This window comes from Semicossyphus pulcher, unplaced genomic scaffold, assembly GCF_022749685.1.
Source record: "Semicossyphus pulcher isolate SPU_LCO1_2020_fin unplaced genomic scaffold, fSemPul1.0.p SCAF_12, whole genome shotgun sequence".
Taxonomy (NCBI): Eukaryota; Metazoa; Chordata; class Actinopteri; order Labriformes; family Labridae; genus Semicossyphus; species Semicossyphus pulcher.
Genome location: NW_027211626.1, coordinates 22,927,555 through 22,995,812, shown reverse-complemented (window position 1 = coordinate 22,995,812; position 68,258 = coordinate 22,927,555). Strand labels below are relative to the sequence as shown.

The window sequence follows — 68,258 nt, the reverse complement described above, 5'->3', positions numbered from 1 at the left end:
CGAAAGTCGCCACAGACACCCAGTCCGTTCATCAGTGGGCCATAGGCTCAATCACCACTGTGTTACCTCATTCGATGTTAGATAGTGACTTAACAGACATTTATTTAGATGAAAATCTGCAAGATTATTATTTTAAAGACAATGCAGAAAATAATACTCAGACTGATCAATAATTAAAATGATTGGTTATCTACCTGCCATAATGAAGGCAACGATTATTTAATTAATCATTTCAAAAACATTTTTTCTCTCATCATGTCCTCACGAGACTGTTTTTGTGTTGTGACTGTGACCACTGTGGGGGCATTGCAGACACTTTGCAGTACCGACGTGACGTTAAAGTGTGTTTGTGTGTGCTTTCTGCACCTTGTCGAAGCCCTGTTGTTCCAGCTTCTTCCCCAGAACATCTCCAATACCCGACAGAGCCGTCACTGATTTGTCTCCCATTGGTTCGCCGACAAAATCACGGTGCTTCTGAGACGTGGTCGACATCCTGCTGGATATCATAGAGATATTGTAGAGATACATAGAGATTATCATCAGAGATAACTGATCTCAGGTTCAGTTATTAATCATTCATTTGAATGAATTCCGCCAAACCCATAAAGCTATGGAAATAGGTATATAGTTCTGCTTATGTGGTGCTCTCTTGCTTTTCTCTGATTTGTCCAACAACAAATATTACTTACATTATAGAGGCAAAAAACTACTTGTCATTCTTATTTCAAACTTATATTTTTTTCTACTGTGTATTATAGGTCAGATTAAATAATTATTGTAGGCCTTCATATCTAGTGGTGGGGAAGTATTCATATATAATTTTACTAATAAAAGGTCAAATATGTGATAATACCAGTAAAATGAAGTTATCGTATGAAAAATAATTGTGTTTTACTTTCTTAGCTATTGTTTTGGGGAGTGAAAACTTGTAATCTGTAAAGTAACTAAAGCTGTCAGACAAAGTTAGTGTAGAAGCAGAAAGATATTAAAGGAAATACTCAACGTACAAGTGTGTTACATTTGTACTTGAGTGTAATACATCCACCACTGTTCAGATGTGACTGTTTTACATCAGCTAACAGCTCTGATTAATTAACTACTGATTAATGCTTGTTTGTGTCATTTTTTTCATTTGAATAAAAAAAATGGATTAAAGCAGCTGCTGGAGTCTCACAGTGAAACCAGTAAAACCAGTGAGACCAGCTTATGGCGGAGCCAGACTGCAGGTTTATGCTGGACTCTGCTGGTCCAGGGATAACCCGGTTCAGAGAGAGTGTTCACCTTCTGGTCTGGACCGGCTGAACGTGGACCGGGTTCACGTGCGGGAGGATCAGACGGGTTCAGACAGGCAGACAGACAGACAGACGCTAACGATACAGAGACAAACAGTTTAAACTTCAACACAACTCCTAGAAACCGAAGTGAAACCCCACAATTTAATCAAATAAGTTACCTTTTAAAAGGCAGAGCAGTTTGACCCACCTGAGCTCAGAAAACACACCAAACTTAACGACCAACCCGCAGGAAAACTTTCCTCTGTTACTGGGGGCGTTTTATTCTGAAACCCGGAAATACTAGTGTCATTGCCTGACGCTATGTTGCCTACGTCGTGACGCAAACAGTACAAAGATGGTTTGTTCTTAAGATAAGTCACTCAGAATAAATTACACATCACTTTTAGCCAGTGGGGCTAAAGTTGCGCGAGCGTCAAAGTGAGACGTCTTCCTCTTTGTTAGACAATCTATACATGGTCCCCGCCCCCTGATTATCAAGTTCCCTCCCCATCAACTTCAATGCTGTCAAAGTTTTCAGTGGGCGGGGCTGTGTGTTGTCCTCCGACTACATGCCAGGTGTTTGCCACTCTCTGCAGGATCAGCTTCATCGACCCGTCCCTCTCTTTGCTTCTCATCCCAGTTGTGTTTTTTGTAGAGTCATGGCGACGCCACTCACCGACCAGGAGAAGCAGAGACAGATCAGTGTCAGGGGCATTACCGGGCTGGGAGACGTAGCGGAGATACGCGACGCACCGGGACTACTACTTCGCTTTCGCTCACACCGTCAGGGACCACTTGGTGGGCCGCTGGATCCGCACCCAGCAGTATTACTACGAGAAGGACCCCAAGGTATGAGCAGCAGGAGCCGGCAGAGAAAAAATGCTGAACTCCGCTGAAAAATATACCTCTTTTATATATATTAATATAAGTATCTATAAATGTGATGAAGGTGAAAACATGACCTATTTTACTTTGGGATGTTTAAGTACCAGTCAAACATTCGGCATGCATTTAACCTGATTTGAGTTACTTATTTTACACAGAAGACAAATCTAAAAACGTTGTGTCTTGCTATTGAAAACTCCTGCGGTGGAACGGACACAGCAATGCGAACCTGTTATATAGATATTACATTACATTACATTACATAGAAATAGCGTCGTGTTTGATGTGTTTTCGATGTGCCGACTTTAGCAGAGTATCGTATCAGTCTCAAATATACCTTTACGGTCTTGTCTTAGTTGCACATTTTCACAGAACAGTAGGGCAATGTTAAATCACAACCATTTAAATAGGAGTTTGGTTTGATCAGAGCTGTATCTTTGGTATTTTGCTGAATCACTGTTTTGCAGTTCGGATTTCGAGTAATTCTGTGCATTAAGTAATTAATTTGATATTGTGAACGTTTATTCAGGAAGATGCATCATGTAAGCAAAATATAAAACAACATAATAATTTTAACTTTAACAAAACCTGAACAAATTTGTCTATAAAATGTAGAGAGCACAAGTATGAGGTAGTATGAAATACAAATACTCAAAGTAAGTACCTAAAAAGTGCAGTAATTAAGTTCATGTACCTAGCTACTTTGAATGATTATGTTTTAGTGCAGGTGTTGTCTTATCATTTCATCATATTTTGTTGTGTTGTGATACAGACATTTTCCCTGCTCGGTGATCTGAGCTGCTCAACAATCAGAGAATTAAAAGTGATCTAGACGTGATTAATCAAATCTTAAGACTTATTTTCATCAAGAAATGATCTAAAACTTCATCTTGGGTTTACTCCTTTAGATGTGATATTGATTGAGTGATTCCAGCCTGATGGATTTTTCAGATCACTCCAGATCACTATGATATGGTATAATAATTATGTTGAGTCTTTAAATTATCAGTGCTAGTCGTTAGGATTGTTTGATTGTCTGTACGGATGGATGTCACATTGTCCGGATGCCTCACAAACGCTGACTCAGGGTCTGTGCTGCTGTTTGTCCTCAGAGGGTTTATTATCGCTGCAGAACACCATGATCAAGCTGGGCCTTCAGAACGCCTGCGATGAGGCAATCTAACAGGTAATTACACGAGTGGCTATTTGTACCTTACACAATAAAATAACACACCATCACAAGTGTGACTGCAAAACACCAACACACACACAGCGGAGCATGAAGCTTTAAAATCTGATAGGAGATCGAGGAGGATGCTGGTCTTGGCAACGGAGGACTGGGTCGACTGGCAGGTACGGAGCCTTGTTAACAGTTATTACATGTATGTGTAAATATGTCCTACTTTTGCTCTTCCCACTATTGGTGTAAGGAAATCTGCAATAAACAAACGGGAATGTGTTTCTCAACTTTCAAATAACTACTCTGTGATGGTTTTAAGTCCGCAGTTTATTGGTTAATTAAGGTTTAGTATATTGAGAGCAGAGTGAAGGTTGAGTGCAGTCCAGATTTAACAATCTCGAATTGTACTTAAATAAATTTTACTTTGTGTCTTTAAACAACTGGTAAGTTTACACTGGACAAGAAAACACTTTAGCTTGTACTCAGCCTCAGTACTTGTCACAGCCAGCCTTGACTATTGGTGGGGGCTGTGGTCGAATAGTGCTTTTTGGTTAGGAAGGTTGCTAACGGAGTGAAACGACCCGGACGTGTTAAAGTGTCAGCCATGAGGAGCTGCATTGCTTCCTTTATTATCTCCTTTAGCATAGGTTACACTGGAGCATCCTGTACAAAGGGACAGAAGAAAATAATGACCCACAATTCCTGGTGGCCTCAACATTTAAAGTGACATACCTCAGAAAAAGACACGATCAACATGACAGGAGATAGTAGATGTTGTATTTGAATACCAACTTGACTGGATTTAACAGTTATTTTTAAACAATCAAACTTATTATTCATTTGGGTAAATACTAGAGGAGGGTTGGAAATGTGCTGAATATGACAACCATTTCTCTTTACCCTTGGCAAGTTATTTTCCTGTTTTATTTAATCCCCACCTCCAATTAATCAATTAATCAATAAATCAAACTCTATTTGTGTTGATGGGCCGTACTGCTTCACACACTGTGCGCTCTTTGTAGTCCATCATGGGTAGATTGTAGTTTTTTACTCAACAGAACCACGTGACATCAGTCACATCCTTCCAGTGTAAGTGCAGTCGGATTCTCTGAGCACCGCAGTCAACTTTTCCTTTCTCCCTCTCACATCTTTCCATGACCTCGCAACGTTTTCCATCGAGGTCCAGGAAAAGTGGTTAGGAAAAGACAGGAGGTAGTTTTTTTGGACTTTTCAACCGCAGTTTTTTCCACAGACTGTGTAAAAGAATTAGAGGTGGTCTCCAGTTCGGAAAGGGACACTAATGCACCACTGACACCGACTCCACTGGTTGCAAAAATAAGTCTGAATTTATTGAAGTCTATGACAAATGACCCTACTACTCACTTCAACTATATTTAGCAATGTTTATTGATTTTCAGTTTTCCATCAAAGTACATTTGTTTGCAGCACACATTTATAATGAAAACGTGAACAAACCTAGTGCAGCTGTAATATATATAATTACAATTTAAAAAAAAACAAACAAACAAAAAACAATCCATCCTGCCACCCAACCCACCCTATCCCACTCATCTGGCCCTCCCTGTCCCTTCTTCACAACCGCGCCCCATTTGACCCCCTTTGGTCTAGATCTATGTACGGAGTTGTTGTAGTAAAATGTAGTACCATGTACAATGTTCAAGGATAATTGTCAAGAAATCAATTCATAGAAAAAGACAGGAAGCAATTAGACAAACTGTTAATTAAATAAATGAGTAGAAAGCAAAAGTTTAAAAGTAAATACAAACAAAATAATTAAATGGGGTGAACTTCAATAAAACATATATCTATACACATAAAGAAGACACTGCAACTTTAGTCTTCCTTAGTAAGTGTGATTTGTAAGCTCTCATAGTACTCTTAAAAAAGGTAAAAAAGTAAGTTTTGCAAAAAGCCTCTGAGGCTGCATCTGATTTTCTCCAGTTTCAGAAACTGCATAGTGTCTCTAATCCATCTCGTACAGCGAGGAGGTGCTGGTTCCTTCCAGGACATAAGAACAAGGTGTCTGGCTTTTAAGGCGGTAAATGCTATGAGGACATAATTGTGCGTTCGATTTATACTCGGAAGTCGGAATTCGTAACTGAGAATGACATCACACCAGAGTTGAAATTTCCTACTGGGACTGGGAAAGTCCGACTTCTGAGTACAAATGGAATGCACCATAAGCTTTGCCCTTAGCGATTTGAGTTTCAGGGGTAAATCCAAACAGGGCACATATGGGGTTGGGAGGTATGTCTTTCTGAAACATCATAGTATAGGCACTAAAAATGCGGGTCCAAAATGAGCTAAGGTTGGGCCAGAACCACATGTGTACATGTGTATGTAGTCCGCTGGTTGACCTTTACAGCGAGGACATGAGGAGTCTACGTTGGGGAAGATTTTCACTAGCCTTGCTCTGGTCAAGTGTGCTCTAAAACAAGCGCATATTAAAGAACTTAATTTAAATTGACTACAGGCATACTCCACTTGCACCCAGGTCTGAGTGAGAGAAGACGAAGAGGGAGAAGTGCTGTTTGCTGTGTTGGAGTACAGAAAGCGCTGCTCAGTGCTATCTAAAAGATTGTCATGGCTGAAGATCCTCTCTCCCTCTTCGTCTTCTCTCACTCCTCTCTCCTTCTTCCTGCAACAACTGCGGTCTCGCACAAGATTTCAGCGCGAGACCTCTCTGTGAGCAAGACTTGGTTACAGACAACAACAGAGAGCATAAGGTAAAGTAGCATGGCTGCCACAGTGTTGTCAGACACTTATTATAACGATCTGAGCCTCAGTCAGTCAGTAGCAAAAACAAACGCTTTTAGTGGCTGTATATTGGCTTATGCCCCGTGCCCCGTTTAGTTACATTGTTACATATTCATTTCGCGGGTGCCGGCCGGTGCTCCCTCCCTGAAATAGGGTAGGTTGAAAAATCCCGAAGTTATCATTTAATATTACATGCCCAGAAATAATAGATAAAATTAGACAGTGCCAGTCTCTGTTTTTAAGGTCTTTAAAGGGCTCTCTTTAATTCTATGTGGTTTACCATTCCAGATAAATGACATTAGGCTCCTCACCATTGAATTAAAGAAAGACTTTTTAATCAGACATTTTGGCAATACAATAATTTTATTGAGGTTAATTCTGCCGTCTATGGATAGTGGGAGGTTTGCCCATCTAGTCATAAATTTCAGTTCTTAAAGCTGTAGTAGGTAACATTATTAAAACTACCTTTTAGTCATATTTGCTCAAACTGTCACTTTAAACATGCTGTAGTACATGAGAGAGATAATCTGTGGAAAATACTGCTCCTCCCACTGCTCCTAATGGCATTTGCAAGAACCCAACGCTCCCAAAACACACAACCAATCAGAGCCGAGCAGTCTCTCAGGCTGCTGTCGCAGCACTACTCCTCCGCGCATGCTCACACGGTCAAGCTCAATTTCTTCAGGGTGCGCAGCATCAGCCAGTTTGTGTCCACAATCACCGTGAATGAACAAACTACCCATCCCTCCATTGGCAACTACGACTTACACTACAGGACTGTAGGACCGAAGAAGACAAAAGAGGAAAAGGCTAGCTAAAAAGAAAGAGTTGGACCAAGACTCTCAAACCACAGTCAGAGCCTTCCTCTCCGCAACTTGCAGTGGCAGAGAGGCGACCCTCTCGTTCACCGAGGAAAACTCAAACACAGCGGCGCTCACCCGGGGGCCTGTTCGTATCCCCACACCCACCCGGCGCCTCTCACCCTGGGCAACTGCGGAAAAGGCGACAGTCCAGCCCCTCTCCAGGATATTGGTTCCAGAACCTGAGCTGTGTGTGAACGTGAGCGCAACTATATCTAGTTGGTAACGCTCCACCTCCCGCACCAGCTCCGGCTCCTTCCCCACCAGAGAGGTGACATTCCAAGTACCAAAAACCAGCCTACGCTGCCAGGGATCAGCACGCCAAGGCCTCCGCCTTGGACTTGCTGCACCCGACCCCTATGCTTATCCCTGCAGGTGGTGGGCCAACAAGGCGCCGGCTCCACATTGCTCATTCGGGCTGAGCCTGGCCGGGCCCCATGGACAAAACCCACCAGACACTCGCCAACGAGCATCCCCCCCAGGTCTGGGAGAGGTAGCGGCCCCCCGTTCTTGCCTCTTCATAGGGGGGTTTTGAACCGCTCTTAGTCTGGTCCTTACCCTGGGACCAATTTGCCTTGGGAGACCCTACCAGGGGCTAGTGCCCCGGACAACACAGCTCCCTGGTTCACAGGGACACGCAAACCCTCAAACCACATTAAGGTGGCGATTCATGGAGGGGGGATGTGTCAAGGAAAAATTTAATTTGATAAGAGACGTGGTTTACTAATTCAGCTAGAACAGGGGTACTCAAATACAAATCTTAAAGGTTCACAAAGAAAATGTTCAGTAAGACAAAGGTCCATTTATTAAGGTCAGCTTAAACTAGATACTTTACTTTGCTGTTACATTTTTCTAAGCATTCCATAGTTTTTTTTTAACTTTCAGGCAGCCGACAGTTTTAATTTGGTGAAAATAAACTGGAAGACTTGAAATGCTCTTTGGTGCATTCAAGGAAACTTCAACATCTGAGGTTTGAGAGTCAGCTGTTCAAAAGCACTGCATTCACAAGCAGTGTTTTTGAGAAATGGAACTCAGAAGATAAACAATAAGCATGAAACATTCAAAAAAACGATCATCAGAATTGAGGTGATTATTTGTTGAAAAGTTTGCAGTTTATTCTCTACAAATCACTATTTCCCCATTTTCTCCATTCTCCCAACTGGTTCACACACCCAACCCAACCACCCACCAAAGTTTGAATCAGATCAAATCATCCTGAGAATTAAAGAACATTTAAAGTTCAAACATTTTAAGTTCAGAACTATTGCACATTTTGCAAAACACTGTTGCTTAATGAGAGAAGTGGCACCTTTGGTCTGTTGCCAAGACTTTGAACTTTGGCACGAAAGGAGTGATGGCCAGGCGGAGACACTGATGCAAGTGTTCATTGGTGAGTCGGCTGCAGTACTTGTTTTTCACAATGTTCATTGTTGAGAATGCAGGCTCACAGCTATAGGTTGAGACAAACATTGTGAGAATGTGAAGTGCCATCTTATGAGGGAGAGGGAAATCAGATGCAGTAACGGCCTTTGTCCAGAAGGTGGGAGCGTCGCAGTCAGCCTCTTTCAATGCAAGGTTTTCCTGGAGGTCAATCAACTCATTTTGCAGAGAAGCAGCACTGGCCCATGGGAAGATTTGTTGTGCTTCTACAGAGAACTTTTTTTTCAGTGGACAGTTGGACTTGTTTTCCTAATGGGATGTCTTTGAAGCGAGTCTTGAAATTTTCAGTCAGCTTCTCCAGGAATTCTACATGATTGTGAGGATGATCTTCTCCTTTGGTCTGTTCCAAAAGTTTTGGGAAGTGGAGCAGTCCCTCCTGTAGGTCAAAAATAAAAAGGAATAAGTAGCACTGCTTAAAAGGGTACGATTAAGTATCAAAAAGGTGTTCATAGGAATCCAGGGAATGTGTGTGGTAAAGAAAAGATTAAAAAGGCTTACCTGTAGGCCACTTTTGAAAACCTCCAGTTTCCTCTGGAAAGCACGCACTGCTGACATCAGCTCTCACACTGTGTTGTTCTTGCACTCATGCTTGAGATTTAGGTCATTGAGATGAGATGTATCAGCCAAAAATGCAAGAGCTTCCATCTTTTCTTCATTTTGCATGAATTCCATGAACTGTTTTGCGTTTGCACTCTATTGCTCTGACAGAAACACTTGCAGCTCTTTCCTAATGGACCAAAAACGCTCCAGGACCTTGCCTTTGCTCAACCATCTGACATTGTTGTGCATGAGCAAATCATCAAATGTTGCATTGATCTCTGTCAGGAATGTGCGCAGCAAGCCGTGCTGCAGTGAAGAATATGCTCTCAAAACGTTTACGAGTCTCATCACTGTTGCCATGATTTCAGAGTACACTTCTCCAAGACTTTGTCCTCGCACAAAGGACAGGTTGGTGTATCATGCAGTGGTAAGATATTAGGTCACGGTGGTGATCTTTCAGGCGGTGAACCTGTCCTCTCTCTCTCCCTATCATGGCTGGAGCCATCAGTAGCAATTGACACCACTTTCTTCCAATCTATCCCTCTTTCATTCAGCATTCCCATTATTGCTTCATAAATGTCTTCTTGCCTTGTAAGTTCACTGAGGTTTGCCAGGCCCAACACATCTTCAACAAACTCCCCATTTGCCTCATCATAAAACCTCACACACACCAGCAACTGAGCATTGTCAGTGGTGTCTGTGGGCTCATCCACAGCTAAGGGAAATGCACTGTGCATTTTTATTCCATCGCAAAGCTGTTTAATCAAATCGCCAGCCAGTACTTCAGTTCTTCTGGTTGCTGTGGAATCTGAGGGGGATTTGCTTGATTTTACTTCATTTCCTCTTTTTGTTTGCCTGCCAACATGGTCTCCATCACTTCAGTCATCATTTTTTTTATTTCTGCATCAGAGAAGGGCTTCTTGTGTTTACCCAACACCCATGCTACGTAGCTTTTTTTCATTGTGACATAGGAGTAACAAGAATTCTGCTTGTGGCTTGATATGACGATTTCATCTCATTGATTTTTGTGGTTCTTAGCTCTGAGTTTTGAGGATATTTTGCTTCAAAATAACTGTTTTGTGTCATAGTGGCGTTTCAAATTGCCACTCTTCACAAGGGTGTTTCTTGGCATAATAGGCACATGGGTTTGGTGGTCATTGGAGGGAGGATGAACGCATATTTCTCAATCCATTCCTCTTTGAATTGCCGATTTTCACTGTCGACTTTTCTTGCCACCTTTGAACATTTTGATTTACGTTTGAAATCTAGGCTACTAGCGAACTGCCGAAGAAACTAGCTCCACTATTACCTTTTACCTATTTCTTGTTGTAAATAAAGTTTGAATCATTGTCATGGAAATGAGATGACGCTGAATCTGATTGGACCAAACCATGGAGCAGTCCGACATTCGGAGCGCTGCTTGCAGTGGAGAAAGAGAAGTGTTTTGAGTCATTGCGGCGATGTCTTGCACATAATACAAATAATAAATGTGAAAATTATAATTTGCTCAGAGTCCGGAGACAGTTGTGATTCAGAGTCCAACCAAGATGACAAACTGGAGCTCTCATAACGGTAGTAAAAAAAACAAGCATATAGTACATTCATTGATGAGGTAACAGTGGCTACATGCGGCCCCCATGTGAGGTCCCTTGAGAAATGTTTGGGACCACAAGAGGATTTTTTTCACAAGTGCCAGATGGAGAAATAAAGCTCTAACACACAAACTGTTCAGACATAAAGCTTTTATTCATGTTAACTTTACCCAATGCAACGAGGTCATAAAACAGGTAAACAAACACCTGTCAGGGAGGTGTGACATCACAGCCGCCCATCAGGAGAGAGGCGGATAATTAACCTGAAAACATTGAAACAGCACCAGCAGTGGCCAACAGACAGTTATTGGCTCTGATCGTAGCTTCAGAAGCAAGAAGCGAGCAAACAGTGGAAGAACAGCAGGAGGCGGGGTCTCAGGCGAGGAGGCGGAGTTTCAGAGATTGTTATCACACCAATCCTGCAAACACTGAGTGCAAAGTTTGGCCTTATGGGCGTTCGCTCCTACGTTGACTTTCAGCCACTCGATGAACCTCTCATGGTCTTGGGTTAACTGCAGGAACTTAGCCAGAAGATCACTGGCCTAAAAACATAGAAACACAAGAAATACTCAAACAACATGTTAAAGGGATGGTTCGGGTTTTTTGAAGTGGGGTTGTTTGAAGTGCTTATCAGTACTAAATAAAAACTTTTTTAAGGACAATAAAATGTATTTGAACAATTTGACAACTTATGAAGATCTGAACACTCTGTAGATTCACTGATCATAAAAATAATCCTTAGTTAAAGATTTAAATCATATTTTGTGAACATTTGAACCCAAACTCATTTAGCTTTATCTTTAGTCAAAATTAAATCCATTGTTTTTTATTTAATTATGCCTGATGCTAACTCAGAGTTAAATTAGAATTTTAAAGACAATCAAGAAAATAATCGTCAGATAAATCAATAATTAAAATGATTGGTTATCTACCTGCCATAATGAAGGCAACAGTCATTCAATTAATCATTTCAGAAACATTTTTGCAACTCTCAATTTGTCCTCACGAGTCTTTGATAGATGTAGTGCTTAATGTGAATACTCTCATACTGTACAGCACAGTTCTATATCAATACTGTTAAACGGGTGTGAATGTTTTGGTGGAATTAAAAATGCATAGTAACACAACTTATACGCACAGTCGGATGTATAAATCTACACACTCACATGGTGTGGCCATGACAACTGCGGCCTGAAGAGGGCGCTGCAGTGTTAACCTGAAGTGAAAGTGTGTTTGTGTGTGCTTTCTGCACCTTGTTGAAGCCCTGGCTCCCCAGCTTCCTCCCTAGAACATCTCCGATCCCCGGCAGATCCCTCACAAATTTGTGGCCCATCGGCTCGCTGACAAAATCCCGGTGCTTCTTAGTCATGGTCCACATCCTGCTGGAAATCATGGACAAGAACTCATAGTCAGAAAAAAAACACATCAGAGATAATTCAATGATCTCTGAAGTGAACAAATATTTACAGTTTAGCGGGCAAAAAAAACTAGATTTTTTTTATAGAGTTATTTTATAAATCGATTGCAATCAAAATGCTTGCTAATGAATTCCTCTTTATTTAGATCATAAAGTTACAGCCCTAAAAGTAAGTCAATAGTTGTTAATTAATTTAAATGCCCTTTAACAGACCAGAATTAATTCTTGAGAAGAAATAAATCAAAAATATGAAATAAGAGTCATATAAAGTCTTATTTCATACCTTTTCCTACTGTTTGTTTTAGGTGAGCTTATATGATTATCATACAGATCCAGTCGTGTGGTAAGTATTCAGATCCTCTACAATAAGACTAATAACTTTCCAAATAAAAGGTCAAATATGTAATAATACCAGTAAAATGAAGTTAACGTATGAAAAATAATTGTGTTTTACTTTCTTAGCTATTGTTTTGAGGAGTGAAAACTTGTAATCTGTAAAGTAACTAAAGCTGTCAAACAAAGTTAGTGTAGGAGAAGTAAAATTGGCCATATTTAATTTAGAGATATTTCTTCGTGGAGTAGAAGGAGTAAGATATTAAAGGAAATACTATACTAAGTAACCTACAAGTGTGTTACATTTGTACTTGAGTATAATACATCCACCACTGATTACTGATTAATGCTTGTTTGTGTCATTTTTTCATTTGAATAAAAAAAATGGATTAAAGCAGCTGCTGGAGTCTCACAGTGAAACCAGTGAGACCAGCTTATGGCGGAACCAGACTGCAGGTTTATGCTGGACTCTGCTGGTCCAGGGATAACCTGGTTCAGAGAGAGTGTTCACCTTCTGGTCTGGACCGGCTGTACGTGGACCGGGTTCACGTGCGGGAGGATCAGGCGGGTGCAGACAGACAGGCCAACGGTACAGAGACAAACAGTTTAAACTTCAACGTGAAACCCAACAATTAAATCAGATAAGTTATTTGTTTAAAGTCTGAGTGGTTTGACTCACCTGAGATGAGAAAACACCAAACTTAACGACCAACCCGCAGGAAAACTTTCCTCTGTTACTGAGGTTGTTTTATTCTGAAACCAAGAAATACCAATACACGTGTTCTTGTCGGTGTCCCAGTGAAATGTCATCCTGAGCGACCCAAGTGCTGCCTTTTTTTACTTTTATTAGACACAAAGAAATTTGCAAAGCAAGTTAGGGAAGATCAGAACAAATATATACAGCGTGTTAATTAAAACAAAGATGTATTACAAAATATAGAAGCCATAAAACAAAAAACAAAACCATCAGGGGTAAACAGACGAGCACAAAGGGCAAGCTAAGAGACATTTAAACAGCAAGGATTTTATATATATGCATCGAGCTTCAGAGAAGAGACGACAAACTAAAGAAAATATAATATTATGGAAACGACAAAGTGCCGTTCACGGTGGAGACCAGAGGACATTGTTGTCATTCATGCCGTCACGTGTTTTAAAGCGCGGTCTAAAAACGTTGTTTCTTTCTGTTGAAAACTCCTGCAGTGGACACAGCAAGGCCAACCAGTTGTTTAACTCACCATTACGTAGAAAAAGCCTCGTGTTTGATGTGTTTTTGATGTGCCGACATTAGCAGAGTGTCGTATCAGACTCAGATATACCTTTACTTGTTTTAGTTGCACATTTTCACAGAACAGTAGGGCAATGTTAAATCATATCAATGTAAATAGGAGTTCAGCTTGACTTTCTATATGACCAACAGACAGTAAGTGTTTTACGGCGTGGCTACCTGTGGTTGACACTCTGAGCTGTTTTTTGCTAGCATCACAGACAAGTATCACAATGTACATCAGTTACTGTGAATTACATAAACACCTTGCTGACTGATAACTAAGCTTGTCAAACCCTCCCGCTTCTGGCTTCACCGTCTCGTTTAAAAAAGGTCACTACTGGCTCCAAAACCAAGATGACAAACTGGAGGTCTGAAACAGTAGTCCAAAAGCAAGCACGTAGACATTCATTGATGATTGTAACAGTCGCTACATGCAGTCAATGTTCGTTTCTGTGTCACAGTTCTTCTCTGCCTCACCACTCTGCACCTGCCTGCTTCAATCTGCCAATCAGACACACCCCTCTCATCAAGCCAACTCCACTCACCTGTGCTCTCTGCTCTGCTCTGGCTGCATTTAAGCCCCAGCTCCACTCTCACTCATTGCCAGATTGTTCTCGATGCTTGCACCAGACTCTCCAGCGTTTTTCTGCCTGATCTCCCGGTTTCGACCCTGCTTGCCTCTGACCATCCTGCCGGACCGTTCTCCTGGTAATCACCTCAGCCTTCCGTCCCCGACCACGATCCTCGCCTGTCCCTTTCTGGATTCTGCCTGTCTGCTCCCTTGGCTATCCGGTGATTACCTGATTCAGCTCTACATAGTGAGTGTCACTCTCGTCTCCTCTGTGGCATCCTGCAGTTCTGTGACTCTGATTATCCCTTCACTGAGTGAGTACAAGACTGAGCTTCACGGACGTTACTCACCAGTATCCTGGTTTGGTTCGGCGGAACCTACTCTACGATCCCCACCAGAGACTGTTAAAGGCCAGCGGCCAGAAGATAGACTGTTTTGCCTACTGCCTTTGATTCCTGCTCATGTGTCAATAAAGTTTGTTACCAACGATACCTGCCTGTCTTTGTGCTGCTATTGGGTCCAAACCATACCCCTTACAGTACAATCTGGCCAAAAGAATGGACCCAGCGCACAGCCCCGATCCACTGGCTCGCCTGGACCGGGTGGAGACCCAGCTCCAGCATCAAGAGGCGATGTTAGACTCCACCACGGCTAACATTCAGTTTGCGGCAGCTAACCAAGAGCAAGCGCTAGCCACGCTATCCGCCCAGGTTCAACAACTCACCGCGACCCTAGCCCAGTCCATCTCTCCGCTAGCTCCTCCGAGTCATCCTCCTCCACCAGCTCCGGCATATCCTGGTCCGGTCTTAGAGGCTCGAGTGGGAGTCCCGGAACGCTACGCCGGGGACCCAGAGGGTTGCAATCCATTCATCACAAACTGTTCAATCCTCTTTTCTCTGCAACCCCACACCTTCGCCTCCGAGGCAGCTAAGGTGGCGTTCACGATCAATAGCCTGACAGGTCGCGCTCGGCTGTGGGGAACAGCCGAGTGGGAACGCCACACGCCCGCTTGCTCCTCCTTCATCGCCTTCACCACCGAACTCCGCAAGGTGTTCGGTGTAGCATCCCGAGGTCCCGACGCTTCCGGGGGTCTCCTGGGTTTCAGACAGGGAGCCTGCTCGGTGACTGACTACGCCATTGACTTCCGCATCCGGGCTCGGAGGAGCGAGTGGAACCAGGCGGCTCAGGTGGACGCCTTCCTGTTGGGGCTGGCCGACTACGTCAAGGACGAGCTGGTGTCCTATGACCTTCCTGCCTCTCTCGACGATATCATCGAGCTGGCTTCCCGTGTGGACAGACGGATTCAAGCTAGACACCAAGAGAGACGGCAGGGACGAGGGGAGGGGCTTCCGGCTCTTCGTCCTCCAGCTTCTCCCAGGTCCTCAACTCCGCCCGCCAGCACACCGAGGAGGGATTCTGAGCCCATGCAGATCGGCCGGGCCAGCCTAACACCACAAGAGAGAGAGAGGCGCCGCAGAGGGAACCTCTGCCTCTACTGTGGTCAGCCCGGACACTTCATTTCCAGGTGTCCGGCAAAAGGTCAGGCTCACCGATGAGGGAGGAGGTCCCGGTGAGGCACACATCTAGATCCTCCTCAATCTCACGTCCCCTGTGCCAGGTCCGACTGCTGCTACCCCAAGGCTCTCAGACTCTTGCCACACTCATAGACTCTGGTTCAGACGCTAACATCATCGACGACGACCTAGCACTTCAGCTAGGCGTCGGTCGAATTCGCCTGCCAGTTCCTGTTCCTGCCAATGCCCTGGACGGTCACCTCCTGGGGACTGTCACCCACCAGACGGTGCCCATCCACATGCTCCTGTCTGGCAACCACCACGAGACTATCCAGTTTCACATCCTGTCCTCTCCTCGTCACCTACTCCTCCTGGGATTCCCCTGGCTTCGACGTCATAACCCACACATAGACTGGACCACGGGGGCGATCCTGGGTTGGAGCCCTACTTGTCATCAGGTCTGTCTAAAGCAAGCCACCGCTTCCCAGTCATCTACCTGTTCCAGTCCTGCTCCAGATATGTCGGGGGTCCCTGCTGAATACCTAGACTTTCGAGAGGTCTTCAGCAAAGCCAAAGCAACCTCTCTTCCCCCGCATAGACCCTACGACTGCGCCATCGACCTCCAGTCTGGCTCTGCTCCCCCCAGAGGCCGCCTGTACTCCATTTCCGCCTCTGAGAGAGGGGCCATGGACACCTACATTAATGACTCTTTGGCCGCAGGCATCATCCGACCCTCGTCATCTCCGGCAGGGGCGGGCTTCTTCTTTGTGGCAAAAAAGGACAAGACGCTCCGCCCCTGTATCGACTATCGAGGACTGAATGACATTACGGTGAAAAACCGTTATCCCCTGCCCCTCATCGCCTCAGCATTCGAGCTCCTGGAGGGAGCTACAGTCTTCACCAAACTCGATCTACGTAACGCCTACCACCTGGTCCGGATCCGAGAGGGAGACGAATGGAAGACGGCGTTCAACACCCCCACCGGCCACTATGAGTACCTGGTGATGCCTTTTGGTCTCACTAATGCTCCTGCCGTCTTCCAGGCCCTTGTTAACGACGTACTCAGAGACATGCTTAACAAGTTTGTTTTCGTCTACCTCGATGACATCCTGATCTTCTCCCGATCCAAGGACGAACACATTCACCATGTCCAGAGGGTTCTCCAACGTCTCCTGGAGAATTCACTCTTCGTCAAGGCTGAGAAGTGTGAATTCCATGTTCCATCCATCTCCTTCCTGGGGTACGTCATAGGGAGGGGGACCGTCCAGATGGACTCTACCAAGGTCTCCGCTGTCACCTCCTGGCCCACTCCGGACTCCCGTAAGCAGCTTCAGCGTTTTCTGGGCTTCGCCAACTTTTACCGGAGGTTCATCAGAGGGTACAGCACGGTGGCAGCCCCCCTCACGGCCCTCACCTCCTCCAAGGTGCCCTTCCGGTGGTCTTCGGCCGCCAATGAGGCTTTCCGGTCCCTGAAGACACGTTTTACGACGGCCCCCATCCTCATAATGCCTGACACCGAACGACAGTTCGTGGTCGAAGTGGACGCCTCCGACGTGGGAGTTGGGGCTGTTCTGTCTCAGAGGGCCGCCATCGACCAGAAGCTACACCCCTGCGCCTTCTTCTCCAGGCGGTTGACCCCGGCCGAGAGAAACTGTGATATTGGTAACAGAGAGTTACTAGCAGTGAAGTTGGCTCTGGAGGAGTGGCGACACTGGTTAGAGGGGACCAAACTGCCGTTCCTGGTGTGGACAGATCACAAGAACCTTGAGTACATCCAGTCAGCCAAGAGACTGAACTCCCGCCAGGCCCGGTGGTCACTCTTCCTGACCAGATTCAACTTCTCTCTCTCATATCGGCCGGGGTCCCGCAACGTCAAGCCTGATGCCTTGTCTCGGCAGTTCCAGGAGGAGGAGAGGGAGGCTGGTGAACCCAATACCATTCTTCCAGCCTCACGTCTCATCGCCACACTTACCTGGGAGGTGGAGGAAAGGGTCAGAGCTGCCATCCAGGACCAGCCCGGACCCAGTTCCTGTCCACCAGAACGCCTGTATGTTCCACCTGACCTCCGGTCCGAGGTCCTCCAGTGGGCTCACAGCTCCAAACTCACCTGCCACCCTGGGATCCAGCGGACTAAGGAGGTCGTACAGCGTCGCTTCTGGTGGTCCACGCTGACGGAGGATACTCGGAGCTTCGTCAACGCCTGCCCCACCTGCAACCAACACAAACCTACGCTCCAAGCTCCTGCTGGTCTTCTGCACCCACTACCAGTACCTCATCGTCCTTGGTCACACATCTCCGTGGACTTCGTCACCGGTCTACCACCATCCAGCGGCAACACCACCATTCTGACGGTTGTGGACCGGTTTAGCAAGATGGCCCACTTCGTGCCCCTGCCCAAGCTCCCTTCAGCCAAGGGGACTGCTAAATTGTTGCTGAGACATGTGGTCCGTCTCCATGGCATCCCAGTGGATGTGGTTTCTGATCGGGGCCCCCAGTTCGCCTCTATTTTCTGGAGAGAATTCTGCTCGCTCCTGGGGGCCACCGTCAGTCTCTCATCAGGATACCATCCCCAGTCTAACGGCCAGACGGAGCGCAAGAATCAGGAGATGGAGACGGCACTCCGTTGCATGACATCACAATCCCCATCGTCTTGGTCCGAACAGCTCCTGTGGGTGGAATACTCCCACAACACCCTGACCAGTTCTGCCACTGGTCTCTCTCCCTTCCAGTGCGTATACGGCTACCAGCCACCTCTGTTCCCAACCCTAGAGAGAGAGACTTCCTGTCCATCCGTCCAGGCTTTCATCCGCCGCTGCCGTAGGACCTGGATCCGAGCTCGAGCTGCCCTCCTCAAGGCCGCTGGTCGCTATGCCTCTGCCTCCAACCGCCACCGCTCCCAGGCTCCAGAATATCAGCTAGGTCAAAAGGTTTGGCTCTCCACCCGTGACCTTCCCCTGAGGGTGGAGTCAAAGAAGCTGGCCCCCCGCTTCATTGGTCCTTTCGAGGTGGTCAAGATCATCAACCCGGCAGCGGTGAGACTCAAACTCCCCAGATCTATGCGCGTCCATCCCACATTCCACGTCTCCAGGATCAAGCCGGTCCGAGAGAGTGCCCTGGTCCCCGCCGTCCCACCTCCTCCACCTCCTCGTTTCATCGACGGAGGCCTCACCTACACGGTCCGCCGTCTCCTGCAGTCCCGCCGACGTGGGAGGGGCCTTCAATACCTGGTGGACTGGGAGGGATACGGCCCCGAGGAGAGATCCTGGGTCCCTGCCAGACACATATTGGGTCACCACCTCATCAGGGACTTTCATCAGCGCCACCCCGATCAACCCACCAGAACCAGTTATATCCCCAGACCACGGACTCCATTCCCCCGGCCATCCCATCGCTCAGAACCATCGGATGATGAGTCCGACGCTGATGATGGGCGCAACAATAACCCCCTCTCTGACGCGGACGACGCATTCCCTACAGTCGGGGATGAGGGGATGGAGGTGGACGTCTCGGACGAATATTAACCCTCCTCCGGACCCCCTCCACCCACCCAGCTCTGCATTGGATTTTGTTTGGGTCGTCAGGAGCCGCCCCTTAAGGAGGGGGTTCTGTCACAGTTCTTCTCTGCCTCACCACTCTGCACCTGCCTGCTTCAATCTGCCAATCAGACACACCCCTCTCATCAAGCCAACTCCACTCACCTGTGCTCTCTGCTCTGCTCTGGCTGCATCTAAGCCCCAGCTCCACTCTCACTCATTGCCAGATTGTTCTCGATGCTTGCACCAGACTCTCCAGCGTTTTTCTGCCTGATCTCCCGGTTTCGACCCTGCTTGCCTCCGACCATCCTGCCGGACCGTTCTCCTGGTAATCACCTCAGCCTTCCGTCCCCGACCACGATCCTCGCCTGTCCCTTTCTGGATTCTGCCTGTCTGCTCCCTTGGCTATCCGGTGATTACCTGATTCAGCTCTACATAGTGAGTGTCACTCTCGTCTCCTCTGTGGCATCCTGCAGTTCTGTGACTCTGATTATCCCTTCACTGAGTGAGTACAAGACTGAGCTTCACGGACGTTACTCACCAGTATCCTGGTTTGGTTCGGCGGAACCTACTCTACGATCCCCACCAGAGACTGTTAAAGGCCAGCGGCCAGAAGATAGACTGTTTTGCCTACTGCCTTTGATTCCTGCTCATGTGTCAATAAAGTTTGTTACCAACGATACCTGCCTGTCTTTGTGCTGCTATTGGGTCCAAACCGTACCCCTTACATTCTGTGCCTTCACATCCAATTATGAAATGTTTGGGACCACAAGAGGATTTTTTTTTACAAGTGTCAGATGGAGAAATAAAGCAATGATACACAAACGGTTCAGACATAAAACTTTTATTCATGTTAACTTTACCCAAAGCAACAAGGTCATAAAACGGGTAAAGAAACACCAGTCAGGGAGCTGTGACATCACAGCCACCCATCAGGAGGCGGGGTTTCATGTGAGGAAGCGGAGTTTCAGAGGTTGTTTTCACACCACTCATTCAAACCCCGAGTACAGGACTCAGCGTCGCGGGAGTTCGCTCCTGAGGTGTTCTTCAGCCAACTGCTGAACTGCATAGTGTCTTGCTTGACATGCAGGTACTGACCCAGAACATCACTGGCCTGAAAACACAGAAACACAAGAAATACACAATCAACATGTTTAAGGGATAGTTTGGGTTTTTTGAAGTGGGGTTGTTTGAAGTGCTTGTCAGTACTAAATAAAAAGTCAAAAGACTGAAACTGTAGCTGTTCAGACCATGGCCCAATCAGTTTCCATCTGGTGCATAAAACAGCCCCTACCCCCTCAAGTAGGCGGCGGCTCACTCCTGGCAGACAAAAATAAAAAAAAATCTCAAAAATATACAGACTTGTAACTCAAACAGACAACAGTCTCCAACGACCCGTTCAACATCGGGAAAAACTTGATTACTTTCATGCCCCCGGGCTCTGCCCGTCTACCCTAACATTCTGGACAAAACTTCATACACACACTATCCACAAACAAGTCGCAGCAGTCCAGCCTCCCCATCAGTCTGTCTGCTCGAGGACCTCTCATCAGTTGAGCATATCATATAATTACTGACATCTTATTTTGATTCATTTGTTTCTTTATTTATTGATTGATTTCTACGTTTTCATTTTTTCCACATTTCCTCCTTATTATTACCTATTTCTTTATTTATTTCTTTATTCATCAATTCATACATATTATACATATTATTATTATTATAGTTTAATATTTAGTATTTTTATTTGTATAATTATTATTATTAAGTGTGTAAATATATGTAATCTAATAATGTTACATTAATAGAATATTGCTATTATTATTGTTGTTGTTGTTGTTAAAAATAATAACTATAATAATAATAACTTATACGCACAGTCGGATGTATAAATCTTCACACTCACTTGTGATCTGAGTGTGATAATGATCTATGGCGTGGCCATGACAACTGCGGCCTGAAGAGGGCGCTGCAGTGTTAACCTGAAGTGAAAGTGTGTATGTGTGTGCTTTCTGCACCTTGTTGAAGCCCAGGTTCTCCAGCCTCCGCCCCAGATTATCTCCGATCCCCGGCAGATCCCTCACAGATTTGTGTCCCATCGGCTCGCCGACAAAATTCCGGTGCTTCTTAGTCGTGGACGTCATCCTGCTGGAAGTCATGGACAAGAACTCATAGTCAGAAAAAAACTGATCAGAGATAATTAACTGATCTCTGAAGTGAACAAATATTTACGGGCAAAAAAAACGTGATTTTTAATAAAGGTTATTATTTTATAAATCAATTTTCAGTATGCTTGCTACTGAATTCCTCTTTATTTAGATCATAAAGTTACAGCCCTAAAAGTAAGTCTATAGTTGTTAATTAATTTAAATGCCTACTTTGAACAGACCGAAACTAAAGCTTGAGAAAAAAGAAAAAAGAAATCAAAAATATGAAATAAGAGTCATAAAAAGTACATTTTAAAAAATATAATGTCTTTATATACAACAAACTAGAAATCAGATCTTTGTCATATCTGGTCCTCTCCCTACGTCTGTCTCCTCCCTGCGCCGCATAACTGATAAACTATGTGGACCACCTCCGGTTCACTTCATTCTCAGCATGTGGATGTGGTGGAATACTTCTCGGAAACATGTCAGGGGCCTTTTTGACGGTATGAGTATGAGAACCACACGCGCGCTGCGTGATTGTAACCCGCTCACTGCTGGGTCACATGAATATAAATTCTGATAAACTGTTCATCACACTCTGTATCGTCTCCCTCTCACCGCGCTGTCTCTCCCTGGTTCCGGATCGTCCCGTATTAAAAACTTTAAAGCAGTCTCCTTACTGAAGAACAATAGAATGCCACCCGTCAGAGTGGGTAAGAGTGAGTGAGATACCCGCCACTGCCCAATTCCACCCGCATTTGGCGGGTGTTTATGTCAAGCCCTGATTATCATACAGATCCAGTGGTGGGGTAAGTATTCATATCCTCTAGGTCGGACCAGCCGAACGTGGACCGGGAGGATCAGGCGGGTTCAGACAGGAAGACAGACAGGATAACGATACAGAAACAGTTTAAAACTTTAACACCACTTTTAGAAACCGAAGTGAAACCCCACAATTTAATCAAATAAGTTATTTTCTTTTAAAGTCTAAGTGGTTTGACTCACCTGAGCTGAGAAAACACACCAAACTTCACAAGGAACCCACAGGAAAACGTGCCTCTGTTACTGGTGGCGTTTTATTATGAGACCAGGAAATATCAACACACAAGTCTGTTCACTTGTTCATGTGAAACCAGATCCACGGGCGGCCCCGATACTGAGCATTCCCCAAACAGGGTTCACTCGCTCTCTCCAAGGTGTGTCGACTCTGTCTTTAAGTTTTTGCTTATTAAAGGCCTTGACACACCCCTGATGAAGTGTTTTCCATTCATTGAGTCCAGTGGCATGTTGGGAACTCCCTCTCACTGAGACAAAGGAAGGTGTTATTGTTATGACTTTAGCTGAAGCGCCTGACTATCTAGAGTTTACCCCTTGTCCTGGAGCTCTCAGCCCAGACAAGGCCACCAACTATCTCTCTAAGACAGAAGGAGCAACAGTAAATCATGCACAAGAACAATTGTCAAGAAATCAATTCATAGAAAAAGACAGGAAGCAATTAGACAAACTGTTAATTAAATAAATGAGTAGAAAGCAAAAGTTTAAAAGTAAATACAAACAAAATAATTAAATGGGGTGAACTTCAATAAAACATATATCTATACACATAAAGAAGACACTGCAACTTTAGTCTTCCTTAGTAAGTGTGATTTGTAAGCTCTCATAGTACTCTTAAAAAAGGTAAAAAAATAAGTTTTGCAAAAAGCCTCTGAGGCTGCATCTGATTTTCTCCAGTTTCAGAAACTGCATAGTGTCTCTAATCCATCTCGTACAGTGAGGAGGTGCTGGTTCCTTCCAGGACATAAGAACAAGGTGTCTGGCTTTTAAGGCGGTAAATGCTATGAGGACATAATTGTGCGTTCGATTTATACTCGGAAGTCGGAATTCGTAACTGAGAATAACATCACACCAGAGTTGAAATTTCCTACTGGGACTGGGAAAGTCCGACTTCTGAGTACAAATGGAATGCACCATAAGCTTTGCCCTTAGCGATTTGAGTTTCAGGGGTAAATCCAAACAGGGCACATATGGGGTTGGGAGGTATGTCTTTCTGAAACATCATAGTATAGGCACTAAAAATGCGGGTCCAAAATGAGCTAAGGTTGGGCCAGAACCACATGTGTACATGTGTATGTAGTCCGCTGGTTGACCTTTACAGCGAGGACATGAGGAGTCTACGTTGGGGAAGATTTTCACTAGCGCTGCTCTGGTCAAGTGTGCTCTAAAACAAGCGCATATTAAAGAACTTAATTTAAATTGACTATAGGCATACTCCACTTGCACCCAGGTCTGAGTGAGAGAAGACGAAGAGGGAGAAGTGCTGTTTGCTGTGTTGGAGTACAGAAAGCGCTGCTCAGTGCTATCTAAAAGATTGTCATGGCTGAAGATCCTCTCTCCCTCTTCGTCTTCTCTCACTCCTCTCTCCTTCTTCCTGCAACAACTGCGGTCTCGCACAAGATTTCAGCGCGAGACCTCTCTGTGAGCAAGACTTGGTTACAGACAACAACAGAGAGCATAAGGTAAAGTAGCATGGCTGCCACAGTGTTGTCAGACACTTATTATAACGATCTGAGCCTCAGTCAGTCAGTAGCAAAAACAAACGCTTTTAGTGGCTGTATATTGGCGTATGCCCCGTGCCCCGTTTAGTTACATTGTTACATATTCATTTCGCGGGTGCCGGCCGGTGCTCCCTCCCTGAAATAGGGTAGGTTGAAAAATCCCGAAGTTATCATTTAATATTACATGCCCAGAAATAATAGATAAAATTAGACAGTGCCAGTCTCTGTTTTTAAGGTCTTTAAAGGGCTCTCTTTAATTGTATGTGGTTTACCATTCCAGATAAATGACATTAGGCTCCTCACCATTGAATTAAAGAAAGACTTTTTAATCAGACATTTTGGCAATACAATAATTTTATTGAGGTTAATTCTGCCGTCTATGGATAGTGGGAGGTTTGCCCATCTAGTCATAAATTTCAGTTCTTAAAGCTGTAGTAGGTAGCATTATTAAAACTACCTTTTAGTCATATTTGCTCAAACTGTCACTTTAAACATGCTGTAGTACATGAGAGAGACAATCTGTGGAAAATACTGCTCCTCCCACTGCTCCTAATGTCATTTGCAAGAACCCAACGCTCCCAAAACACACAACCAATCAGAGCCGAGCAGTCTCTCAGGCTGCTGTCAATCACACGCTGCGCAGCACCACTCCTCTGCGCATGCCCACACGGTCAAGCTCAATTTCTTCAGGGTGCGCAGCGTCAGCCGGTTTGTGTCCACAATCACCGGGAATGAACAAACTACCCATCCCTCTATTGGCAACTACGACTTACACTACAGGACTGTAGGACCGAAGAAGACAAAAGAGGAAAAGGCTAGCTAAAAAGAAAGAGTTGGACCAAGACTCTCAAACCACAGTCAGAGCCTTCCTCTCCGCAACTTGCAGTGGCAGAGAGGCGACCCTCTCGTTCACCGAGGAAAACTCAAACACAGCGGCGCTCACCCGGGGGCTTGTTCGTATCCCCACACCCACCCGGCGCCTCTCACCCTGGGCAACTGCGGAAAAGGCGACAGTCCAGCCCCTCTCCAGGATATTGGTTCCAGAACCTGAGCTGTGTGTGAACGTGAGGGCAACTATATCTAGTTGGTAACGCTCCACCTCCTGCACCAGCTCCGGCTCCTTCCCCACCAGAGAGGTGACATTCCAAGTACCAAAAACCAGCCTACGCTGCCAGGGATCAGCACGCCAAGGCCTCCGCCTTGGACTTGCTGCACCCGACCCCTATGCTTATCCCTGCAGGTGGTGGGCCAACAAGGCGCCGGCTCCACATTGCTCATTCGGGCTGAGCCTGGCCGGGCCCCATGGACAAAACCCACCAGACACTCGCCAACGAGCATCCCCCCCAGGTCTGGGCGAGGTAGCGGTCCCCCGTTCTTGCCTCTTCATAGGGGGGGTTTGAACCGCTCTTAGTCTGGTCCTTACCCTGGGACCAATTTGCCTTGGGAGACCCTACCAGGGGCTAGTGCCCCGGACAACACAGCTCCCTGGTTCACAGGGACACGCAAACCCTCAAACCACATTAAGGTGGCGATTCATGGAGGGGGGATGTGTCAAGGAAAAATTTAATTTGATAAGAGATGTGGTTTCAGAATTGAGGTGATTATTTGTTGAAAAGTTTTGCAGTTTAATTTCTATAAATCACTATTTCCCCATTTTCTCCATTCTCCCAACTGGTTCACACACCCAACCCAAACACCCACCACAGTTTGAATGAAATCAAATCATCCTGAGAATTAAAGAACATTTAAAGTTCAAACATTTTAAATTCAGAACTGTTGCACATTTTGCAAAACACTGAAGTGGCACCTTTGGTCTGTTGCCAAGACTTTGAACTTTGGCACGAAAGAAGTGATGGCCAGGCGGAGACACTGATGCAAGTGTTCATTGGTGAGTCGGCTGCAGTACTTGTTTTTCACAATGTTCATTGTTTAGAATGCAGACTCACAGCTATAGGTTGAGACAAACATTGTGAGAATGTGAAGTGCCATCTTATGAGGGAGAGGGAAATCAGATGCAGTAACGGCCTTTGTCCAGAAGGTGGGAGCGTCGCAGTCAGCCTCTTTCAATGCAAGGTTTTCCTGGAGGTCAATCAACTCATTTTGCAGAGAAGCAACACTGGCCCATGGGAAGATTTGTTGTGCTTCTGCAGAGAACTTTTTTTTCAGTGGACAGTAGGACTTGTTTTCCTAATGGGATGTCTTTGAAGCGAGTCTTGAAATTTTCAGTCAGCTTCTCCAGGAATTCTACATGATTGTGAGGATGATCTTCTCCTTTGGTCTGTTCCAAAAGTTTTGGGAAGTGGAGCAGTCCCTCCTGTAGGTCAAAAATAAAAAGGAATAAGTAGCACTGCTTAAAAGGGTACGATTAAGTATCAAAAAGGTGTTCATAGGAATCCAGGGAATGTGTGTGGTAAAGAAAAGATTAAAAAGGCTTACCTGTAGGCCACTTTTGAAAACCTCCAGTTTCCTCTGGAAAGCACGCACTGCTGACATCAGCTCTCACACTGTGTTGTTCTTGCACTCATGCTTGAGATTTAGGTCATTGAGATGAGATGTATCAGCCAAAAATGCAAGAGCTTCCATCTTTTCTTCATTTTGCATGAATTCCATGAACTGTTTTGCGTTTGCACTCTATTGCTCTGACAGAAACACTTGCAGCTCTTTCCTAATGGACCAAAAACGCTCCAGGACCTTGCCTTTGCTCAACCATCTGACATTGTTGTGCATGAGCAAATCATCAAATGTTGCATTGATCTCTGTCAGGAATGTGCGCAGCAAGCCGTGCTGCAGTGAAGAATATGCTCTCAAAACGTTTACGAGTCTCATCACTGTTGCCATGATTTCAGAGTACACTTCTCCAAGACTTTGTCCTCGCACAAAGGACAGGTTGGTGTATCATGCAGTGGTAAGATATTAGGTCACGGTGGTGATCTTTCAGGCGGTGAACCTGTCCTCTCTCTCTCCCTATCATGGCTGGAGCCATCAGTAGCAATTGACACCACTTTCTTCCAATCTATCCCTCTTTCATTCAGCATTCCCATTATTGCTTCATAAATGTCTTCTTGCCTTGTAAGTTCACTGAGGTTTGCCAGGCCCAACACATCTTCAACAAACTCCCCATTTGCCTCATCATAAAACCTCACACACACCAGCAACTGAGCATTGTCAGTGGTGTCTGTGGGCTCATCCACAGCTAAGGGAAATGCACTGTGCATTTTTATTCCATCGCAAAGCTGTTTAATCAAATCGCCAGCCAGTACTTCAGTTCTTCTGGTTGCTGTGGAATCTGAGGGGGATTTGCTTGATTTTACTTCATTTCCTCTTTTTGTTTGCCTGCCAACATGGTCTCCATCACTTCAGTCATCATTTTTTTTATTTCTGCATCAGAGAAGGGCTTCTTGTGTTTACCCAACACCCATGCTACGTAGCTTTTTTTCATTGTGACATAGGAGTAACAAGAATTCTGCTTGTGGCTTGATATGACGATTTCATCTCATTGATTTTTGTGGTTCTTAGCTCTGAGTTTTGAGGATATTTTGCTTCAAAATAACTGTTTTGTGTCATAGTGGCGTTTCAAATTGCCACTCTTCACAAGGGTGTTTCTTGGCATAATAGGCACATGGGTTTGGTGGTCATTGGAGGGAGGATGAACGCATATTTCTCAATCCATTCCTCTTTGAATTGCCGATTTTCACTGTCGACTTTTCTTGCCACCTTTGAACATTTTGATTTACGTTTGAAATCTAGGCTACTAGCGAACTGCCGAAGAAACTAGCTCCACTATTACCTTTTACCTATTTCTTGTTGTAAATAAAGTTTGAATCATTGTCATGGAAATGAGATGACGCTGAATCTGATTGGACCAAACCATGGAGCAGTCCGACATTCGGAGCGCTGCTTGCAGTGGAGAAAGAGAAGTGTTTTGAGTCATTGCGGCGATGTCTTGCACATAATACAAATAATAAATGTGAAAATTATAATTTGCTCAGAGTCCGGAGACAGTTGTGATTCAGAGTCCAACCAAGATGACAAACTGGAGCTCTCATAACGGTAGTAAAAAAAACAAGCATATAGTACATTCATTGATGAGGTAACAGTGGCTACATGCGGCCCCCATGTGAGGTCCCTTGAGAAATGTTTGGGACCACAAGAGGATTTTTTTCACAAGTGCCAGATGGAGAAATAAAGCTCTAACACACAAACTGTTCAGACATAAAGCTTTTATTCATGTTAACTTTACCCAATGCAACGAGGTCATAAAACAGGTAAACAAACACCTGTCAGGGAGGTGTGACATCACAGCCGCCCATCAGGAGAGAGGCGGATAATTAACCTGAAAACATTGAAACAGCACCAGCAGTGGCCAACAGACAGTTATTGGCTCTGATCGTAGCTTCAGAAGCAAGAAGCGAGCAAACAGTGGAAGAACAGCAGGAGGCGGGGTCTCAGGCGAGGAGGCGGAGTTTCAGAGATTGTTATCACACCAATCCTGCAAACACTGAGTGCAAAGTTTGGCCTTATGGGCGTTCGCTCCTACGTTGACTTTCAGCCACTCGATGAACCTCTCATGGTCTTGGGTTAACTGCAGGAACTTAGCCAGGAGATCACTGGCCTAAAAACATAGAAACACAAGAAATACTCAAACAACATGTTAAAGGGATGGTTCGGGTTTTTTGAAGTGGGGTTGTTTGAAGTGCTTATCAGTACTAAATAAAAACTTTTTTAAGGACAATAAAATGTATTTGAACAATTTGACAACTTATGAAGATCTGAACACTCTGTAGATTCACTGATCATAAAAATAATCCTTAGTTAAAGATTTAAATCATATTTTGTGAACATTTGAACCCAAACTCATTTAGCTTTATCTTTAGTCAAAATTAAATCCATTGTTTTTTATTTAATTATGCCTGATGCTAACTCAGAGTTAAATTAGAATTTTAAAGACAATCAAGAAAATAATCGTCAGATAAATCAATAATTAAAATGATTGGTTATCTACCTGCCATAATGAAGGCAACAGTCATTCAATTAATCATTTCAGAAACATTTTTGCAACTCTCAATTTGTCCTCACGAGTCTTTGATAGATGTAGTGCTTAATGTGAATACTCTCATACTGTACAGCACAGTTCTATATCAATACTGTTAAACGGATGTGAATGTTTTGGTGGAATTAAAAATGCATAGAAACACAACTTATACGCACAGTCGGATGTATAAATCTACACACTCACATGGTGTGGCCATGACAACTGCGGCCTGAAGAGGGCGCTGCAGTGTTAACCTGAAGTGAAAGTGTGTTTGTGTGTGCTTTCTGCACCTTGTTGAAGCCCTGGCTCCCCAGCTTCCTCCCTAGAACATCTCCGATCCCCGGCAGATCCCTCACAGATTTGTGGCCCATCGGCTCGCTGACAAAATCCCGGTGCTTCTTAGTCATGGTCCACATCCTGCTGGAAATCATGGACAAGAACTCATAGTCAGAAAAAAAACACATCAGAGATAATTCAATGATCTCTGAAGTGAACAAATATTTACAGTTTAGCGGGCAAAAAAAACTAGATTTTTTTTATAGAGTTATTTTATAAATCGATTGCAATCAAAATGCTTGCTAATGAATTCCTCTTTATTTAGATCATAAAGTTACAGCCCTAAAAGTAAGTCAATAGTTGTTAATTAATTTAAATGCCCTTTAACAGACCAGAATTAATTCTTGAGAAGAAATAAATCAAAAATATGAAATAAGAGTCATATAAAGTCTTATTTCATACCTTTTCCTACTGTTTGTTTTAGGTGAGCTTATATGATTATCATACAGATCCAGTCGTGTGGTAAGTATTCAGATCCTCTACAATAAGACTAATAACTTTCCAAATAAAAGGTCAAATATGTAATAATACCAGTAAAATGAAGTTAACGTATGAAAAATAATTGTGTTTTACTTTCTTAGCTATTGTTTTGAGGAGTGAAAACTTGTAATCTGTAAAGTAACTAAAGCTGTCAAACAAAGTTAGTGTAGGAGAAGTAAAATTGACCATATTTAATTTAGAGATATTTCTTCGTGGAGTAGAAGGAGTAAGATATTAAAGGAAATACTATACTAAGTAACCTACAAGTGTGTTACATTTGTACTTGAGTATAATACATCCACCACTGATTACTGATTAATGCTTGTTTGTGTCATTTTTTCATTTGAATAAAAAAAATGGATTAAAGCAGCTGCTGGAGTCTCACAGTGAAACCAGTGAGACCAGCTTATGGCGGAACCAGACTGCAGGTTTATGCTGGACTCTGCTGGTCCAGGGATAACCTGGTTCAGAGAGAGTGTTCACCTTCTGGTCTGGACCGGCTGTACGTGGACCGGGTTCACGTGCGGGAGGATCAGGCGGGTGCAGACAGACAGGCCAACGGTACAGAGACAAACTTCAACGTGAAACCCAACAATTAAATCAGATAAGTTATTTGTTTAAAGTCTGAGTGGTTTGACTCACCTGAGATGAGAAAACACCAAACTTAACGACCAACCCGCAGGAAAACTTTCCTCTGTTACTGAGGTTGTTTTATTCTGAAACCAAGAAATACCAATACACGTGTTCTTGTCGGTGTCCCAGTGAAATGTCATCCTGAGCGACCCAAGTGCTGCCTTTTTTTACTTTTATTAGACACAAAGAAATTTGCAAAGCAAGTTAGGGAAGATCAGAACAAATATATACAGCGTGTTAATTAAAACAAAGATGTATTACAAAATATAGAAGCCATAAAACAAAAAACAAAACCATCAGGGGTAAACAGACGAGCACAAAGGGCAAGCTAAGAGACATTTAAACAGCAAGGATTTTATATATATGCATCGAGCTTCAGAGAAGAGACGACAAACTAAAGAAAATATAATATTATGGAAACGACAAAGTGCCGTTCACGGTGGAGACCAGAGGACATTGTTGTCATTCATGCCGTCACGTGTTTTAAAGCGCGGTCTAAAAACGTTGTTTCTTTCTGTTGAAAACTCCTGCAGTGGACACAGCAAGGCCAACCAGTTGTTTAACTCACCATTACGTAGAAAAAGCCTCGTGTTTGATGTGTTTTTGATGTGCCGACATTAGCAGAGTGTCGTATCAGACTCAGATATACCTTTACTTGTTTTAGTTGCACATTTTCACAGAACAGTAGGGCAATGTTAAATCATATCAATGTAAATAGGAGTTCAGCTTGACTTTCTATATGACCAACAGACAGTAAGTGTTTTACGGCGTGGCTACCTGTGGTTGACACTCTGAGCTGTTTTTTGCTAGCATCACAGACAAGTATCACAATGTACATCAGTTACTGTGAATTACATAAACACCTTGCTGACTGATAACTAAGCTTGTCAAACCCTCCCGCTTCTGGCTTCACCGTCTCGTTTAAAAAAGGTCATTTCTGGCTCCAAAACCAAGATGACAAACTGGAGGTCTGAAACAGTAGTCCAAAAGCAAGCACGTAGACATTCATTGATGATTGTAACAGTCGCTACATGCAGTCAATGTTCGTTTCTGTGTCACAGTTCTTCTCTGCCTCACCACTCTGCACCTGCCTGCTTCAATCTGCCAATCAGACACACCCCTCTCATCAAGCCAACTCCACTCACCTGTGCTCTCTGCTCTGCTCTGGCTGCATTTAAGCCCCAGCTCCACTCTCACTCATTGCCAGATTGTTCTCGATGCTTGCACCAGACTCTCCAGCGTTTTTCTGCCTGATCTCCCGGTTTCGACCCTGCTTGCCTCTGACCATCCTGCCGGACCGTTCTCCTGGTAATCACCTCAGCCTTCCGTCCCCGACCACGATCCTCGCCTGTCCCTTTCTGGATTCTGCCTGTCTGCTCCCTTGGCTATCCGGTGATTACCTGATTCAGCTCTACATAGTGAGTGTCACTCTCGTCTCCTCTGTGGCATCCTGCAGTTCTGTGACTCTGATTATCCCTTCACTGAGTGAGTACAAGACTGAGCTTCACGGACGTTACTCACCAGTATCCTGGTTTGGTTCGGCGGAACCTACTCTACGATCCCCACCAGAGACTGTTAAAGGCCAGCGGCCAGAAGATAGACTGTTTTGCCTACTGCCTTTGATTCCTGCTCATGTGTCAATAAAGTTTGTTACCAACGATACCTGCCTGTCTTTGTGCTGCTATTGGGTCCAAACCATACCCCTTACAGTACAATCTGGCCAAAAGAATGGACCCAGCGCACAGCCCCGATCCACTGGCTCGCCTGGACCGGGTGGAGACCCAGCTCCAGCATCAAGAGGCGATGTTAGACTCCACCACGGCTAACATTCAGTTTGCGGCAGCTAACCAAGAGCAAGCGCTAGCCACGCTATCCGCCCAGGTTCAACAACTCACCGCGACCCTAGCCCAGTCCATCTCTCCGCTAGCTCCTCCGAGTCATCCTCCTCCACCAGCTCCGGCATATCCTGGTCCGGTCTTAGAGGCTCGAGTGGGAGTCCCGGAACGCTACGCCGGGGACCCAGAGGGTTGCAATCCATTCATCACAAACTGTTCAATCCTCTTTTCTCTGCAACCCCACACCTTCGCCTCCGAGGCAGCTAAGGTGGCGTTCACGATCAATAGCCTGACAGGTCGCGCTCGGCTGTGGGGAACAGCCGAGTGGGAACGCCACACGCCCGCTTGCTCCTCCTTCATCGCCTTCACCACCGAACTCCGCAAGGTGTTCGGTGTAGCATCCCGAGGTCCCGACGCTTCCGGGGGTCTCCTGGGTTTCAGACAGGGAGCCTGCTCGGTGACTGACTACGCCATTGACTTCCGCATCCGGGCTCGGAGGAGCGAGTGGAACCAGGCGGCTCAGGTGGACGCCTTCCTGTTGGGGCTGGCCGACTACGTCAAGGACGAGCTGGTGTCCTATGACCTTCCTGCCTCTCTCGACGATATCATCGAGCTGGCTTCCCGTGTGGACAGACGGATTCAAGCTAGACACCAAGAGAGACGGCAGGGACGAGGGGAGGGGCTTCCGGCTCTTCGTCCTCCAGCTTCTCCCAGGTCCTCAACTCCGCCCGCCAGCACACCGAGGAGGGATTCTGAGCCCATGCAGATCGGCCGGGCCAGCCTAACACCACAAGAGAGAGAGAGGCGCCGCAGAGGGAACCTCTGCCTCTACTGTGGTCAGCCCGGACACTTCATTTCCAGGTGTCCGGCAAAAGGTCAGGCTCACCGATGAGGGAGGAGGTCCCGGTGAGGCACACATCTAGATCCTCCTCAATCTCACGTCCCCTGTGCCAGGTCCGACTGCTGCTACCCCAAGGCTCTCAGACTCTTGCCACACTCATAGACTCTGGTTCAGACGCTAACATCATCGACGACGACCTAGCACTTCAGCTAGGCGTCGGTCGAATTCGCCTGCCAGTTCCTGTTCCTGCCAATGCCCTGGACGGTCACCTCCTGGGGACTGTCACCCACCAGACGGTGCCCATCCACATGCTCCTGTCTGGCAACCACCACGAGACTATCCAGTTTCACATCCTGTCCTCTCCTCGTCACCTACTCCTCCTGGGATTCCCCTGGCTTCGACGTCATAACCCACACATAGACTGGACCACGGGGGCGATCCTGGGTTGGAGCCCTACTTGTCATCAGGTCTGTCTAAAGCAAGCCACCGCTTCCCAGTCATCTACCTGTTCCAGTCCTGCTCCAGATATGTCGGGGGTCCCTGCTGAATACCTAGACTTTCGAGAGGTCTTCAGCAAAGCCAAAGCAACCTCTCTTCCCCCGCATAGACCCTACGACTGCGCCATCGACCTCCAGTCTGGCTCTGCTCCCCCCAGAGGCCGCCTGTACTCCATTTCCGCCTCTGAGAGAGGGGCCATGGACACCTACATTAATGACTCTTTGGCCGCAGGCATCATCCGACCCTCGTCATCTCCGGCAGGGGCGGGCTTCTTCTTTGTGGCAAAAAAGGACAAGACGCTCCGCCCCTGTATCGACTATCGAGGACTGAATGACATTACGGTGAAAAACCGTTATCCCCTGCCCCTCATCGCCTCAGCATTCGAGCTCCTGGAGGGAGCTACAGTCTTCACCAAACTCGATCTACGTAACGCCTACCACCTGGTCCGGATCCGAGAGGGAGACGAATGGAAGACGGCGTTCAACACCCCCACCGGCCACTATGAGTACCTGGTGATGCCTTTTGGTCTCACTAATGCTCCTGCCGTCTTCCAGGCCCTTGTTAACGACGTACTCAGAGACATGCTTAACAAGTTTGTTTTCGTCTACCTCGATGACATCCTGATCTTCTCCCGATCCAAGGACGAACACATTCACCATGTCCAGAGGGTTCTCCAACGTCTCCTGGAGAATTCACTCTTCGTCAAGGCTGAGAAGTGTGAATTCCATGTTCCATCCATCTCCTTCCTGGGGTACGTCATAGGGAGGGGGACCGTCCAGATGGACTCTACCAAGGTCTCCGCTGTCACCTCCTGGCCCACTCCGGACTCCCGTAAGCAGCTTCAGCGTTTTCTGGGCTTCGCCAACTTTTACCGGAGGTTCATCAGAGGGTACAGCACGGTGGCAGCCCCCCTCACGGCCCTCACCTCCTCCAAGGTGCCCTTCCGGTGGTCTTCGGCCGCCAATGAGGCTTTCCGGTCCCTGAAGACACGTTTTACGACGGCCCCCATCCTCATAATGCCTGACACCGAACGACAGTTCGTGGTCGAAGTGGACGCCTCCGACGTGGGAGTTGGGGCTGTTCTGTCTCAGAGGGCCGCCATCGACCAGAAGCTACACCCCTGCGCCTTCTTCTCCAGGCGGTTGACCCCGGCCGAGAGAAACTGTGATATTGGTAACAGAGAGTTACTAGCAGTGAAGTTGGCTCTGGAGGAGTGGCGACACTGGTTAGAGGGGACCAAACTGCCGTTCCTGGTGTGGACAGATCACAAGAACCTTGAGTACATCCAGTCAGCCAAGAGACTGAACTCCCGCCAGGCCCGGTGGTCACTCTTCCTGACCAGATTCAACTTCTCTCTCTCATATCGGCCGGGGTCCCGCAACGTCAAGCCTGATGCCTTGTCTCGGCAGTTCCAGGAGGAGGAGAGGGAGGCTGGTGAACCCAATACCATTCTTCCAGCCTCACGTCTCATCGCCACACTTACCTGGGAGGTGGAGGAAAGGGTCAGAGCTGCCATCCAGGACCAGCCCGGACCCAGTTCCTGTCCACCAGAACGCCTGTATGTTCCACCTGACCTCCGGTCCGAGGTCCTCCAGTGGGCTCACAGCTCCAAACTCACCTGCCACCCTGGGATCCAGCGGACTAAGGAGGTCGTACAGCGTCGCTTCTGGTGGTCCACGCTGACGGAGGATACTCGGAGCTTCGTCAACGCCTGCCCCACCTGCAACCAACACAAACCTACGCTCCAAGCTCCTGCTGGTCTTCTGCACCCACTACCAGTACCTCATCGTCCTTGGTCACACATCTCCGTGGACTTCGTCACCGGTCTACCACCATCCAGCGGCAACACCACCATTCTGACGGTTGTGGACCGGTTTAGCAAGATGGCCCACTTCGTGCCCCTGCCCAAGCTCCCTTCAGCCAAGGGGACTGCTAAATTGTTGCTGAGACATGTGGTCCGTCTCCATGGCATCCCAGTGGATGTGGTTTCTGATCGGGGCCCCCAGTTCGCCTCTATTTTCTGGAAAGAATTCTGCTCGCTCCTGGGGGCCACCGTCAGTCTCTCATCAGGATACCATCCCCAGTCTAACGGCCAGACGGAGCGCAAGAATCAGGAGATGGAGACGGCACTCCGTTGCATGACATCACAATCCCCATCGTCTTGGTCCGAACAGCTCCTGTGGGTGGAATACTCCCACAACACCCTGACCAGTTCTGCCACTGGTCTCTCTCCCTTCCAGTGCGTATACGGCTACCAGCCACCTCTGTTCCCAACCCTAGAGAGAGAGACTTCCTGTCCATCCGTCCAGGCTTTCATCCGCCGCTGCCGTAGGACCTGGATCCGAGCTCGAGCTGCCCTCCTCAAGGCCGCTGGTCGCTATGCCTCTGCCTCCAACCGCCACCGCTCCCAGGCTCCAGAATATCAGCTAGGTCAAAAGGTTTGGCTCTCCACCCGTGACCTTCCCCTGAGGGTGGAGTCAAAGAAGCTGGCCCCCCGCTTCATTGGTCCTTTCGAGGTGGTCAAGATCATCAACCCGGCAGCGGTGAGACTCAAACTCCCCAGATCTATGCGCGTCCATCCCACATTCCACGTCTCCAGGATCAAGCCGGTCCGAGAGAGTACCCTGGTCTCCGCCGTCCCACCTCCTCCACCTCCTCGTTTCATCGACGGAGGCCTCACCTACACGGTCCGCCGTCTCCTGCAGTCCCGCCGACGTGGGAGGGGCCTTCAATACCTGGTGGACTGGGAGGGATACGGCCCCGAGGAGAGATCCTGGGTCCCTGCCAGACACATATTGGGTCACCACCTCATCAGGGACTTTCATCAGCGCCACCCCGATCAACCCACCAGAACCAGTTATATCCCCATACCACGGACTCCATTCCCCCGGCCATCCCATCGCTCAGAACCATCGGATGATGAGTCCGACGCTGATGATGGGCGCAACAATAACCCCCTCTCTGACGCGGACGACGCATTCCCTACAGTCGGGGATGAGGGGATGGAGGTGGACGTCTCGGACGAATATTAACCCTCCTCCGGACCCCCTCCACCCACCCAGCTCTGCATTGGATTTTGTTTGGGTCGTCAGGAGCCGCCCCTTAAGGAGGGGGTTCTGTCACAGTTCTTCTCTGCCTCACCACTCTGCACCTGCCTGCTTCAATCTGCCAATCAGACACACCCCTCTCATCAAGCCAACTCCACTCACCTGTGCTCTCTGCTCTGCTCTGGCTGCATTTAAGCCCCAGCTCCACTCTCACTCATTGCCAGATTGTTCTCGATGCTTGCACCAGACTCTCCAGCGTTTTTCTGCCTGATCTCCCGGTTTCGACCCTGCTTGCCTCCGACCATCCTGCCGGACCGTTCTCCTGGTAATCACCTCAGCCTTCCGTCCCCGACCACGATCCTCGCCTGTCCCTTTCTGGATTCTGCCTGTCTGCTCCCTTGGCTATCCGGTGATTACCTGATTCAGCTCTACATAGTGAGTGTCACTCTCGTCTCCTCTGTGGCATCCTGCAGTTCTGTGACTCTGATTATCCCTTCACTGAGTGAGTACAAGACTGAGCTTCACGGACGTTACTCACCAGTATCCTGGTTTGGTTCGGCGGAACCTACTCTACGATCCCCACCAGAGACTGTTAAAGGCCAGCGGCCAGAAGATAGACTGTTTTGCCTACTGCCTTTGATTCCTGCTCATGTGTCAATAAAGTTTGTTACCAACGATACCTGCCTGTCTTTGTGCTGCTATTGGGTCCAAACCGTACCCCTTACATTCTGTGCCTTCACATCCAATTATGAAATGTTTGGGACCACAAGAGGATTTTTTTTTACAAGTGTCAGATGGAGAAATAAAGCAATGATACACAAACGGTTCAGACATAAAACTTTTATTCATGTTAACTTTACCCAAAGCAACAAGGTCATAAAACGGGTAAAGAAACACCAGTCAGGGAGCTGTGACATCACAGCCACCCATCAGGAGGCGGGGTTTCATGTGAGGAAGCGGAGTTTCAGAGGTTGTTTTCACACCACTCATTCAAACCCCGAGTACAGGACTCAGCGTCGCGGGAGTTCGCTCCTGAGGTGTTCTTCAGCCAACTGCTGAACTGCATAGTGTCTTGCTTGACATGCAGGTACTGACCCAGAACATCACTGGCCTGAAAACACAGAAACACAAGAAATACACAATCAACATGTTTAAGGGATAGTTTGGGTTTTTTGAAGTGGGGTTGTTTGAAGTGCTTGTCAGTACTAAATAAAAAGTCAAAAGACTGAAACTGTAGCTGTTCAGACCATGGCCCAATCAGTTTCCATCTGGTGCATAAAACAGCCCCTACCCCCTCAAGTAGGCGGCGGCTCACTCCTGGCAGACAAAAATAAAAAAAAATCTCAAAAATATACAGACTTGTAACTCAAACAGACAACAGTCTCCAACGACCCGTTCAACATCGGGAAAAACTTGATTACTTTCATGCCCCCGGGCTCTGCCCGTCTACCCTAACATTCTGGACAAAACTTCATACACACACTATCCACAAACAAGTCGCAGCAGTCCAGCCTCCCCATCAGTCTGTCTGCTCGAGGACCTCTCATCAGTTGAGCATATCATATAATTACTGACATCTTATTTTGATTCATTTGTTTCTTTATTTATTGATTGATTTCTACGTTTTCATTTTTTCCACATTTCCTCCTTATTATTACCTATTTCTTTATTTATTTCTTTATTCATCAATTCATACATATTATACATATTATTATTATTATAGTTTAATATTTAGTATTTTTATTTGTATAATTATTATTATTAAGTGTGTAAATATATGTAATCTAATAATGTTACATTAATAGAATATTGCTATTATTATTGTTGTTGTTGTTGTTAAAAATAATAACTATAATAATAATAACTTATACGCACAGTCGGATGTATAAATCTTCACACTCACTTGTGATCTGAGTGTGATAATGATCTATGGCGTGGCCATGACAACTGCGGCCTGAAGAGGGCGCTGCAGTGTTAACCTGAAGTGAAAGTGTGTATGTGTGTGCTTTCTGCACCTTGTTGAAGCCCAGGTTCTCCAGCCTCCGCCCCAGATTATCTCCGATCCCCGGCAGATCCCTCACAGATTTGTGTCCCATCGGCTCGCCGACAAAATTCCGGTGCTTCTTAGTCGTGGACGTCATCCTGCTGGAAGTCATGGACAAGAACTCATAGTCAGAAAAAAACTGATCAGAGATAATTAACTGATCTCTGAAGTGAACAAATATTTACGGGCAAAAAAAACGTGATTTTTAATAAAGGTTATTATTTTATAAATCAATTTTCAGTATGCTTGCTACTGAATTCCTCTTTATTTAGATCATAAAGTTACAGCCCTAAAAGTAAGTCTATAGTTGTTAATTAATTTAAATGCCTACTTTGAACAGACCGAAACTAAAGCTTGAGAAAAAAGAAAAAAGAAATCAAAAATATGAAATAAGAGTCATAAAAAGTACATTTTAAAAAATATAATGTCTTTATATACAACAAACTAGAAATCAGATCTTTGTCATATCTGGTCCTCTCCCTACGTCTGTCTCCTCCCTGCGCCGCATAACTGATAAACTATGTGGACCACCTCCGGTTCACTTCATTCTCAGCATGTGGATGTGGTGGAATACTTCTCGGAAACATGTCAGGGGCCTTTTTGACGGTATGAGTATGAGAACCACACGCGCGCTGCGTGATTGTAACCCGCTCACTGCTGGGTCACATGAATATAAATTCTGATAAACTGTTCATCACACTCTGTATCGTCTCCCTCTCACCGCGCTGTCTCTCCCTGGTTCCGGATCGTCCCGTATTAAAAACTTTAAAGCAGTCTCCTTACTGAAGAACAATAGAATGCCACCCGTCAGAGTGGGTAAGAGTGAGTGAGATACCCGCCACTGCCCAATTCCACCCGCATTTGGCGGGTGTTTATGTCAAGCCCTGATTATCATACAGATCCAGTGGTGGGGTAAGTATTCATATCCTCTAGGTCGGACCAGCCGAACGTGGACCGGGAGGATCAGGCGGGTTCAGACAGGAAGACAGACAGGATAACGATACAGAAACAGTTTAAAACTTTAACACCACTTTTAGAAACCGAAGTGAAACCCCACAATTTAATCAAATAAGTTATTTTCTTTTAAAGTCTAAGTGGTTTGACTCACCTGAGCTGAGAAAACACACCAAACTTCACAAGGAACCCACAGGAAAACGTGCCTCTGTTACTGGTGGCGTTTTATTATGAGACCAGGAAATATCAACACACAAGTCTGTTCACTTGTTCATGTGAAACCAGATCCACGGGCGGCCCCGATACTGAGCATTCCCCAAACAGGGTTCACTCGCTCTCTCCAAGGTGTGTCGACTCTGTCTTTAAGTTTTTGCTTATTAAAGGCCTTGACACACCCCTGATGAAGTGTTTTCCATTCATTGAGTCCAGTGGCATGTTGGGAACTCCCTCTCACTGAGACAAAGGAAGGTGTTATTGTTATGACTTTAGCTGAAGCGCCTGACTATCTAGAGTTTACCCCTTGTCCTGGAGCTCTCAGCCCAGACAAGGCCACCAACTATCTCTCTAAGACAGAAGGAGCAACAGTAAATCATGCACAAGAACAATTGTCAAGAAATCAATTCATAGAAAAAGACAGGAAGCAATTAGACAAACTGTTAATTAAATAAATGAGTAGAAAGCAAAAGTTTAAAAGTAAATACAAACAAAATAATTAAATGGGGTGAACTTCAATAAAACATATATCTATACACATAAAGAAGACACTGCAACTTTAGTCTTCCTTAGTAAGTGTGATTTGTAAGCTCTCATAGTACTCTTAAAAAAGGTAAAAAAGTAAGTTTTGCAAAAAGCCTCTGAGGCTGCATCTGATTTTCTCCAGTTTCAGAAACTGCATAGTGTCTCTAATCCATTTCGTACAGCGAGGAGGTGCTGGTTCCTTCCAGGACATAAGAACAAGGTGTCTGGCTTTTAAGGCGGTAAATGCTATGAGGACATAATTGTGCGTTCGATTTATACTCGGAAGTCGGAATTCGTAACTGAGAATAACATCACACCAGAGTTGAAATTTCCTACTGGGACTGGGAAAGTCCGACTTCTGAGTACAAATGGAATGCACCATAAGCTTTGCCCTTAGTGATTTGAGTTTCAGGGGTAAATCCAAACAGGGCACATATGGGGTTGGGAGGTATGTCTTTCTGAAACATCATAGTATAGGCACTAAAAATGCGGGTCCAAAATGAGCTAAGGTTGGGCCAGAACCACATGTGTACATGTGTATGTAGTCCGCTGGTTGACCTTTACAGCGAGGACATGAGGAGTCTACGTTGGGGAAGATTTTCACTAGCGCTGCTCTGGTCAAGTGTGCTCTAAAACAAGCGCATATTAAAGAACTTAATTTAAATTGACTATAGGCATACTCCACTTGCACCCAGGTCTGAGTGAGAGAAGACGAAGAGGGAGAAGTGCTGTTTGCTGTGTTGGAGTACAGAAAGCGCTGCTCAGTGCTATCTAAAAGATTGTCATGGCTGAAGATCCTCTCTCCCTCTTCGTCTTCTCTCACTCCTCTCTCCTTCTTCCTGCAACAACTGCGGTCTCGCACAAGATTTCAGCGCGAGACCTCTCTGTGAGCAAGACTTGGTTACAGACAACAACAGAGAGCATAAGGTAAAGTAGCATGGCTGCCACAGTGTTGTCAGACACTTATTATAACGATCTGAGCCTCAGTCAGTCAGTAGCAAAAACAAACGCTTTTAGTGGCTGTATATTGGCGTATGCCCCGTGCCCCGTTTAGTTACATTGTTACATATTCATTTCGCGGGTGCCGGCCGGTGCTCCCTCCCTGAAATAGGGTAGGTTGAAAAATCCCGAAGTTATCATTTAATATTACATGCCCAGAAATAATAGATAAAATTAGACAGTGCCAGTCTCTGTTTTTAAGGTCTTTAAAGGGCTCTCTTTAATTCTATGTGGTTTACCATTCCAGATAAATGACATTAGGCTCCTCACCATTGAATTAAAGAAAGACTTTTTAATCAGACATTTTGGCAATACAATAATTTTATTGAGGTTAATTCTGCCGTCTATGGATAGTGGGAGGTTTGCCCATCTAGTCATAAATTTCAGTTCTTAAAGCTGTAGTAGGTAGCATTATTAAAACTACCTTTTAGTCATATTTGCTCAAACTGTCACTTTAAACATGCTGTAGTACATGAGAGAGACAATCTGTGGAAAATACTGCTCCTCCCACTGCTCCTAATGTCATTTGCAAGAACCCAACGCTCCCAAAACACACAACCAATCAGAGCCGAGCAGTCTCTCAGGCTGCTGTCGCAGCACCACTCCTCCGCGCATGCCCACACGGTCAAGCTCAATTTCTTCAGGGTGCGCAGCGTCAGCCGGTTTGTGTCCACAATCACCGGGAATGAACAAACTACCCATCCCTCTATTGGCAACTACGACTTACACTACAGGACTGTAGGACCGAAGAAGACAAAAGAGGAAAAGGCTAGCTAAAAAGAAAGAGTTGGACCAAGACTCTCAAACCACAGTCAGAGCCTTCCTCTCCGCAACTTGCAGTGGCAGAGAGGCGACCCTCTCGTTCACCGAGGAAAACTCAAACACAGCGGCGCTCACCCGGGGGCTTGTTCGTATCCCCACACCCACCCGGCGCCTCTCACCCTGGGCAACTGCGGAAAAGGCGACAGTCCAGCCCCTCTCCAGGATATTGGTTCCAGAACCTGAGCTGTGTGTGAACGTGAGGGCAACTATATCTAGTTGGTAACGCTCCACCTCCTGCACCAGCTCCGGCTCCTTCCCCACCAGAGAGGTGACATTCCAAGTACCAAAAACCAGCCTACGCTGCCAGGGATCAGCACGCCAAGGCCTCCGCCTTGGACTTGCTGCACCCGACCCCTATGCTTATCCCTGCAGGTGGTGGGCCAACAAGGCGCCGGCTCCACATTGCTCATTCGGACTGAGCCTGGCCGGGCCCCATGGACAAAACCCACCAGACACTCACCAACGAGCATCCCCCCCAGGTCTGGGCGAGGTAGCGGTCCCCCGTTCTTGCCTCTTCATAGGGGGGGTTTGAACCGCTCTTAGTCTGGTCCTTACCCTGGGACCAATTTGCCTTGGGAGACCCTACCAGGGGCTAGTGCCCCGGACAACACAGCTCCCTGGTTCACAGGGACACGCAAACCCTCAAACCACATTAAGGTGGCGATTCATGGAGGGGGGATGTGTCAAGGAAAAATTTAATTTGATAAGAGATGTGGTTTCAGAATTGAGGTGATTATTTGTTGAAAAGTTTTGCAGTTTAATTTCTATAAATCACTATTTCCCCATTTTTTCCATTCTCCCAACTGGTTCACACACCCAACCCAAACACCCACCACAGTTTGAATGAAATCAAATCATCCTGAGAATTAAAGAACATTTAAAGTTCAAACATTTTAAATTCAGAACTGTTGCACATTTTGCAAAACACTGAAGTGGCACCTTTGGTCTGTTGCCAAGACTTTGAACTTTGGCACGAAAGAAGTGATGGCCAGGCGGAGACACTGATGCAAGTGTTCATTGGTGAGTCGGCTGCAGTACTTGTTTTTCACAATGTTCATTGTTTAGAATGCAGACTCACAGCTATAGGTTGAGACAAACATTGTGAGAATGTGAAGTGCCATCTTATGAGGGAGAGGGAAATCAGATGCAGTAACGGCCTTTGTCCAGAAGGTGGGAGCGTCGCAGTCAGCCTCTTTCAATGCAAGGTTTTCCTGGAGGTCAATCAACTCATTTTGCAGAGAAGCAACACTGGCCCATGGGAAGATTTGTTGTGCTTCTGCAGAGAACTTTTTTTTCAGTGGACAGTAGGACTTGTTTTCCTAATGGGATGTCTTTGAAGCGAGTCTTGAAATTTTCAGTCAGCTTCTCCAGGAATTCTACATGATTGTGAGGATGATCTTCTCCTTTGGTCTGTTCCAAAAGTTTTGGGAAGTGGAGCAGTCCCTCCTGTAGGTCAAAAATAAAAAGGAATAAGTAGCACTGCTTAAAAGGGTACGATTAAGTATCAAAAAGGTGTTCATAGGAATCCAGGGAATGTGTGTGGTAAAGAAAAGATTAAAAAGGCTTACCTGTAGGCCACTTTTGAAAACCTCCAGTTTCCTCTGGAAAGCACGCACTGCTGACATCAGCTCTCACACTGTGTTGTTCTTGCACTCATGCTTGAGATTTAGGTCATTGAGATGAGATGTATCAGCCAAAAATGCAAGAGCTTCCATCTTTTCTTCATTTTGCATGAATTCCATGAACTGTTTTGCGTTTGCACTCTATTGCTCTGACAGAAACACTTGCAGCTCTTTCCTAATGGACCAAAAACGCTCCAGGACCTTGCCTTTGCTCAACCATCTGACATTGTTGTGCATGAGCAAATCATCAAATGTTGCATTGATCTCTGTCAGGAATGTGCGCAGCAAGCCGTGCTGCAGTGAAGAATATGCTCTCAAAACGTTTACGAGTCTCATCACTGTTGCCATGATTTCAGAGTACACTTCTCCAAGACTTTGTCCTCGCACAAAGGACAGGTTGGTGTATCATGCAGTGGTAAGATATTAGGTCACGGTGGTGATCTTTCAGGCGGTGAACCTGTCCTCTCTCTCTCCCTATCATGGCTGGAGCCATCAGTAGCAATTGACACCACTTTCTTCCAATCTATCCCTCTTTCATTCAGCATTCCCATTATTGCTTCATAAATGTCTTCTTGCCTTGTAAGTTCACTGAGGTTTGCCAGGCCCAACACATCTTCAACAAACTCCCCATTTGCCTCATCATAAAACCTCACACACACCAGCAACTGAGCATTGTCAGTGGTGTCTGTGGGCTCATCCACAGCTAAGGGAAATGCACTGTGCATTTTTATTCCATCGCAAAGCTGTTTAATCAAATCGCCAGCCAGTACTTCAGTTCTTCTGGTTGCTGTGGAATCTGAGGGGGATTTGCTTGATTTTACTTCATTTCCTCTTTTTGTTTGCCTGCCAACATGGTCTCCATCACTTCAGTCATCATTTTTTTTATTTCTGCATCAGAGAAGGGCTTCTTGTGTTTACCCAACACCCATGCTACGTAGCTTTTTTTCATTGTGACATAGGAGTAACAAGAATTCTGCTTGTGGCTTGATATGACGATTTAATCTCATTGATTTTTGTGGTTCTTAGCTCTGAGTTTTGAGGATATTTTGCTTCAAAATAACTGTTTTGTGTCATAGTGGCGTTTCAAATTGCCACTCTTCACAAGGGTGTTTCTTGGCATAATAGGCACATGGGTTTGGTGCTCATTGGAGGGAGGATGAACGCATATTTCTCAATCCATTCCTCTTTGAATTGCCGATTTTCACTGTCGACTTTTCTTGCCACCTTTGAACATTTTGATTTACGTTTGAAATCTAGGCTACTAGCGAACTGCCGAAGAAACTAGCTCCACTATTACCTTTTACCTATTTCTTGTTGTAAATAAAGTTTGAATCATTGTCATGGAAATGAGATGACGCTGAATCTGATTGGACCAAACCATGGAGCAGTCCGACATTCGGAGCGCTGCTTGCAGTGGAGAAAGAGAAGTGTTTTGAGTCATTGCGGCGATGTCTTGCACATAATACAAATAATAAATGTGAAAATTATAATTTGCTCAGAGTCCGGAGACAGTTGTGATTCAGAGTCCAACCAAGATGACAAACTGGAGCTCTCATAACGGTAGTAAAAAAAACAAGCATATAGTACATTCATTGATGAGGTAACAGTGGCTACATGCGGCCCCCATGTGAGGTCCCTTGAGAAATGTTTGGGACCACAAGAGGATTTTTTTCACAAGTGCCAGATGGAGAAATAAAGCTCTAACACACAAACTGTTCAGACATAAAGCTTTTATTCATGTTAACTTTACCCAATGCAACGAGGTCATAAAACAGGTAAACAAACACCTGTCAGGGAGGTGTGACATCACAGCCGCCCATCAGGAGAGAGGCGGATAATTAACCTGAAAACATTGAAACAGCACCAGCAGTGGCCAACAGACAGTTATTGGCTCTGATCGTAGCTTCAGAAGCAAGAAGCGAGCAAACAGTGGAAGAACAGCAGGAGGCGGGGTCTCAGGCGAGGAGGCGGAGTTTCAGAGATTGTTATCACACCAATCCTGCAAACACTGAGTGCAAAGTTTGGCCTTATGGGCGTTCGCTCCTACGTTGACTTTCAGCCACTCGATGAACCTCTCATGGTCTTGGGTTAACTGCAGGAACTTAGCCAGAAGATCACTGGCCTAAAAACATAGAAACACAAGAAATACTCAAACAACATGTTAAAGGGATGGTTCGGTTTTTTTGAAGTGGGGTTGTTTGAAGTGCTTATCAGTACTAAATAAAAACTTTTTTAAGGACAATAAAATGTATTTGAACAATTTGACAACTTATGAAGATCTGAACACTCTGTAGATTCACTGATCATAAAAATAATCCTTAGTTAAAGATTTAAATCATATTTTGTGAACATTTGAACCCAAACTCATTTAGCTTTATCTTTAGTCAAAATTAAATCCATTGTTTTTTATTTAATTATTCCTGATGCTAACTCAGAGTTAAATTAGAATTTTAAAGACAATCAAGAAAATAATCGTCAGATAAATCAATAATTAAAATGATTGGTTATCTACCTGCCATAATGAAGGCAACAGTCATTCAATTAATCATTTCAGAAACATTTTTGCAACTCTCAATTTGTCCTCACGAGTCTTTGATAGATGTAGTGCTTAATGTGAATACTCTCATACTGTACAGCACAGTTCTATATCAATACTGTTAAACGGGTGTGAATGTTTTGGTGGAATTAAAAATGCATAGTAACACAACTTATACGCACAGTCGGATGTATAAATCTACACACTCACATGGTGTGGCCATGACAACTGCGGCCTGAAGAGGGCGCTGCAGTGTTAACCTGAAGTGAAAGTGTGTTTGTGTGTGCTTTCTGCACCTTGTTGAAGCCCTGGCTCCCCAGCTTCCTCCCTAGAACATCTCCGATCCCCGGCAGATCCCTCACAGATTTGTGGCCCATCGGCTCGCTGACAAAATCCCGGTGCTTCTTAGTCATGGTCCACATCCTGCTGGAAATCATGGACAAGAACTCATAGTCAGAAAAAAAACACATCAGAGATAATTCAATGATCTCTGAAGTGAACAAATATTTACAGTTTAGCGGGCAAAAAAAACTAGATTTTTTTTATAGAGTTATTTTATAAATCGATTGCAATCAAAATGCTTGCTAATGAATTCCTCTTTATTTAGATCATAAAGTTACAGCCCTAAAAGTAAGTCAATAGTTGTTAATTAATTTAAATGCCCTTTAACAGACCAGAATTAATTCTTGAGAAGAAATAAATCAAAAATATGAAATAAGAGTCATATAAAGTCTTATTTCATACCTTTTCCTACTGTTTGTTTTAGGTGAGCTTATATGATTATCATACAGATCCAGTCGTGTGGTAAGTATTCAGATCCTCTACAATAAGACTAATAACTTTCCAAATAAAAGGTCAAATATGTAATAATACCAGTAAAATGAAGTTAACGTATGAAAAATAATTGTGTTTTACTTTCTTAGCTATTGTTTTGAGGAGTGAAAACTTGTAATCTGTAAAGTAACTAAAGCTGTCAAACAAAGTTAGTGTAGGAGAAGTAAAATTGACCATATTTAATTTAGAGATATTTCTTCGTGGAGTAGAAGGAGTAAGATATTAAAGGAAGTACTATACTAAGTAACCTACAAGTGTGTTACATTTGTACTTGAGTATAATACATCCACCACTGATTACTGATTAATGCTTGTTTGTGTCATTTTTTCATTTGAATAAAAAAAATGGATTAAAGCAGCTGCTGGAGTCTCACAGTGAAACCAGTGAGACCAGCTTATGGCGGAACCAGACTGCAGGTTTATGCTGGACTCTGCTGGTCCAGGGATAACCTGGTTCAGAGAGAGTGTTCACCTTCTGGTCTGGACCGGCTGTACGTGGACCGGGTTCACGTGCGGGAGGATCAGGCGGGTGCAGACAGACAGGCCAACGGTACAGAGACAAACAGTTTAAACTTCAACGTGAAACCCAACAATTAAATCAGATAAGTTATTTGTTTAAAGTCTGAGTGGTTTGACTCACCTGAGATGAGAAAACACCAAACTTAACGACCAACCCGCAGGAAAACTTTCCTCTGTTACTGAGGTTGTTTTATTCTGAAACCAAGAAATACCAATACACGTGTTCTTGTCGGTGTCCCAGTGAAATGTCATCCTGAGCGACCCAAGTGCTGCCTTTTTTTACTTTTATTAGACACAAAGAAATTTGCAAAGCAAGTTAGGGAAGATCAGAACAAATATATACAGCGTGTTAATTAAAACAAAGATGTATTACAAAATATAGAAGCCATAAAACAAAAAACAAAACCATCAGGGGTAAACAGACGAGCACAAAGGGCAAGCTAAGAGACATTTAAACAGCAAGGATTTTATATATATGCATCGAGCTTCAGAGAAGAGACGACAAACTAAAGAAAATATAATATTATGGAAACGACAAAGTGCCGTTCACGGTGGAGACCAGAGGACATTGTTGTCATTCATGCCGTCACGTGTTTTAAAGCGCGGTCTAAAAACGTTGTTTCTTTCTGTTGAAAACTCCTGCAGTGGACACAGCAAGGCCAACCAGTTGTTTAACTCACCATTACGTAGAAAAAGCCTCGTGTTTGATGTGTTTTTGATGTGCCGACATTAGCAGAGTGTCGTATCAGACTCAGATTTACCTTTACTTGTTTTAGTTGCACATTTTCACAGAACAGTAGGGCAATGTTAAATCATATCAATGTAAATAGGAGTTCAGCTTGACTTTCTATATGACCAACAGACAGTAAGTGTTTTACGGCGTGGCTACCTGTGGTTGACACTCTGAGCTGTTTTTTGCTAGCATCACAGACAAGTATCACAATGTACATCAGTTACTGTGAATTACATAAACACCTTGCTGACTGATAACTAAGCTTGTCAAACCCTCCCGCTTCTGGCTTCACCGTCTCGTTTAAAAAAGGTCACTTCTGGCTCCAAAACCAAGATGACAAACTGGAGGTCTGAAACAGTAGTCCAAAAGCAAGCACGTAGACATTCATTGATGATTGTAACAGTCGCTACATGCAGTCAATGTTCGTTTCTGTGCCTTCACATCCAATTATGAAATGTTTGGGGCCACAAGAGGATTTTTTTTTACAAGTGTCAGATGGAGAAATAAAGCAATGATACACAAACGGTTCAGACATAAAACTTTTATTCATGTTAACTTTACCCAAAGCAACAAGGTCATAAAACGGGTAAAGAAACACCAGTCAGGGAGCTGTGACATCACAGCCACCCATCAGGAGGCGGGGTTTCATGTGAGGAAGCGGAGTTTCAGAGGTTGTTATCACACCACTCTTTCAAACCCCGAGTACAGGACTCAGCGTCGCGGGAGTTCGCTCCTGAGGTGTTCTTCAGCCAACTGATGAACTGCATAGTGTCTTGCTTGACATGCAGGTACTGACCCAGAACATCACTGGCCTGAAAACACAGAAACACAAGAAATACACAATCAACATGTTTAAGGGATAGTTTGGGTTTTTTGAAGTGGGGTTGTTTGAAGTGCTTGTCAGTACTAAATAAAAAGTCAAAAGACTGAAACTGTAGCTGTTCAGACCATGGCCCAGTCAGTTTCCATCTGGTGCATAAAACAGCCCCTACCCCCTTAAGTAGGCGGCGGCTCACTCCTGGCAGACAAAAATAAAAAAAAATCTTAAAAATATACAGACTTGTAACTCAAACAGACAACAGTCTCCAACGACCCGTTCAACATCGGGAAAAACTCGATGATTACTTTCATGCCCCCGAGCTCTGCCCGTCTACCCTAACATTCCGGACAAACTTCATACACACACTATCCACAAACAAGTCGCAGCAGTCCAGCCTCCCCATCAGTGTGTCTGCTCGAGGACCTCTCATCAGTTGAACATATCATATAATTACTGACATCTTATTTTGATTCATTTGTTTCTTTATTTATTGATTGATTTCTACGTTTTCATTTTTTCCACATTTCCTCCTTATTATTACCTATTTCTTTATTTATTTCTTTATTCATCAATTCATACATATTATACATATTATTATTATTATAGTTTAATATTTAGTATTTTTATTTGTATAATTATTATTATTAAGTGTGTAAATATATGTAATCTAATAATGTTACATTAATAGAATATTGCTATTATTATTGTTGTTGTTGTTGTTAAAAATAATAACTATAATAATAATAACTTATACGCACAGTCGGATGTATAAATCTTCACACTCACTTGTGATCTGAGTGTGATAATGATCTATGGCGTGGCCATGACAACTGCGGCCTGAAGAGGGCGCTGCAGTGTTAACCTGAAGTGAAAGTGTGTATGTGTGTGCTTTCTGCACCTTGTTGAAGCCCAGGTTCTCCAGCCTCTGCCCCAGATTATCTCCGATCCCCGGCAGATCCCTCACAGATTTGTGTCCCATCGGCTCGCCGACAAAATTCCGGTGCTTCTTAGTCGTGGACGTCATCCTGCTGGAAGTCATGGACAAGAACTCATAGTCAGAAAAAAACTGATCAGAGATAATCAACTGATCTCTGAAGTGAACAAATATTTACGGGCAAAAAAAACGTGATTTTTAATAAAGGTTATTATTTTATAAATCAATTTTCAGTATGCTTGCTACTGAATTCCTCTTTATTTAGATCATAAAGTTACAGCCCTAAAAGTAAGTCAATAGTTGTTAATTAATTTAAATGCCTACTTTGAACAGACCGAAACTAAAGCTTGAGAAAAAAGAAAAAAGAAATCAAAAATATGAAATAAGAGTCATAAAAAGTACATTTTAAAAAATATAATGTCTTTATATACAACAAACTAGAAATCAGATCTTTGTCATATCTGGTCCTCTCCCTACGTCTGTCTCCTCCCTGCGCCGCATAACTGATAAACTATGTGGACCACCTCCGGTTCACTTCATTCTCAGCATGTGGATGTGGTGGAATACTTCTCGGAAACATGTCAGGGGCCTTTTTGACGGTATGAGTATGAGAACCACACGCGCGCTGCGTGATTGTAACCCGCTCACTGCTGGGTCACATGAATATAAATTCTGATAAACTGTTCATCACACTCTGTATCGTCTCCCTCTCACCGCGCTGTCTCTCCCTGGTTCCGGATCGTCCCGTATTAAAAACTTTAAAGCAGTCTCCTTACTGAAGAACAATAGAATGCCACCCGTCAGAGTGGGTAAGAGTGAGTGAGATACCCGCCACTGCCCAATTCCACCCGCATTTGGCGGGTGTTTATGTCAAGCCCTGATTATCATACAGATCCAGTGGTGGGGTAAGTATTCATATCCTCTAGGTCGGACCAGCCGAACGTGGACCGGGAGGATCAGGCGGGTTCAGACAGGAAGACAGACAGGATAACGATACAGAAACAGTTTAAAACTTTAACACCACTTTTAGAAACCGAAGTGAAACCCCACAATTTAATCAAATAAGTTATTTTCTTTTAAAGTCTAAGTGGTTTGACTCACCTGAGCTGAGAAAACACACCAAACTTCACAAGGAACCCACAGGAAAACGTGCCTCTGTTACTGGTGGCGTTTTATTATGAGACCAGGAAATATCAACACACAAGTCTGTTCACTTGTTCATGTGAAACCAGATCCACGGGCGGCCCCGATACTGAGCATTCCCCAAACAGGGTTGACTCGCTCTCTCCAAGGTGTGTCGACTCTGTCTTTAAGTTTTTGCTTATTAAATGCCTTGACACACCCCTGATGAAGTGTTTTCCATTCATTGAGTCCAGTGGCATGTTGGGAACTCCCTCTCACTGAGACAAAGGAAGGTGTTATTGTTATGACTTTAGCTGAAGCGCCTGACTATCTAGAGTTTACCCCTTGTCCTGGAGCTCTCAGCCCAGACAAGGCCACCAACTATCTCTCTAAGACAGAAGGAGCAACAGTAAATCATGCACAAGAACAATTGTCAAGAAATCAATTCATAGAAAAAGACAGGAAGCAATTAGACAAACTGTTAATTAAATAAATGAGTAGAAAGCAAAAGTTTAAAAGTAAATACAAACAAAATAATTAAATGGGGTGAACTTCAATAAAACATATATCTATACACATAAAGAAGACACTGCAACTTTAGTCTTCCTTAGTAAGTGTGATTTGTAAGCTCTCATAGTACTCTTAAAAAAGGTAAAAAAGTAACTTTTGCAAAAAGCCTCTGAGGCTGCATCTGATTTTCTCCAGTTTCAGAAACTGCATAGTGTCTCTAATCCATCTCGTACAGCGAGGAGGTGCTGGTTCCTTCCAGGACATAAGAACAAGGTGTCTGGCTTTTAAGGCGGTAAATGCTATGAGGACATAATTGTGCGTTCGATTTATACTCGGAAGTCGGAATTCGTAACTGAGAATAACATCACACCAGAGTTGAAATTTCCTACTGGGACTGGGAAAGTCCGACTTCTGAGTACAAATGGAATGCACCATAAGCTTTGCCCTTAGCGATTTGAGTTTCAGGGGTAAATCCAAACAGGGCACATATGGGGTTGGGAGGTATGTCTTTCTGAAACATCATAGTATAGGCACTAAAAATGCGGGTCCAAAATGAGCTAAGGTTGGGCCAGAACCACATGTGTACATGTGTATGTAGTCCGCTGGTTGACCTTTACAGCGAGGACATGAGGAGTCTACGTTGGGGAAGATTTTCACTAGCGCTGCTCTGGTCAAGTGTGCTCTAAAACAAGCGCATATTAAAGAACTTAATTTAAATTGACTATAGGCATACTCCACTTGCACCCAGGTCTGAGTGAGAGAAGACGAAGAGGGAGAAGTGCTGTTTGCTGTGTTGGAGTACAGAAAGCGCTGCTCAGTGCTATCTAAAAGATTGTCATGGCTGAAGATCCTCTCTCCCTCTTCGTCTTCTCTCACTCCTCTCTCCTTCTTCCTGCAACAACTGCGGTCTCGCACAAGATTTCAGCGCGAGACCTCTCTGTGAGCAAGACTTGGTTACAGACAACAACAGAGAGCATAAGGTAAAGTAGCATGGCTGCCACAGTGTTGTCAGACACTTATTATAACGATCTGAGCCTCAGTCAGTCAGTAGCAAAAACAAACGCTTTTAGTGGCTGTATATTGGCGTATGCCCCGTGCCCCGTTTAGTTACATTGTTACATATTCATTTCGCGGGTGCCGGCCGGTGCTCCCTCCCTGAAATAGGGTAGGTTGAAAAATCCCGAAGTTATCATTTAATATTACATGCCCAGAAATAATAGATAAAATTAGACAGTGCCAGTCTCTGTTTTTAAGGTCTTTAAAGGGCTCTCTTTAATTGTATGTGGTTTACCATTCCAGATAAATGACATTAGGCTCCTCACCATTGAATTAAAGAAAGACTTTTTAATCAGACATTTTGGCAATACAATAATTTTATTGAGGTTAATTCTGCCGTCTATGGATAGTGGGAGGTTTGCCCATCTAGTCATAAATTTCAGTTCTTAAAGCTGTAGTAGGTAACATTATTAAAACTACCTTTTAGTCATATTTGCTCAAACTGTCACTTTAAACATGCTGTAGTACATGAGAGAGACAATCTGTGGAAAATACTGCTCCTCCCACTGCTCCTAATGTCATTTGCAAGAACCCAACGCTCCCAAAACACACAACCAATCAGAGCCGAGCAGTCTCTCAGGCTGCTGTCAATCACACGCTGCGCAGCACCACTCCTCTGCGCATGCCCACACGATCAAGCTCAATTTCTTCAGGGTGCGCAGCGTCAGCCGGTTTGTGTCCACAATCACCGGGAATGAACAAACTACCCATCCCTCTATTGGCAACTACGACTTACACCACAGGACTGTAGGACCGAAGAAGACAAAAGAGGAAAAGGCTAGCTAAAAAGAAAGAGTTGGACCAAGACTCTCAAACCACAGTCAGAGCCTTCCTCTCCGCAACTTGCAGTGGCAGAGAGGCGACCCTCTCGTTCACCGAGGAAAACTCAAACACAGCGGCGCTCACCCGGGGGCTTGTTCGTATCCCCACACCCACCCGGCGCCTCTCACCCTGGGCAACTGCGGAAAAGGCGACAGTCCAGCCCCTCTCCAGGATATTGGTTCCAGAACCTGAGCTGTGTGTGAACGTGAGGGCAACTATATCTAGTTGGTAACGCTCCACCTCCTGCACCAGCTCCGGCTCCTTCCCCACCAGAGAGGTGACATTCCAAGTACCAAAAACCAGCCTACGCTGCCAGGGATCAGCACGCCAAGGCCTCCGCCTTGGACTTGCTGCACCCGACCCCTATGCTTATCCCTGCAGGTGGTGGGCCAACAAGGCGCCGGCTCCACATTGCTCATTCGGGCTGAGCCTGGCCGGGCCCCATGGACAAAACCCACCAGACACTCGCCAACGAGCATCCCCCCCAGGTCTGGGCGAGGTAGCGGTCCCCCGTTCTTGCCTCTTCATAGGGGGGGTTTGAACCGCTCTTAGTCTGGTCCTTACCCTGGGACCAATTTGCCTTGGGAGACCCTACCAGGGGCTAGTGCCCCGGACAACACAGCTCCCTGGTTCACAGGGACACGCAAACCCTCAAACCACATTAAGGTGGCGATTCATGGAGGGGGGATGTGTCAAGGAAAAATTTAATTTGATAAGAGACGTGGTTTCAGAATTGAGGTGATTATTTGTTGAAAAGTTTTGCAGTTTAATTTCTATAAATCACTATTTCCCCATTTTCTCCATTCTCCCAACTGGTTCACACACCCAACCCAAACACCCACCACAGTTTGAATGAAATCAAATCATCCTGAGAATTAAAGAACATTTAAAGTTCAAACATTTTAAATTCAGAACTGTTGCACATTTTGCAAAACACTGAAGTGGCACCTTTGGTCTGTTGCCAAGACTTTGAACTTTGGCACGAAAGAAGTGATGGCCAGGCGGAGACACTGATGCAAGTGTTCATTGGTGAGTCGGCTGCAGTACTTGTTTTTCACAATGTTCATTGTTTAGAATGCAGACTCACAGCTATAGGTTGAGACAAACATTGTGAGAATGTGAAGTGCCATCTTATGAGGGAGAGGGAAATCAGATGCAGTAACGGCCTTTGTCCAGAAGGTGGGAGCGTCGCAGTCAGCCTCTTTCAATGCAAGGTTTTCCTGGAGGTCAATCAACTCATTTTGCAGAGAAGCAACACTGGCCCATGGGAAGATTTGTTGTGCTTCTGCAGAGAACTTTTTTTTCAGTGGACAGTTGGACTTGTTTTCCTAATGGGATGTCTTTGAAGCGAGTCTTGAAATTTTCAGTCAGCTTCTCCAGGAATTCTACATGATTGTGAGGATGATCTTCTCCTTTGGTCTGTTCCAAAAGTTTTGGGAAGTGGAGCAGTCCCTCCTGTAGGTCAAAAATAAAAAGGAATAAGTAGCACTGCTTAAAAGGGTACGATTAAGTATCAAAAAGGTGTTCATAGGAATCCAGGGAATGTGTGTGGTAAAGAAAAGATTAAAAAGGCTTACCTGTAGGCCACTTTTGAAAACCTCCAGTTTCCTCTGGAAAGCACGCACTGCTGACATCAGCTCTCACACTGTGTTGTTCTTGCACTCATGCTTGAGATTTAGGTCATTGAGATGAGATGTTGTATCAGCCAAAAATGCAAGAGCTTCCATCTTTTCTTCATTTTGCATGAATTCCATGAACTGTTTTGCGTTTGCACTCTATTGCTCTGACAGAAACACTTGCAGCTCTTTCCTAATGGACCAAAAACGCTCCAGGACCTTGCCTTTGCTCAACCATCTGACATTGTTGTGCATGAGCAAATCATCAAATGTTGCATTGATCTCTGTCAGGAATGTGCGCAGCAAGCCGTGCTGCAGTGAAGAATATGCTCTCAAAACGTTTACGAGTCTCATCACTGTTGCCATGATTTCAGAGTACACTTCTCCAAGACTTTGTCCTCGCACAAAGGACAGGTTGGTGTATCATGCAGTGGTAAGATATTAGGTCACGGTGGTGATCTTTCAGGCGGTGAACCTGTCCTCTCTCTCTCCCTATCATGGCTGGAGCCATCAGTAGCAATTGACACCACTTTCTTCCAATCTATCCCTCTTTCATTCAGCATTCCCATTATTGCTTCATAAATGTCTTCTTGCCTTGTAAGTTCACTGAGGTTTGCCAGGCCCAACACATCTTCAACAAACTCCCCATTTGCCTCATCATAAAACCTCACACACACCAGCAACTGAGCATTGTCAGTGGTGTCTGTGGGCTCATCCACAGCTAAGGGAAATGCACTGTGCATTTTTATTCCATCGCAAAGCTGTTTAATCAAATCGCCAGCCAGTACTTCAGTTCTTCTGGTTGCTGTGGAATCTGAGGGGGATTTGCTTGATTTTACTTCATTTCCTCTTTTTGTTTGCCTGCCAACATGGTCTCCATCACTTCAGTCATCATTTTTTTTATTTCTGCATCAGAGAAGGGCTTCTTGTGTTTACCCAACACCCATGCTACGTAGCTTTTTTTCATTGTGACATAGGAGTAACAAGAATTCTGCTTGTGGCTTGATATGACGATTTCATCTCATTGATTTTTGTGGTTCTTAGCTCTGAGTTTTGAGGATATTTTGCTTCAAAATAACTGTTTTGTGTCATAGTGGCGTTTCAAATTGCCACTCTTCACAAGGGTGTTTCTTGGCATAATAGGCACATGGGTTTGGTGGTCATTGGAGGGAGGATGAACGCATATTTCTCAATCCATTCCTCTTTGAATTGCCGATTTTCACTGTCGACTTTTCTTGCCACCTTTGAACATTTTGATTTACGTTTGAAATCTAGGCTACTAGCGAACTGCCGAAGAAACTAGCTCCACTATTACCTTTTACCTATTTCTTGTTGTAAATAAAGTTTGAATCATTGTCATGGAAATGAGATGACGCTGAATCTGATTGGACCAAACCATGGAGCAGTCCGACATTCGGAGCGCTGCTTGCAGTGGAGAAAGAGAAGTGTTTTGAGTCATTGCGGCGATGTCTTGCACATAATACAAATAATAAATGTGAAAATTATAATTTGCTCAGAGTCCGGAGACAGTTGTGATTCAGAGTCCAACCAAGATGACACACTGGAGCTCTCATAACGGTAGTAAAAAAAACAAGCATATAGTACATTCATTGATGAGGTAACAGTGGCTACATGCGGCCCCCATGTGAGGTCCCTTGAGAAATGTTTGGGACCACAAGAGGATTTTTTTCACAAGTGCCAGATGGAGAAATAAAGCTCTAACACACAAACTGTTCAGACATAAAGCTTTTATTCATGTTAACTTTACCCAATGCAACGAGGTCATAAAACAGGTAAACAAACACCTGTCAGGGAGGTGTGACATCACAGCCGCCCATCAGGAGAGAGGCGGATAATTAACCTGAAAACATTGAAACAGCACCAGCAGTGGCCAACAGACAGTTATTGGCTCTGATCGTAGCTTCAGAAGCAAGAAGCGAGCAAACAGTGGAAGAACAGCAGGAGGCGGGGTCTCAGGCGAGGAGGCGGAGTTTCAGAGATTGTTATCACACCAATCCTGCAAACACTGAGTGCAAAGTTTGGCCTTATGGGCGTTCGCTCCTACGTTGACTTTCAGCCACTCGATGAACCTCTCATGGTCTTGGGTTAACTGCAGGAACTTAGCCAGAAGATCACTGGCCTAAAAACATAGAAACACAAGAAATACTCAAACAACATGTTAAAGGGATGGTTCGGTTTTTTTGAAGTGGGGTTGTTTGAAGTGCTTATCAGTACTAAATAAAAACTTTTTTAAGGACAATAAAATGTATTTGAACAATTTGACAACTTATGAAGATCTGAACACTCTGTAGATTCACTGATCATAAAAATAATCCTTAGTTAAAGATTTAAATCATATTTTGTGAACATTTGAACCCAAACTCATTTAGCTTTATCTTTAGTCAAAATTAAATCCATTGTTTTTTATTTAATTATTCCTGATGCTAACTCAGAGTTAAATTAGAATTTTAAAGACAATCAAGAAAATAATCGTCAGATAAATCAATAATTAAAATGATTGGTTATCTACCTGCCATAATGAAGGCAACAGTCATTCAATTAATCATTTCAGAAACATTTTTGCAACTCTCAATTTGTCCTCACGAGTCTTTGATAGATGTAGTGCTTAATGTGAATACTCTCATACTGTACAGCACAGTTCTATATCAATACTGTTAAACGGGTGTGAATGTTTTGGTGGAATTAAAAATGCATAGTAACACAACTTATACGCACAGTCGGATGTATAAATCTACACACTCACATGGTGTGGCCATGACAACTGCGGCCTGAAGAGGGCGCTGCAGTGTTAACCTGAAGTGAAAGTGTGTATGTGTGTGCTTTCTGCACCTTGTTGAAGCCCAGGTTCTCCAGCCTCTGCCCCAGATTATCTCCGATCCCCGGCAGATCCCTCACAGATTTGTGTCCCATCGGCTCGCCGACAAAATTCCGGTGCTTCTTAGTCGTGGACGTCATCCTGCTGGAAGTCATGGACAAGAACTCATAGTCAGAAAAAAACTGATCAGAGATAATCAACTGATCTCTGAAGTGAACAAATATTTACGGGCAAAAAAAACGTGATTTTTAATAAAGGTTATTATTTTATAAATCAATTTTCAGTATGCTTGCTACTGAATTCCTCTTTATTTAGATCATAAAGTTACAGCCCTAAAAGTAAGTCAATAGTTGTTAATTAATTTAAATGCCTACTTTGAACAGACCGAAACTAAAGCTTGAGAAAAAAGAAAAAAGAAATCAAAAATATGAAATAAGAGTCATAAAAAGTACATTTTAAAAAATATAATGTCTTTATATACAACAAACTAGAAATCAGATCTTTGTCATATCTGGTCCTCTCCCTACGTCTGTCTCCTCCCTGCGCCGCATAACTGATAAACTATGTGGACCACCTCCGGTTCACTTCATTCTCAGCATGTGGATGTGGTGGAATACTTCTCGGAAACATGTCAGGGGCCTTTTTGACGGTATGAGTATGAGAACCACACGCGCGCTGCGTGATTGTAACCCGCTCACTGCTGGGTCACATGAATATAAATTCTGATAAACTGTTCATCACACTCTGTATCGTCTCCCTCTCACCGCGCTGTCTCTCCCTGGTTCCGGATCGTCCCGTATTAAAAACTTTAAAGCAGTCTCCTTACTGAAGAACAATAGAATGCCACCCGTCAGAGTGGGTAAGAGTGAGTGAGATACCCGCCACTGCCCAATTCCACCCGCATTTGGCGGGTGTTTATGTCAAGCCCTGATTATCATACAGATCCAGTGGTGGGGTAAGTATTCATATCCTCTAGGTCGGACCAGCCGAACGTGGACCGGGAGGATCAGGCGGGTTCAGACAGGAAGACAGACAGGATAACGATACAGAAACAGTTTAAAACTTTAACACCACTTTTAGAAACCGAAGTGAAACCCCACAATTTAATCAAATAAGTTATTTTCTTTTAAAGTCTAAGTGGTTTGACTCACCTGAGCTGAGAAAACACACCAAACTTCACAAGGAACCCACAGGAAAACGTGCCTCTGTTACTGGTGGCGTTTTATTATGAGACCAGGAAATATCAACACACAAGTCTGTTCACTTGTTCATGTGAAACCAGATCCACGGGCGGCCCCGATACTGAGCATTCCCCAAACAGGGTTGACTCGCTCTCTCCAAGGTGTGTCGACTCTGTCTTTAAGTTTTTGCTTATTAAAGGCCTTGACACACCCCTGATGAAGTGTTTTCCATTCATTGAGTCCAGTGGCATGTTGGGAACTCCCTCTCACTGAGACAAAGGAAGGTGTTATTGTTATGACTTTAGCTGAAGCGCCTGACTATCTAGAGTTTACCCCTTGTCCTGGAGCTCTCAGCCCAGACAAGGCCACCAACTATCTCTCTAAGACAGAAGGAGCAACAGTAAATCATGCACAAGAACAATTGTCAAGAAATCAATTCATAGAAAAAGACAGGAAGCAATTAGACAAACTGTTAATTAAATAAATGAGTAGAAAGCAAAAGTTTAAAAGTAAATACAAACAAAATAATTAAATGGGGTGAACTTCAATAAAACATATATCTATACACATAAAGAAGACACTGCAACTTTAGTCTTCCTTAGTAAGTGTGATTTGTAAGCTCTCATAGTACTCTTAAAAAAGGTAAAAAAGTAAGTTTTGCAAAAAGCCTCTGAGGCTGCATCTGATTTTCTCCAGTTTCAGAAACTGCATAGTGTCTCTAATCCATTTCGTACAGCGAGGAGGTGCTGGTTCCTTCCAGGACATAAGAACAAGGTGTCTGGCTTTTAAGGCGGTAAATGCTATGAGGACATAATTGTGCGTTCGATTTATACTCAGAAGTCGGAATTCGTAACTGAGAATGACATCACACCAGAGTTGAAATTTCCTACTGGGACTGGGAAAGTCCGACTTCTGAGTACAAATGGAATGCACCATAAGCTTTGCCCTTAGCGATTTGAGTTTCAGGGGTAAATCCAAACAGGGCACATATGGGGTTGGGAGGTATGTCTTTCTGAAACATCATAGTATAGGCACTAAAAATGCGGGTCCAAAATGAGCTAAGGTTGGGCCAGAACCACATGTGTACATGTGTATGTAGTCCGCTGGTTGACCTTTACAGCGAGGACATGAGGAGTCTACGTTGGGGAAGATTTTCACAAGCGCTGCTCTGGTCAAGTGTGCTCTAAAACAAGCGCATATTAAAGAACTTAATTTAAATTGACTATAGGCATACTCCACTTGCACCCAGGTCTGAGTGAGAGAAGACGAAGAGGGAGAAGTGCTGTTTGCTGTGTTGGAGTACAGAAAGCGCTGCTCAGTGCTATCTAAAAGATTGTCATGGCTGAAGATCCTCTCTCCCTCTTCGTCTTCTCTCACTCCTCTCTCCTTCTTCCTGCAACAACTGCGGTCTCGCACAAGATTTCAGCGCGAGACCTCTCTGTGAGCAAGACTTGGTTACAGACAACAACAGAGAGCATAAGGTAAAGTAGCATGGCTGCCACAGTGTTGTCAGACACTTATTATAACGATCTGAGCCTCAGTCAGTCAGTAGCAAAAACAAACGCTTTTAGTGGCTGTATATTGGCGTATGCCCCGTGCCCCGTTTAGTTACATTGTTACATATTCATTTCGCGGGTGCCGGCCGGTGCTCCCTCCCTGAAATAGGGTAGGTTGAAAAATCCCGAAGTTATCATTTAATATTACATGCCCAGAAATAATAGATAAAATTAGACAGTGCCAGTCTCTGTTTTTAAGGTCTTTAAAGGGCTCTCTTTAATTGTATGTGGTTTACCATTCCAGATAAATGACATTAGGCTCCTCACCATTGAATTAAAGAAAGACTTTTTAATCAGACATTTTGGCAATACAATAATTTTATTGAGGTTAATTCTGCCGTCTATGGATAGTGGGAGGTTTGCCCATCTAGTCATAAATTTCAGTTCTTAAAGCTGTAGTAGGTAACATTATTAAAACTACCTTTTAGTCATATTTGCTCAAACTGTCACTTTAAACATGCTGTAGTACATGAGAGAGACAATCTGTGGAAAATACTGCTCCTCCCACTGCTCCTAATGTCATTTGCAAGAACCCAACGCTCCCAAAACACACAACCAATCAGAGCCGAGCAGTCTCTCAGGCTGCTGTCAATCACACGCTGCGCAGCACCACTCCTCTGCGCATGCCCACACGATCAAGCTCAATTTCTTCAGGGTGCGCAGCGTCAGCCGGTTTGTGTCCACAATCACCGGGAATGAACAAACTACCCATCCCTCTATTGGCAACTACGACTTACACCACAGGACTGTAGGACCGAAGAAGACAAAAGAGGAAAAGGCTAGCTAAAAAGAAAGAGTTGGACCAAGACTCTCAAACCACAGTCAGAGCCTTCCTCTCCGCAACTTGCAGTGGCAGAGAGGCGACCCTCTCGTTCACCGAGGAAAACTCAAACACAGCGGCGCTCACCCGGGGGCTTGTTCGTATCCCCACACCCACCCGGCGCCTCTCACCCTGGGCAACTGCGGAAAAGGCGACAGTCCAGCCCCTCTCCAGGATATTGGTTCCAGAACCTGAGCTGTGTGTGAACGTGAGGGCAACTATATCTAGTTGGTAACGCTCCACCTCCTGCACCAGCTCCGGCTCCTTCCCCACCAGAGAGGTGACATTCCAAGTACCAAAAACCAGCCTACGCTGCCAGGGATCAGCACGCCAAGGCCTCCGCCTTGGACTTGCTGCACCCGACCCCTATGCTTATCCCTGCAGGTGGTGGGCCAACAAGGCGCCGGCTCCACATTGCTCATTCGGGCTGAGCCTGGCCGGGCCCCATGGACAAAACCCACCAGACACTCGCCAACGAGCATCCCCCCCAGGTCTGGGCGAGGTAGCGGTCCCCCGTTCTTGCCTCTTCATAGGGGGGGTTTGAACCGCTCTTAGTCTGGTCCTTACCCTGGGACCAATTTGCCTTGGGAGACCCTACCAGGGGCTAGTGCCCCGGACAACACAGCTCCCTGGTTCACAGGGACACGCAAACCCTCAAACCACATTAAGGTGGCGATTCATGGAGGGGGGATGTGTCAAGGAAAAATTTAATTTGATAAGAGACGTGGTTTCAGAATTGAGGTGATTATTTGTTGAAAAGTTTTGCAGTTTAATTTCTATAAATCACTATTTCCCCATTTTCTCCATTCTCCCAACTGGTTCACACACCCAACCCAAACACCCACCACAGTTTGAATGAAATCAAATCATCCTGAGAATTAAAGAACATTTAAAGTTCAAACATTTTAAATTCAGAACTGTTGCACATTTTGCAAAACACTGAAGTGGCACCTTTGGTCTGTTGCCAAGACTTTGAACTTTGGCACGAAAGAAGTGATGGCCAGGCGGAGACACTGATGCAAGTGTTCATTGGTGAGTCGGCTGCAGTACTTGTTTTTCACAATGTTCATTGTTTAGAATGCAGACTCACAGCTATAGGTTGAGACAAACATTGTGAGAATGTGAAGTGCCATCTTATGAGGGAGAGGGAAATCAGATGCAGTAACGGCCTTTGTCCAGAAGGTGGGAGCGTCGCAGTCAGCCTCTTTCAATGCAAGGTTTTCCTGGAGGTCAATCAACTCATTTTGCAGAGAAGCAACACTGGCCCATGGGAAGATTTGTTGTGCTTCTGCAGAGAACTTTTTTTTCAGTGGACAGTTGGACTTGTTTTCCTAATGGGATGTCTTTGAAGCGAGTCTTGAAATTTTCAGTCAGCTTCTCCAGGAATTCTACATGATTGTGAGGATGATCTTCTCCTTTGGTCTGTTCCAAAAGTTTTGGGAAGTGGAGCAGTCCCTCCTGTAGGTCAAAAATAAAAAGGAATAAGTAGCACTGCTTAAAAGGGTACGATTAAGTATCAAAAAGGTGTTCATAGGAATCCAGGGAATGTGTGTGGTAAAGAAAAGATTAAAAAGGCTTACCTGTAGGCCACTTTTGAAAACCTCCAGTTTCCTCTGGAAAGCACGCACTGCTGACATCAGCTCTCACACTGTGTTGTTCTTGCACTCATGCTTGAGATTTAGGTCATTGAGATGAGATGTTGTATCAGCCAAAAATGCAAGAGCTTCCATCTTTTCTTCATTTTGCATGAATTCCATGAACTGTTTTGCGTTTGCACTCTATTGCTCTGACAGAAACACTTGCAGCTCTTTCCTAATGGACCAAAAACGCTCCAGGACCTTGCCTTTGCTCAACCATCTGACATTGTTGTGCATGAGCAAATCATCAAATGTTGCATTGATCTCTGTCAGGAATGTGCGCAGCAAGCCGTGCTGCAGTGAAGAATATGCTCTCAAAACGTTTACGAGTCTCATCACTGTTGCCATGATTTCAGAGTACACTTCTCCAAGACTTTGTCCTCGCACAAAGGACAGGTTGGTGTATCATGCAGTGGTAAGATATTAGGTCACGGTGGTGATCTTTCAGGCGGTGAACCTGTCCTCTCTCTCTCCCTATCATGGCTGGAGCCATCAGTAGCAATTGACACCACTTTCTTCCAATCTATCCCTCTTTCATTCAGCATTCCCATTATTGCTTCATAAATGTCTTCTTGCCTTGTAAGTTCACTGAGGTTTGCCAGGCCCAACACATCTTCAACAAACTCCCCATTTGCCTCATCATAAAACCTCACACACACCAGCAACTGAGCATTGTCAGTGGTGTCTGTGGGCTCATCCACAGCTAAGGGAAATGCACTGTGCATTTTTATTCCATCGCAAAGCTGTTTAATCAAATCGCCAGCCAGTACTTCAGTTCTTCTGGTTGCTGTGGAATCTGAGGGGGATTTGCTTGATTTTACTTCATTTCCTCTTTTTGTTTGCCTGCCAACATGGTCTCCATCACTTCAGTCATCATTTTTTTTATTTCTGCATCAGAGAAGGGCTTCTTGTGTTTACCCAACACCCATGCTACGTAGCTTTTTTTCATTGTGACATAGGAGTAACAAGAATTCTGCTTGTGGCTTGATATGACGATTTCATCTCATTGATTTTTGTGGTTCTTAGCTCTGAGTTTTGAGGATATTTTGCTTCAAAATAACTGTTTTGTGTCATAGTGGCGTTTCAAATTGCCACTCTTCACAAGGGTGTTTCTTGGCATAATAGGCACATGGGTTTGGTGGTCATTGGAGGGAGGATGAACGCATATTTCTCAATCCATTCCTCTTTGAATTGCCGATTTTCACTGTCGACTTTTCTTGCCACCTTTGAACATTTTGATTTACGTTTGAAATCTAGGCTACTAGCGAACTGCCGAAGAAACTAGCTCCACTATTACCTTTTACCTATTTCTTGTTGTAAATAAAGTTTGAATCATTGTCATGGAAATGAGATGACGCTGAATCTGATTGGACCAAACCATGGAGCAGTCCGACATTCGGAGCGCTGCTTGCAGTGGAGAAAGAGAAGTGTTTTGAGTCATTGCGGCGATGTCTTGCACATAATACAAATAATAAATGTGAAAATTATAATTTGCTCAGAGTCCGGAGACAGTTGTGATTCAGAGTCCAACCAAGATGACACACTGGAGCTCTCATAACGGTAGTAAAAAAAACAAGCATATAGTACATTCATTGATGAGGTAACAGTGGCTACATGCGGCCCCCATGTGAGGTCCCTTGAGAAATGTTTGGGACCACAAGAGGATTTTTTTCACAAGTGCCAGATGGAGAAATAAAGCTCTAACACACAAACTGTTCAGACATAAAGCTTTTATTCATGTTAACTTTACCCAATGCAACGAGGTCATAAAACAGGTAAACAAACACCTGTCAGGGAGGTGTGACATCACAGCCGCCCATCAGGAGAGAGGCGGATAATTAACCTGAAAACATTGAAACAGCACCAGCAGTGGCCAACAGACAGTTATTGGCTCTGATCGTAGCTTCAGAAGCAAGAAGCGAGCAAACAGTGGAAGAACAGCAGGAGGCGGGGTCTCAGGCGAGGAGGCGGAGTTTCAGAGATTGTTATCACACCAATCCTGCAAACACTGAGTGCAAAGTTTGGCCTTATGGGCGTTCGCTCCTACGTTGACTTTCAGCCACTCGATGAACCTCTCATGGTCTTGGGTTAACTGCAGGAACTTAGCCAGAAGATCACTGGCCTAAAAACATAGAAACACAAGAAATACTCAAACAACATGTTAAAGGGATGGTTCGGTTTTTTTGAAGTGGGGTTGTTTGAAGTGCTTATCAGTACTAAATAAAAACTTTTTTAAGGACAATAAAATGTATTTGAACAATTTGACAACTTATGAAGATCTGAACACTCTGTAGATTCACTGATCATAAAAATAATCCTTAGTTAAAGATTTAAATCATATTTTGTGAACATTTGAACCCAAACTCATTTAGCTTTATCTTTAGTCAAAATTAAATCCATTGTTTTTTATTTAATTATTCCTGATGCTAACTCAGAGTTAAATTAGAATTTTAAAGACAATCAAGAAAATAATCGTCAGATAAATCAATAATTAAAATGATTGGTTATCTACCTGCCATAATGAAGGCAACAGTCATTCAATTAATCATTTCAGAAACATTTTTGCAACTCTCAATTTGTCCTCACGAGTCTTTGATAGATGTAGTGCTTAATGTGAATACTCTCATACTGTACAGCACAGTTCTATATCAATACTGTTAAACGGGTGTGAATGTTTTGGTGGAATTAAAAATGCATAGTAACACAACTTATACGCACAGTCGGATGTATAAATCTACACACTCACATGGTGTGGCCATGACAACTGCGGCCTGAAGAGGGCGCTGCAGTGTTAACCTGAAGTGAAAGTGTGTATGTGTGTGCTTTCTGCACCTTGTTGAAGCCCAGGTTCTCCAGCCTCTGCCCCAGATTATCTCCGATCCCCGGCAGATCCCTCACAGATTTGTGTCCCATCGGCTCGCCGACAAAATTCCGGTGCTTCTTAGTCGTGGACGTCATCCTGCTGGAAGTCATGGACAAGAACTCATAGTCAGAAAAAAACTGATCAGAGATAATCAACTGATCTCTGAAGTGAACAAATATTTACGGGCAAAAAAAACGTGATTTTTAATAAAGGTTATTATTTTATAAATCAATTTTCAGTATGCTTGCTACTGAATTCCTCTTTATTTAGATCATAAAGTTACAGCCCTAAAAGTAAGTCAATAGTTGTTAATTAATTTAAATGCCTACTTTGAACAGACCGAAACTAAAGCTTGAGAAAAAAGAAAAAAGAAATCAAAAATATGAAATAAGAGTCATAAAAAGTACATTTTAAAAAATATAATGTCTTTATATACAACAAACTAGAAATCAGATCTTTGTCATATCTGGTCCTCTCCCTACGTCTGTCTCCTCCCTGCGCCGCATAACTGATAAACTATGTGGACCACCTCCGGTTCACTTCATTCTCAGCATGTGGATGTGGTGGAATACTTCTCGGAAACATGTCAGGGGCCTTTTTGACGGTATGAGTATGAGAACCACACGCGCGCTGCGTGATTGTAACCCGCTCACTGCTGGGTCACATGAATATAAATTCTGATAAACTGTTCATCACACTCTGTATCGTCTCCCTCTCACCGCGCTGTCTCTCCCTGGTTCCGGATCGTCCCGTATTAAAAACTTTAAAGCAGTCTCCTTACTGAAGAACAATAGAATGCCACCCGTCAGAGTGGGTAAGAGTGAGTGAGATACCCGCCACTGCCCAATTCCACCCGCATTTGGCGGGTGTTTATGTCAAGCCCTGATTATCATACAGATCCAGTGGTGGGGTAAGTATTCATATCCTCTAGGTCGGACCAGCCGAACGTGGACCGGGAGGATCAGGCGGGTTCAGACAGGAAGACAGACAGGATAACGATACAGAAACAGTTTAAAACTTTAACACCACTTTTAGAAACCGAAGTGAAACCCCACAATTTAATCAAATAAGTTATTTTCTCTTAAAGTCTAAGTGGTTTGACTCACCTGAGCTGAGAAAACACACCAAACTTCACAAGGAACCCACAGGAAAACGTGCCTCTGTTACTGGTGGCGTTTTATTATGAGACCAGGAAATATCAACACACAAGTCTGTTCACTTGTTCATGTGAAACCAGATCCACGGGCGGCCCCGATACTGAGCATTCCCCAAACAGGGTTGACTCGCTCTCTCCAAGGTGTGTCGACTCTGTCTTTAAGTTTTTGCTTATTAAAGGCCTTGACACACCCCTGATGAAGTGTTTTCCATTCATTGAGTCCAGTGGCATGTTGGGAACTCCCTCTCACTGAGACAAAGGAAGGTGTTATTGTTATGACTTTAGCTGAAGCGCCTGACTATCTAGAGTTTACCCCTTGTCCTGGAGCTCTCAGCCCAGACAAGGCCACCAACTATCTCTCTAAGACAGAAGGAGCAACAGTAAATCATGCACAAGAACAATTGTCAAGAAATCAATTCATAGAAAAAGACAGGAAGCAATTAGACAAACTGTTAATTAAATAAATGAGTAGAAAGCAAAAGTTTAAAAGTAAATACAAACAAAATAATTAAATGGGGTGAACTTCAATAAAACATATATCTATACACATAAAGAAGACACTGCAACTTTAGTCTTCCTTAGTAAGTGTGATTTGTAAGCTCTCATAGTACTCTTAAAAAAGGTAAAAAAGTAAGTTTTGCAAAAAGCCTCTGAGGCTGCATCTGATTTTCTCCAGTTTCAGAAACTGCATAGTGTCTCTAATCCATCTCGTACAGCGAGGAGGTGCTGGTTCCTTCCAGGACATAAGAACAAGGTGTCTGGCTTTTAAGGCGGTAAATGCTATGAGGACATAATTGTGCGTTCGATTTATACTCGGAAGTCGGAATTCGTAACTGAGAATAACATCACACCAGAGTTGAAATTTCCTACTGGGACTGGGAAAGTCCGACTTCTGAGTACAAATGGAATGCACCATAAGCTTTGCCCTTAGCGAT

General features: G+C 44.5%; 9 protein-coding genes across 19 annotated transcripts in view; all 9 read right to left on the bottom strand.

Annotated features, from left to right (window-relative positions):
- Window positions 1–1,559, bottom strand: part of LOC138588602 (barrier-to-autointegration factor-like) — a 2,686-nt gene extending 1,127 nt beyond the window's left edge. The window contains exons 1-3 of one of the 6 annotated variants that reach the window (XM_069658815.1): window positions 1,483–1,559; window positions 1,282–1,367; window positions 367–496 (exon numbers count right to left, since the gene is read on the bottom strand). In XM_069658815.1, coding sequence (XP_069514916.1) covers window positions 367–492 — 126 coding nt within the window. In that variant the 5' untranslated portion in view covers window positions 493–496; window positions 1,282–1,367; window positions 1,483–1,559. Of the gene's footprint in view, window positions 1–366; window positions 497–1,281; window positions 1,368–1,453 lie in introns of all 6 variants that reach the window. The other 5 variants (XM_069658817.1, XM_069658816.1, XM_069658820.1 and 2 more) reach the window with 5 other exon arrangements.
- Window positions 1,560–10,684: 9,125 nt separating this feature from the next.
- Window positions 10,685–11,927, bottom strand: LOC138588804 (barrier-to-autointegration factor-like). The gene is made up of 2 exons (XM_069659056.1): window positions 11,802–11,927; window positions 10,685–11,091 (listed from the first exon to the last, which is right to left on the bottom strand). The coding sequence occupies exons 1-2, from the start codon at window positions 11,925–11,927 to the stop codon at window positions 10,945–10,947; spliced, it is 273 nt and encodes a 90-aa protein (XP_069515157.1). The 3' UTR covers window positions 10,685–10,944.
- Window positions 11,928–20,015: 8,088 nt separating this feature from the next.
- On the bottom strand, window positions 20,016–22,519 carry LOC138588606 (barrier-to-autointegration factor B-like). 2 transcript variants are annotated; one of them, XM_069658824.1, is made up of 3 exons: window positions 22,343–22,519; window positions 21,206–21,335; window positions 20,016–20,301 (listed from the first exon to the last, which is right to left on the bottom strand). In XM_069658824.1, exons 2-3 carry the CDS (start codon window positions 21,329–21,331, stop codon window positions 20,155–20,157), a joined length of 273 nt encoding a protein of 90 aa, XP_069514925.1. In that variant the 5' UTR covers window positions 21,332–21,335; window positions 22,343–22,519; the 3' UTR covers window positions 20,016–20,154. The 2 variants fall into 2 exon arrangements, with proteins under 2 accessions (XP_069514925.1, XP_069514926.1); XM_069658825.1 differs by having other exon boundaries at window positions 21,206–21,332.
- A 5,578-nt stretch (window positions 22,520–28,097) lies between these two features.
- Window positions 28,098–29,340, bottom strand: LOC138588871 (barrier-to-autointegration factor-like). Its single transcript, XM_069659118.1, has 2 exons — window positions 29,215–29,340; window positions 28,098–28,504 (listed from the first exon to the last, which is right to left on the bottom strand). Exons 1-2 carry the CDS (start codon window positions 29,338–29,340, stop codon window positions 28,358–28,360), a joined length of 273 nt encoding a protein of 90 aa, XP_069515219.1. The 3' UTR covers window positions 28,098–28,357.
- Window positions 29,341–37,419: 8,079 nt separating this feature from the next.
- On the bottom strand, window positions 37,420–39,923 carry LOC138588599 (barrier-to-autointegration factor B-like). Of its 2 annotated transcripts, none has more exons than XM_069658810.1 (3): window positions 39,747–39,923; window positions 38,610–38,739; window positions 37,420–37,705 (listed from the first exon to the last, which is right to left on the bottom strand). In XM_069658810.1, the coding sequence occupies exons 2-3, from the start codon at window positions 38,733–38,735 to the stop codon at window positions 37,559–37,561; spliced, it is 273 nt and encodes a 90-aa protein (XP_069514911.1). In that variant the 5' UTR covers window positions 38,736–38,739; window positions 39,747–39,923; the 3' UTR covers window positions 37,420–37,558. The 2 variants fall into 2 exon arrangements, with proteins under 2 accessions (XP_069514911.1, XP_069514912.1); XM_069658811.1 differs by having other exon boundaries at window positions 38,610–38,736.
- Window positions 39,924–45,488: 5,565 nt separating this feature from the next.
- On the bottom strand, window positions 45,489–46,731 carry LOC138588754 (barrier-to-autointegration factor-like). The gene is made up of 2 exons (XM_069659007.1): window positions 46,606–46,731; window positions 45,489–45,895 (listed from the first exon to the last, which is right to left on the bottom strand). The coding sequence occupies exons 1-2, from the start codon at window positions 46,729–46,731 to the stop codon at window positions 45,749–45,751; spliced, it is 273 nt and encodes a 90-aa protein (XP_069515108.1). The 3' UTR covers window positions 45,489–45,748.
- A 2,189-nt stretch (window positions 46,732–48,920) lies between these two features.
- LOC138588509 (barrier-to-autointegration factor B-like) lies at window positions 48,921–51,430 on the bottom strand. Of its 2 annotated transcripts, none has more exons than XM_069658659.1 (3): window positions 51,250–51,430; window positions 50,113–50,242; window positions 48,921–49,206 (listed from the first exon to the last, which is right to left on the bottom strand). In XM_069658659.1, exons 2-3 carry the CDS (start codon window positions 50,236–50,238, stop codon window positions 49,060–49,062), a joined length of 273 nt encoding a protein of 90 aa, XP_069514760.1. In that variant the 5' UTR covers window positions 50,239–50,242; window positions 51,250–51,430; the 3' UTR covers window positions 48,921–49,059. The 2 variants fall into 2 exon arrangements, with proteins under 2 accessions (XP_069514760.1, XP_069514761.1); XM_069658660.1 differs by having other exon boundaries at window positions 50,113–50,239.
- Window positions 51,431–57,007: 5,577 nt separating this feature from the next.
- LOC138588561 (barrier-to-autointegration factor B-like) lies at window positions 57,008–59,442 on the bottom strand. Of its 2 annotated transcripts, none has more exons than XM_069658757.1 (3): window positions 59,262–59,442; window positions 58,125–58,254; window positions 57,008–57,414 (listed from the first exon to the last, which is right to left on the bottom strand). In XM_069658757.1, the coding sequence occupies exons 2-3, from the start codon at window positions 58,248–58,250 to the stop codon at window positions 57,268–57,270; spliced, it is 273 nt and encodes a 90-aa protein (XP_069514858.1). In that variant the 5' UTR covers window positions 58,251–58,254; window positions 59,262–59,442; the 3' UTR covers window positions 57,008–57,267. The 2 variants fall into 2 exon arrangements, with proteins under 2 accessions (XP_069514858.1, XP_069514859.1); XM_069658758.1 differs by having other exon boundaries at window positions 58,125–58,251.
- A 5,577-nt stretch (window positions 59,443–65,019) lies between these two features.
- LOC138588557 (barrier-to-autointegration factor B-like) lies at window positions 65,020–67,454 on the bottom strand. 2 transcript variants are annotated; one of them, XM_069658753.1, is made up of 3 exons: window positions 67,274–67,454; window positions 66,137–66,266; window positions 65,020–65,426 (listed from the first exon to the last, which is right to left on the bottom strand). In XM_069658753.1, exons 2-3 carry the CDS (start codon window positions 66,260–66,262, stop codon window positions 65,280–65,282), a joined length of 273 nt encoding a protein of 90 aa, XP_069514854.1. In that variant the 5' UTR covers window positions 66,263–66,266; window positions 67,274–67,454; the 3' UTR covers window positions 65,020–65,279. The 2 variants fall into 2 exon arrangements, with proteins under 2 accessions (XP_069514854.1, XP_069514855.1); XM_069658754.1 differs by having other exon boundaries at window positions 66,137–66,263.
- Between the last annotated feature and the right edge of the window lie 804 nt (window positions 67,455–68,258).

Coding starts and splice junctions, on each gene's coding strand:
- LOC138588804 (XM_069659056.1), bottom strand. CDS start 11,927: ATGTGGACCATGACTAAGAAGCACCGGGATTTTGTCAGCGAGCCGATG. Junction 11,092..11,801: donor GGAGCCAGGGCTTCAACAAG/GTGCAGAAAGCA, acceptor CTATGTTTTTAG/GCCAGTGATCTTCTGGCTAA.
- LOC138588606 (XM_069658824.1), bottom strand. CDS start 21,331: ATGACGTCCACGACTAAGAAGCACCGGAATTTTGTCGGCGAGCCGATG. Junction 20,302..21,205: donor AGAACCTGGGCTTCAACAAG/GTGCAGAAAGCA, acceptor CTGTGTTTTCAG/GCCAGTGATGTTCTGGGTCA.
- LOC138588871 (XM_069659118.1), bottom strand. CDS start 29,340: ATGTGGACCATGACTAAGAAGCACCGGGATTTTGTCAGCGAGCCGATG. Junction 28,505..29,214: donor GGAGCCAGGGCTTCAACAAG/GTGCAGAAAGCA, acceptor CTATGTTTTTAG/GCCAGTGATCTCCTGGCTAA.
- LOC138588599 (XM_069658810.1), bottom strand. CDS start 38,735: ATGACGTCCACGACTAAGAAGCACCGGAATTTTGTCGGCGAGCCGATG. Junction 37,706..38,609: donor AGAACCTGGGCTTCAACAAG/GTGCAGAAAGCA, acceptor CTGTGTTTTCAG/GCCAGTGATGTTCTGGGTCA.
- LOC138588754 (XM_069659007.1), bottom strand. CDS start 46,731: ATGTGGACCATGACTAAGAAGCACCGGGATTTTGTCAGCGAGCCGATG. Junction 45,896..46,605: donor GGAGCCAGGGCTTCAACAAG/GTGCAGAAAGCA, acceptor CTATGTTTTTAG/GCCAGTGATCTTCTGGCTAA.
- LOC138588509 (XM_069658659.1), bottom strand. CDS start 50,238: ATGACGTCCACGACTAAGAAGCACCGGAATTTTGTCGGCGAGCCGATG. Junction 49,207..50,112: donor AGAACCTGGGCTTCAACAAG/GTGCAGAAAGCA, acceptor CTGTGTTTTCAG/GCCAGTGATGTTCTGGGTCA.
- LOC138588561 (XM_069658757.1), bottom strand. CDS start 58,250: ATGACGTCCACGACTAAGAAGCACCGGAATTTTGTCGGCGAGCCGATG. Junction 57,415..58,124: donor AGAACCTGGGCTTCAACAAG/GTGCAGAAAGCA, acceptor CTATGTTTTTAG/GCCAGTGATCTTCTGGCTAA.
- LOC138588557 (XM_069658753.1), bottom strand. CDS start 66,262: ATGACGTCCACGACTAAGAAGCACCGGAATTTTGTCGGCGAGCCGATG. Junction 65,427..66,136: donor AGAACCTGGGCTTCAACAAG/GTGCAGAAAGCA, acceptor CTATGTTTTTAG/GCCAGTGATCTTCTGGCTAA.